This window comes from Aegilops tauschii, chromosome 2, assembly GCF_002575655.3.
Source record: "Aegilops tauschii subsp. strangulata cultivar AL8/78 chromosome 2, Aet v6.0, whole genome shotgun sequence".
Classification (NCBI taxonomy): domain Eukaryota; kingdom Viridiplantae; phylum Streptophyta; class Magnoliopsida; order Poales; family Poaceae; genus Aegilops; species Aegilops tauschii.
Window position 1 is genome coordinate 518,152,262 of NC_053036.3, and position 72,089 is coordinate 518,224,350.

At 48.3% G+C, this 72,089-nt stretch overlaps 1 protein-coding gene across 3 annotated transcripts in view; it reads right to left on the bottom strand.

Moving 5' to 3' along the window:
• LOC109731497 (uncharacterized) overlaps positions 1–2,106 on the bottom strand; it is a 2,901-nt gene extending 795 nt beyond the window's left edge. Inside the window, exons 1-3 of one of the 3 annotated variants that reach the window (XM_020290674.3) lie at positions 1,815–2,106; positions 1,534–1,722; positions 838–1,036 (exon numbers count right to left, since the gene is read on the bottom strand). In XM_020290674.3, the coding sequence (XP_020146263.1) occupies positions 838–1,036; positions 1,534–1,722; positions 1,815–1,897 (471 nt within the window). In that variant the 5' untranslated portion in view covers positions 1,898–2,106. Of the gene's footprint in view, positions 1–837; positions 1,042–1,523; positions 1,723–1,814 lie in introns of all 3 variants that reach the window. The other 2 variants (XM_020290675.3, XM_020290672.3) reach the window with 2 other exon arrangements.
• Between the last annotated feature and the right edge of the window lie 69,983 nt (positions 2,107–72,089).

Sequence of the window (72,089 nt, forward strand, 5' to 3'; positions counted from 1 at the left end):
GTATATGTGAAATGGTGCATAAAAACTGGTTATCACAAGACAGTGCACTTATAGTGTTTAGAAATATGTATCATGTATGTATGCATTCTAAAACTATAAAAGAGAATCCACTAAATACAGCTGTGGATTTTAATTGACCACAGTATTCGCTCAATTAGATTCAGTTCCTCTTCAGACAAAGGCAAACTCTTGTTTACGTGTTCTCTAAGAAAACAAAATGAACTTCAGTGGAAGCAAAGATACATATCTAGACCAGTTGCCCAGCCGCACAAGAATTTCAGATTGTACAGAATAGAACGGACTTGGAATATGTGAAGGTCAATTGCACACAAAAAAACAAGTTCATTTCCAATGCTCCCTCCGATCCATATTAATACTGAAGTTGTACTAAGTCAGCGACAATTAATATGGATAGGAGGGAGTGGTAGTTTTCTGGATTATCATAAATTACAATTAACCTGCAAAATTGTGAACTCTTAACATACCAGACCAGTTTGTTAGTATCCGTGGACAAAGTAACCAAAAATTAGTGGAATTTTTTGTTCAACTTTAGCTACCAACAAATCTGGCCCAGAAAGCCTGTCATCACAAATTGAAAAATGAATGGCAGATTCACATAAACGACAGATGGAGCATTAAACTGGGCTATTGCAATTTTAAAGTTTTAAGCCAGACAAGTTTGGTCACATGAAACTTCCACGAGGTGCCTGAATCTCAAGCATCTTGACTTCCTTTTTTTTTTGCAGAACAATAACTTGAGCGTAGTAGCAGCAAGGAATTATCCAGAAAAACATACAAAATCACACTCCTAGTCATGAGTACAGTTGTTCCATGTACCTTTGGCCAAGGGGAGTCAATAGCAGCATTAGAAAGCACATGACACCCAGGAGAAACTGTTTGAACCACAGGAGCGTCACCTGGCTTATTAGAGATGTACACCATGGTTCCTGAATGCACATCAGCCAATACAAGATTAAAACCATTGTACTGATCTGCTTCCTTTGCAATTTCAGTTGCATACTCCAATGGACCCTGCCTGCCCTATATCAAAAATATCACAGTAAAACAAACATAGTCAAGAACACAACATGGATTCCTTAAACACTAGTCAATGAGGTTGAAAGGTATGACGGAGGGAGACTGCAGAAAATGCAGTGACCTCTCATATGTAAGCAAAGTCGAATGGGCTGGTCACTTGCAAATTGAAGAGGTCAGTCAACAGAGGCAAACCTCCTATTTTGAATTTGAAAGATGAAGTTGAATCAGCATCATATGCCAGGATAACATTTGACACAACTATGGCATGCTATATAATAGAATTATCTTGTATACACATACAAATTATGGTACACTAACTTTGCTTTTGGAGTTGTGGACACACGAAGAAGGGCTTATTCCATTGGAGCATATGCAGAGCAGGATCACACACTACTCAAAATCTTAGGATACATCATGCAAGAAGTTGTTTTAAGTTCAACTACCGAAGGTACGGAGAAAACAGAGCAAATTTGAGAAGGTCGCACCTGGAGATACCTGACGGGAAGCTCCCCTCTGGATCTCGCCCCATCCCGGGGGCTGGGTTCCCGGACGTTGGTCAGGAAGGCCAACTTCCCTCCCTTCGTGCACCCCAGCCACGTGCCCCCGCCTAGCTCGTCCCTGCCCCCGAGGATCTCCTCGCCCTCCTCCCCCGCGGCGGCCCACCACTGCGCTGGCCTCGTCGGCCTTCACATAATTCGCGCGCGCACGGTCAGAAGGGTAGAGAGATTGGAACACGAGGTGGGGGCGGATCTGGGCTACGAGGGGGAGCGGCGCACCTGGAGTGGTACTCGTCGCGGTTGAAGAGGAGGAGCAGGCCGTACGCCGGGTGAGCCTGCCATGTCCACGCCGCGATGCACATGGCCGTCGGCGTCGGGGCTCGGTTCGGTGGAGAAGGCGAAGGGTTCGGGAGGTAGTCGGAAGACGTGTGTGCTCGTTGAACGCGGCGCCCGTCGTTGGGTAGAGCACGACGAGGACGGCCGACGGTGACCGGCGAGATGGTGTAATTACGGAAAGGTCCCTACAGAAGCGCGAATATATGTCCCTGGTAGGAAGACGGTGCACCGGCTTGCAGAGGTTCTTCTAACCGTCGATGGCCTAACGAGGCGTCCAAATCGTCATCACCCTTCCACTTGGGCGGAGCTAGAGGTTAAGAGCATCTACAAAACGTCGGTGCCGGACCAAAAAAAAAAGGTCACCCAACTGGACGCTAGCCGCCCACACAACCGGACTGACCGGCACTCTCCATATCCGGCCAATATCTAGGGCGGATATGGGGATGTCCGCGACTGGACACGGGGGCCACATCGGATCGGCCCGCTAGGCCCGCGCCACCCTGCCGATGCACCATAAATACCTCACCCCGTCGGACGATCCCTAGTCAAACCCTCACTTTTCTCAGTCTACTCGTTTTCTCCACTTTGCTCGTCCTTCCGCTTCCTTTCAAATTCATCCCCTCCCCTCGGCCATGGCCAAGTCCGGACAGGACTCCGGCAGCGAGCCCGATCCTATGGACTGGGACGACCTCGTGAAGGAGGAGGACATCGGCTCTAGCAGCGATGCGCCGGATGACGAGGAGCTCTGCCGTGTCCGCCACCAACTCCTTCGGGTCCCGCCGACGGAATACTTGTCGCGCCCTGTTGGGGATATAAGCCCGAGGTGTGACCCGCCGTGTTCTGGCCCGAGTTACACCGTTGGCGGTTCAACATGAAGAGGACTCAAGGAGGCCCAAGAAGATGGTGATTCAATACGTGGGCTTAATGATGGCCCAAGACCCGGTAGTATTGAGCCGGTAGACGATGACTTGCCCCGTAAGGCATGAGTAGTTAGAAACCGAGCCGGTCACGTTGAGTGAGCCGGCCAGACTCTGTAAGCCTCCGGGCCTCGACCTGAGTATATAAAGGCGAGACCCGGCGGCGGGTTAGGTCAAGAAACAATTGATCGAGGACTAGGTCAAGCGTATTCGCTCCCTTATAATCGAAACTCAAGCAATATAACTAGAAGCAGGGCGTAGACTTTTACCTCATTGTGAGGGGCTGAACCCGGGTAAATCCTTTTTGTCCTTTGTCCCATTCAACCCCTTCGAGCTAACCTATGTTGCGATGGCTCCACACCTAAATCCTTTCACAAGGACATCTGTCGTGACAAAACCATGACAGTTAGAGCCCACCGTGGGGCCAGAGCACGGTGGTTTCGAGTTCTTGAAGGGCAGCTTCTCAGGGATCAAGGGATACGCCGTGGGCCGGATGACCAAGAGTCGCCGCGGCAAGATCTACGACGCTGGCTGGGGTCCCGAGGCCGACTCAATCGAGTACGGGTACCGGATCCCCTTTGGCGGGATTCACGTCTTTATTAGCGTGATCGGCGAATCAGAGCCTGAGCCGGACACCTGCACCAACATCATTGAGACGGCTCGGTGCACGCGACCCACCAAGGTCCAAGCCGCCCGGAAGCGCGCTTTTGTTGGCTTTGTTCAGGGGGCGAATCTTGAGGAAGGGTCTATGTCTGGTGGGGAGACAACCATCTATTCAGGTGATGAGTCCTCAACCGGCGAAACCGAGTCAATCTATCAACTAGAAGATGGCGGGCTTGGGGGCTATTCCGATGGCGATAGTATTCCGGAGCCCTATGAGCCGCCAAGCAGGGCTGCTATTTTCATGGCTGGCACGCAACCAGTGTTACAATCCTCAACTGTTGCGGCCATGACGTCCGGCTCAACCGTTGCTGCGACGGCTGGAGTGAGCGGCTCTGCGTGTTCGCTGGCTCAAGTCCTATCTGAACTCTTGGATGCTTTGGCGACTCTGTTAGCTGCAGAGGTGACTCCGGCCAATCAAGTGCAGCATAATACGGAGGTTGCAAAACTACGAGACGAGGTGACCAAGGCTCGAGAGGATCTTGAGGCAGAGAATGTCAGGATGGCCACGGAACGAGCCGTCCTGGATGCTGAGACACAACGGATAAGGGCGGAGGCTTTTCGTTTAAATCTGGATCAGAATGCGTCAAATGTTGTCCTTCGAAGGAGGCAGCAGAGCCATTTACCTTCGCAGTTTGAGGGGCGGAACCTTTTTAATACACCCGGAGCCGAACCGAGTAACCCGCCCGGCGTGACCCGGGCTGCTGAGGCACCCATGACCGGGGCGGCGGATTAGCCTCGTGTACCAGACCCGCCCCGTCAGAATCTGACCCCGCATCAACGAGTACCAACACCTTCTGGTCATTACTCGAATCCAATGGACAACATGTTAGCGGCAGCTAGTCTATTGGCAGCGATTCCTATTGAAGGAGAGTCGCTGGCGGCTGTGGAGACCCGTAATGCGGTTGAGCTTCTTCAAACAGCGGTCAGACAACAGGCGGCTTATTCGTACAGTCGTGATCGTATTCACTCGACGCCCCGTCAGAGTCGCAGCTATAGCCGACGTATTGAATCGCCAGCGGTCTCCAACAGCGAGCGGCATCGTAACCCGCCCCACGGGGCGCGACCCGCCCCGTGATGATAACAATGTCCAGGCCCGTATGGATCAGGCTAGAGCACGTCGAGAAGCAGAATTGGCGGCTCAATTAGCGGCTCATCATCAGCTTCAGTGAAACCCTTCTGTGTCTATGGAAGCTGGGATGACCTCCAGGTCAGTTGGAGTGCCGTGTTTAGTGTCGGCTCTACGCAATGAGCGTCTGCCTAAGGATTTCAAGGGCCCTCGTAAGGTGCCTAATTACACCGCAGATCTTCCCCCTGAGGCTTGGATTGAGAGCTAGGAGCTGGCCATGGAGATGTTGGATGTTAATGATGTCGTATGTGCCAAATACTTCACCATGATGCTGGATGGACCGGCTCGGACCTGGTTGAAAGGGCTACCCGCCAACTCCGTCAATTCATGGGCTGAGTTGAAGGCGCACTTTATTCAGAATTTTAAAGACATGTGTAAGCAGCCTCTGTCCATCATTGATCTGGATGCTTGTGTACAGTGCGAGGATGAGTCGGCCCACCACTGGGTTCACCGGGTTTAAGCTATTATTCACTCATCGGATAGCACTACAGTCGGCTCTGCTGTTCTGATTTTAGAGAAGAATTGCCACTTCACACCCCTCAAGCAGAAGCTGAGGTGGCTTAAACATCATTGCAATGACATGGGAGAGCTCATGGCGGCTCTCATCAGGTATGCCGACTTAGACAACACTAAGGACCTGGGTCTGATGAGGAGAAATCCAGCAAGGGGAAGAAGAACGATAATGGTAAAGGTCAGCATCAGAATATGACATGTCATAATCAGGGTAATGGAGGTAAGCGCAAGCAAGCCGACAGCGGGTCAGACTTTGTGGCTAACACCAATGCCCAGCATAACAATCAGCGCCGTAAGGGTAAACCGCAGTTTGGAGGATGAAGGTTTAACCTTGAGGCAATGTTGAACGAACCTTGCCCAAAGCACAGTCGTCCGAATAAGTTGGCGGGTCATTTATGGAAGGATTGTTTTATTATGAAGGAATACCAGAATTCCAGCTCTCATCAGAATCATAATAACAATAATGGCCCACATGGCGGGTCAGGATCCGGCTCACACGGGCCCGACTTAGGAGGCAGCTGCTCAAGTTCTGGATATCAAGGTCAAGGTAACCAAGGGGGTTATAACCAACAGTCTGGTCAGGGTAACTAGCAGCAACAGTCAGGATATCAGAGTAATCCAAAGCGGCTTAACAGTGGCCAGTACCATGTTTTCACCACAAGCCTTTGCAAGCGAGATCAAAAGATTCATAAACATGCGGTCAGTACAGTTGAGCCGGCGGTGCCCCAATATTTGCGGTGGTCAGAGCAGCCAATTGTATGGAGTCGTGAGGATCACCCGCCCCGGGTTGACAATCCGGGCCAGCTAGCATTGGTGGTAGCCCCTCAAGTTGGGGGTTATAAATTCACTAAGGTTCTCATGGATGGAGGCAGCAACATTAATATCCTTTATTATGATACCTTTCGCCGAATGAATTTGACTGACAAGGATCTTAAGCCGTCCTCTACAGTCTTTCACGGCGTGGTACCTGGTAAGTCGGCATATCCAGTTGGTAAGATTTCCTTAGAAGTGGCTTTCGGAGATGACTATGATTACAGAGTAGAGACATTGTGGTTTGAAGTGGTTAAGATCAAAATCCCTTATCATGCTTTGTTTGGATGGCCGGCTTATGCCAAGTTTATGGCACGACCTTGTTATGTGTATCTGCAGCTCAAGATGCCAGGGCGTAAGGGTACCATTATAGTCCATGGTAATAGAAAGATTCCTTTGGAATGTGAAGAAGGTGATGCTGCCTATGCTGAGTCTGCTTGTGCCACGGAGGAACTGAAGTTTTATAAGGATAATGTTGACCCGGCTCACATGACCCCTTTAAAGAAGCCAACCACAGAGCAAGAGCCTTTGTTGAAGTTTAAGTCAGCGGATGATACCAAACAAGTTGACTTTGTCCCTGGTGACTCATCTCAGCAATTCACTATCAGTGCTAATATGGATCCGAACTAGGAAAGCGTGCTCATCGAGTTCATCCGTGAAAATCGGGACATCTTTGCATGGAAGCCTTCAGATATGCCAGGTGTACCGAGATAACTCGCTGAGCACACTCTCAATATTGATCCTAAGTTTAAGCCTGTCAAGCAATTCCTTCGTTGTTTCAATGAAGAGCGACGTAAGGCCATTGGAGAAGAGGTGGCCTAGCTCTTAGCGACCGGGTTCATCGTTGAAGTTTTTAACCCTGAGTGGTTGGCTAACCCGGTGCTGGTGTCAGTGTCAAAACCGGCGGATCTCGGGTAGGGGGTCCCGAACTGTGCGTCTAAGGTCGATGGTAACAGGAGACAGGGGACACGGTGTTTACCAGGTTCGGGCCCTCTCTATGGAGGTAATACCCTACTTCCTGCTTGATTGATCTTGATGAATATGAGTATTACAAGAGTTGATCTACCACGAGATCGTAATGGCTAAAATCCTAGAAGTCTAGCATGTCTGACTATGGCTATGAGTATTGGCCTCTACAGACCTGGCCCTCTGGTTTATATAGACACCGGAGGGATCTAGGGTTACATAAGGTCGGTTACAGAGAAAGGAATCTTCATATTCGGTCGCCAAGCTTGCCTTCCACGCCAAGGAGAGTCCCATCCGGACACGGGTAGAGTCTTTGGTCTTTGTATCTTCACAACCCATCAGTCCGGCCCATGGCTAACAGGCCGGACGCCCGAGGACCCCTTAGTCCAGGACTACCTCAGTAGCCCCCTAACCAGGCTTCAATGACGAGGTGCCGGCGCGCAGATTGTCTTCGGCATTGCAAGGCGGGTTCCTCCTTCGATGACTTCAAAGTGATGTATTCGACCTTCCATTTAATGTCGCACCCCTCGGCTTCTGTGTATCAACAACTTCAGCTTCCACGTGTCAAGCGAATGCGAGAGGTCAGGGTATTTTTGCAGATAACACCCCGGCCGGGCGAGGAAGAGTGTCTATTTAAAGAGATTGGATCTCAGATCCATTCGGCACCACGCGGGAAAATCCTCAGAGATTGCTAGGAAAGACCACTCCAACATGGCTAACCCTCCCAGCTCCTCCTCCCATCCCTGCGGCCCAGAAAAAGGCGAGTGGGAGAGGTGCTCCGTATCCCATGGTCAGCTGGAGAAGCTGCAAACGCAGGGATTTCTTCCTCCTGTGGATTTGGTCCCTGTTCGAGCAGGATTGACCTTCTTCAATGGCGGGGCTCAGGCTGAAAATTTCCCCAATCCATCCAGGGGGAACGAGTGTGCTTCGTCCCTTATCTGCTAAGAGGCGTTGGATTTCCAATTCATCCATTCCTCCGAGGGCTTCCGGAGTACTATGGCCTCCAACTGCACAACTTTACCTCGGCCTCCATCCTGCATATTGCGGGTTACGTCGCCCTTTGCGAGCTATTCCTGGGTTGTGAGGCCCATTTTGAATTGTGGAGAAAGTTATTATGTCTCGTCCCGCGCAACCACGAGGGATCAATATTTGAAGTTGGCGGAGCTGAAATATGGCGCATCGCCGAGACCGGATACCTATCCGGCACACCAAAGAAGGCATCCGAAGAGCGGCTGTCCGAATGGTTCTATATTGAGGACGTTGCACTTCTAGACCCAGTTCGGCGGGGTCTTCCCGAGTTCACAAGCGTTCCTTTGAAGAAACGCCACAGTTGGCACCCCCGAAGCCTCGAGGAGGAAGATAGTGCAGAAGTTCGTCAACTCATGAGCAAGATAAAGACGCTCACCCAATCCGGATTGTCAATAGTCGAGGTAATGGCGACTGCCATAGTACGGGGGGGGGGGGGGGTCAGCCACTCCAATGCAGAGGGCTTCCCATGTGGCACTACAATGGGGAGGATGACGTCTCCCGCTGCGGCCGAAAGGGTCCAGACACCCCCTCCGCTCTGGCCAAAATGTTGGCTGAACTGTTCAAAGGGGAGGAAGAGGAATTTCTTCGTGTCTAGCGGAGAGATGGATTTTCAATGTACAATCCTCCTAGCTGGGTAAGTCCCAACCCCTCTTCTTTACTCACTCCACTCCTCGAGCCACTTTCAATGAGTGTTTAATCCATCCATTTATAACAGCACTGGTGAAAGATTTCCGAAGGGCTTCACAGCCCCGCCCCGCAGCCCGAGGGCCACAATAGGGACCTTGACCCCGGATTCGAAGAGGATCCAGATATATTCGTGGTGCTCGAGGACGGGGTGTTTTACCAGGCGAGTTACAACGGCACAGAATTGGCCATCATCGGCGATTATCCCGGTCTTCTCCGTGCTTCACACGTAAGTAGTCAGGAGACATCTCATCCAAAAGAGTTCTCTCATTCTGCCTCACCCACCGCACCGTCCTGTGCTCAAAAGGGGAGGCGTACGGCGCACCATGCTGCCCCAGGGGCATCTCCGAAGAGAGCGGTCCCCACGCCGGGCAAGCCTTCGAAGAGGAAGGCAAACGAAGATACGGCCAAGCCTTCATCGAAGAGGTATGGATTTGCAAATATGTTCTTCAGCAGTCGCATCCAATTGTGACTTCTATGTTTGTCCTATATCAGGAAAAGAGTGTGCCAGACTATGTCCGGGGGTCCGGCCGGTCATACTCCCCCCAGCCGGGATCCAGATCCTGCCGTGAAGACGGGGGCTGATACGGGGGTGACGCCAGATTGTCCTCCAGCCGAGGATTCGGATGATGTATCTGTCACCAACTCGGAAGTGGAGAGCGCCATGAATCATCGGCGCCGAAGGGCCGTTTTACGAGACCCCAACTTTTCAGAAGAGGCGTTTAATGCCTTCAGCTCAGCTGATGCATACATCCGAGCTGCTCGAGATGGGCTTAACAGAGCCACGAATCAACATTTAAAAGATGTGCAGGTAAGTTTACCTTGTCCGAATATGATAACCATATGCCAGTAGCACCCGAGACTTGAAGCAGTTGGTACAAATGATTTAAGGATCGTTGTATAACCAGGTCCTTATGGAGAAGAACGACCTGCTAACCCAAGAGCTAGAAAATTGTCGGTCACAACTAACTGTTGTTGCCGCCGAACTGGAAAAAACCAAGAAGGCGGCACCTGGTAATGTTTCCCTCCATCGAGAAAACATAACTGGATACCGGCAATGCTAACACTATTGCTCAACTTATGGCAGGATCGTCAGATCAAATGAAGGAGCAACTTAAAGCCACCCAAACAGAAGAACAAGAAGCCAAAAGACTACTAGCCGCGGGCGAACGTGTGCTGACACGAGTCAGAGATGAGAAAAACAAGCTGCAGGATGCCCAGACCCAACTGGGCGAAGAACTGAAAGATGTACGGGCCCAGCTGGCTGATTCCGTGAAGGAAAATAAGAGGCTGCGAGGAGGCATATTCAGTATGTGGTCGAACTTACCTTCGAATAATTCAGAGATAAAAGGGACTGACAGAGTTATGTCTACAGGTATGCTGACCAGTCATCCCGAAGAGGATATGTCCGGATTCTCGGGTGATCTGCTACAAGAGTTGTCGCACATGCACGAGCAGGCTCGGCAGGCGATGCGAAGCGTTGCCAAGGCCTTGTGGCCATCCGCCTCCCCTCCAGGAAAGATGGAGGAGCTCATAGAGCTATTCAAGGGAGCGCGGCGGCGCTTTCGATTGTGGAAGATATCGGCCTGCCGGGAAGGTGCACGAGAAGCCTGGGCCATGGTGAAAACACGGTACACCAAGCTTGATCCGAATCATATGGCTCGGGTCGGACCTCTAGGGTCAGATGGGAAAGAAGTTCCCGTTAATTTGGTATATGACCAAGTAAAAGTAGCCACCAAGTATTCCCAGCAGGATTGTAAGTTAGACAACCTGCTGGACGGGATAGAGGAGGAAATTTTTGAGTCCAAGTGACTATGTACTTTCCTTCTAGCTGAATTGTAAAACGATTGTCATGACAGACCTTTTCGCTTCGACCTCTGGACCGGAAGGTGCAGAGTGTTTCTGAATACCTGAGCGGTAAAATAGACCGGGGTATGCGTGGAAACTAGGCGTAGGGGTCATAGTTGCTTGAACAGACAAGTTGTATTTGGCTAGTTATGTTATATTACATTATGATTGTAAGAAACATCTTCCAGAGAGAATAGTTCCGTTAAGGGTTCCTTTCCCTGGGTGTGCATGCGTAAAAATGCATGTCCGAACTATGACTGGAACAATTGCAGTATAGGTAACATCTGGGGGGTCACAATGGGGTGAATGCAAAAACATCTTTAATCCACCAACCGAATATTCCCTTAAGAACGCTAGCTTTCGGCTTCACCCAGTCTGAGGTACACATCCGGATGACCCGGCATGAACAATCGCAGAGGTGCTCCCTTTATGCCCTAGCCGAAGTAACGGGAACGTAGGGCATAAGCACAGGAGCCAGGCAACCCAACTTGGCCAAAACGTAAGTCATATCGATGCATATAATGGTGGAGAAAAGGTACATATGGGGAAAACGCGCATATGTGATGAGCTTGATGCTCGAAAAATAACATTAACAAGCTTCTGTCAAAGAAGCCCCCAGGTATAATGGACGTACATATTTGAGTATGTGTATGTCGCAGGTGCACGGTTGAGCCGCACGAAAAGCTTTAAGGCTAAAAAAGGAAAAAGCAAAGAGAGAGGAAAAAGCAATGGGAACAATAGGGGGAAGGAGACGAACAAAGAGTTCGGCGCTAGGCATAGAATCTTCGGAGTCTGGCCGCGTTCCAAGGGTTCGACTCTAGGCGATTGTCTGACGCATCACGCAGGCGGTACGCTCCTCCAGTGAGAACTTCGTCAATGATGAAGGGACCCTCCCATTTGGGCTTGAGTTTGTCCTTTTTCTTCTCCCGTAGGTGTAGAACAAGTTTGCTAACATTATAAGTCGTGGCCCGCACTTCTCTGCTTTGATGCCTGTGAGCCTGCTGTTGATAAAATGCGGAACGGGGTTTTGTGACATCTTGATCCTCCTCCAGGGCATCTAAGCTGTCCTGCCAGTCAAGTTCGGCTTCTCTCTCTTCGTACATGCGCACTCTAGGTGAGTCATGAATAATATCGCAGGGTAACACAGCCTCTGCGTCGTACACCATGAAGAAAGGTGTATATCCGGTAGTGCGATTGGGCGTGGTCCGCAGCCCCCAGAGTACGGAGTCGAGCTCCTCAACCCAGTGCTTGTCTGATTCTTTCAAAGACCGCACCAGTCTAGGTTTGATGCCGCTCATAATAAGACCATTGGCTCGTTCGACTTGACCATTTGTTTGCGGGTGATAGACGGAGGCGTAATCAAGCTTAATGCCCAGATGGGCGCACCAGTTTTTCACCTCGTCGGCTGTGAAATTGGAGCCGTTATCCGTGATGATGCTATGTGGGACACCATAACGGTGTACAACGCCGGATACAAAGTATATCACTGGTCCGACCTCGGCCGTTTTAACTGGCTTGGCCTCTATCCACTTAGTGAATTCATCCACCATGACCAGCAGATATTTTTTCTTATGGCTTCCTCCTTTAAGGGGTCCAACCATATCCAGGCCCCAGACTGCAAAAGGCCAAGTGATGGGGATTGTTTGTTGGGCAGTGGGTGGCATATGGCTCTGGTTGGCGAAAAGCTGGCATCCGATGCAACGTTGAACAAGGTCCTGTGCGTCTGCTCGGGCCGTCGGCCAATAAAAACCTGTACGGAAGGCCTTGCTAACAAGGGCCCGAGCTGTGGCGTGGTGACCGCCGAGACCGGCATGAATTTTAGCCAGGAGCTGCCGCCCCTCCTCCTCGGAGATACATCTTTGAAGGACTCCGGTAGCGCTTTTCTTGTAGAGCTCTCCATCGTGAACCTTGTAGGCCTTCGAACGTCGGACAATGCGGTGGGCCTCATTCTGATCCTCGGGGAGTTCTTTCCTATTAAGGTAGGCCAAGAAGGGTTCGGTCCATGGGGCAATGACTGCCATAATGAGATGGGCCGATAGTGTTGTTTCGATGGCTGAGCCCCCGATTATATCGGTGTGTTCGGGATCTGGGGTTGTGTTCGGATCCGGACTGGTGTTGCCGCTCTCCCCTTGCCACACCACAGATGGATTAAAAAGCCTTTCCAGAAAGATGTTAGGTGGGATGGGGTCGCGCTTGGCGCCGATGCGAGCAAGGACGTCTGCCGCTTGATTACTTTCTCGGGCCATGTGATGAAACTCGAGCCCCTCGAACCGAGCCGACATTTTTAGGACGACATTGCGATAAGCCGCCATCTTCGGATCTTTGGCATCGAAGTCTCCATTTATTTGAGATATTGCGAGGTTTGAGTCCCCGCGCACTTCCAGGCGTTGTATGCCCATGGAGACAGCCATCCGAAGACCATGTAATAAGGCCTCGTATTCGGCTGCGTTATTGGAGTCTATGTATAATATTTGGAGTACGTACTGGACGACGTCTCTAGTAGGGGACGTTAAAACGATGCCCGCTCCTAGTCCTGCCAGCATTTTGGAACCATCAAAATACATAACCCAATTGGAATATGTGTCGTACTCTTTAGGGAATTCGGCCTCTGTCCATTCAGCGACGAAGTCGGCCAGTACTTGGGATTTAATCGCTCGACGCAGTTTGTATGTTATGTCAAATGGAAGGAGCTCAATGGCCCATTTGGCAATCCGGCCCGTAGCATCGCGGTTGTTTATTATGTCATTGAGTGGTACCTCGGAAGCCACCGTGATCGAACACTCCTGGAAGTAGTGTCGTAGCTTCCGGGATGCCATGAAGACCGCGTATGCTATCTTTTGATAATGAGGGTACCGGGATTTGCATGGTGTGAGGACAGTGGATACATAATATACTGGCTTCTGAAGCGGGAATTTGTGTCCATCCTGTTCTCGTTCAACGACGAGCACGGCGCTCACCACCTGGTGTGTTGCCGATATGTATAATAACATGGGTTCGCCGATGTTCGGCGCGGCCAGGATTGGGTTGCTCGCTAGAAGGGCTTTTATTTCTTCCAGTCCGGCCGTTGCCGCATCTGTCCACTCGAAGTGATCGAGGCACCGTAGAAGGCAATATAGTGGCAATGCCTTTTCTCCTAATCTGGAGATAAAGCGGCCTAAAGCTGCCACGCAACCGACGAGTTTTTGGACCTGTTTAAGGTCCGTTGGCATAGCCAATTGTGACAGAGCTCGGATTTTGGCTGGATTTGCTTCAATTCCTCTATTGGAAACGATGAAGCCCATCAGCTTTCCAGCGGGGACGCCGAAAACACACTTTTCTGGATTGAGCTTAATGTCATATGCACGGAGGTTGTTGAATGTGAGACGTAAATTGTCTATGAGTGTTTCGACGTGTCTAGTTTTTATGACGACGTCATCCACATATGCTTCAACTATCTTGCCGATCTGCTTCTCCAGGCATGTTTGAATCATGCGTTGGTAGGTGGCGCCAGCGTTTTTGAGCCCGAAAGGCATAGTGTTGAAGCAGAAAGGCCCATATGGGGTAATGAATGCCGTTGCGGCTTGACCGGGCTCCTTCATCTTGATCTAATGGTATCCGGAGTACGCGTCGAGGAAGCACAATGAGTCGTGTCCTGCGGTTGCGTCAATAATCTGATCGATGCGAGGGAGGGGGAAGGGATCCTTAGGGCAAGCCTTGTTGAGGTCTTTGAAATCGACGCATAGGCGCCAGGATTTATCCTTCTTTGGTACCATCACCAGGTTTGCCAGCCAGTCCGGGTGTTTTATTTCTCTGATGAATCTGGCTTCGAGTAACTTGGCTAGCTCTTCTCCCATAGCTTGTCGTTTGGGTTCGGAAAAATGCCGCAGTGTTTGTTTGACCAGTTTATATCCCTTTAGGATGTTGAGGCTGTGTTCGGCTAGCCTGCATGGGATTCCTGGCATGTCAGAAGGGTGCCAGGCGAATGTGTCCCGGTTCTCACGCAGGAACTCTCATAGCGCGGCATCGACCGTTGGGTTGAGTTGTGCCCCGATAGATGCTGTCTTGTAGGGGTCCGTTGGATGGACTTGGAATTTTACTATTTCTTCTGCTGGTTTGAAGGAGGTGGACTTGGGTCGTTTGTCCAGGATTACCTCGTCCCTATCCACCGTGGAGCACAGTGCGGTTAACTCTTCGGCCGCGAGGGCTTCAGATAATGCCTCAAGGGCCAGGGATGTGGTTTTATTTTTGGTGCGGAGTGCTATGTCTGGATTACTGGCGAGAGTGATTATGCCGTTGGGCCCGGGCATCTTGAGCTTCATATACCCGTAATGAGGTATGGCTTGGAAGCGTGTAAACGCATCTCGCCCCAATAGGGCGTGATATCCGCTGTTGAAAGGGGCCACTTGGAAGGTTATTTCTTCGGACCGATAGTTCTCCGGTGTGCCGAATACCATGTCAAGTGTGATTTTTCCCGCACACCGCGCCTCCCGACTGGGAATGATTCCTTGGATTGTCGTGCTGCTTTGCTTGATGCGGCTCTTGTCTATGTCCATTTTGTCGAGTGTATCCTCGTAGATGAGGTTTAGTCCGCTGCCACCGTCCATGAGAACCTTGGTGAGCCAAAAGCCATCCACGATTGGACTCAGGACCAAGGCGGCTGGTGCTCGGACTGTCCTGTATTTTGGTTTGTCACCGGCATTAAAGGTTATAGCCGTGTCGTTCCAAGGGTTTGTTGCTGCGATTTGGCAGACTTCGGCGAGTTCGTGGAGTGCCCTTTTGCGCCTATTGTTTGAAGCAAATGTCTCAAAGACCGTCAATACTCTGGGGTCGTCGTCTTCTGGGGGTGTTGTTCAAGGGTATTCTTGGTGAGGATATCCTTGCCGCTTTTGGCCACTTGTCGAAGTATCCAACATGCTCTAAGGCTGTGGGTTGGTGTGTTATCCGGTGTTGTATATATTTTGCATGTCCCATCGAGCCATCCTTCCAGAATGGTTCCGCGCCCCGCAATGGGCTTATATTTCTTTACTATTGGACTGGGCGCGCCACAAGGGTGCACCATTTTCGCCTGAACGAGGGGTTGAGTGGGGACCGATGATTCCCAACGGGCCGCCTGAGTTTTCCAGGCACTTTCCATTGCGCTGTACTTCTGTGCGGTAATTGCCAAGTCAGCAAAGTGTAATATGCTACGACGGTTGATGGCGTTAAGGATTCCTTCGTCCGTGCAATTGTTGCCGAATGCTGAGATCGCGTCTTCGTCGCGGCAATCTTTAATCTTGTCTTTGACAAGGAGGAATCTGGCCCAGAAGTGGTGGACCGTTTCCTGAGACTGCTGTTGTATGCTCATGAGAGCGCTTATGTCTGGGTGGGTGGGTGGATTTAAATCCGAACCCTGACCCAACTTTGGATCCGGAGTCTGAAGATCTTCCGAGCTTACCAGTCCGGGCTCCGGGATATCAACTGATTTTTTAGGCTTGTCGTCCGATTCTATGTTCGGAGGACAAGGCATGTCTTTCTGCCGGTGGGTGTCCGGCTTTTCGAGATCGGAGATCCGAACATAGTTCGTCCTCAATATAGAGGAAGAGTTGTCTTGCTCCTCGACAACCGCTATCTGGCGGGTGATCAGCGGAGTTTTAATTTCTCTCTGGTCGGGTTTAAGCCCAATCCAATCGTAGTCTGTAGCGACTCCCAAGGCGGCGATGCAATCTAGGAGTTCGTTTAAAGATGACAACTCCGTCGGATCCATCCGTTTGGAGTATTCGGAATCAACGCAGAGGCAATTTTCAATGACTCAGGAGGTCATCGTCGGCGTAAGGGCCGAACAGGCGGTCATGATGAAGCCGCCCAGCCGGAGGGTTTGGCCTGGGGCCAGGGCTCCTCTGGACGTGATATTTTCCTCGATGACAAGGTGAGCCATCAACCCTTTTGACGATGGCACGGTGGAACTCTCAATGAAAGCACCAATGTCGGTGTCAAAACCGGCGGATCTCGGGTAGGGGGTCCCGAACTGTGCGTCTAAGGTCGACGGTAATAGGAGACAGGGGACACGATGTTTACCCAGGTTCGGGCCCTCTCTATGGAGGTAATACCCTACTTCCTTCTTGATTGATCTTTATGAATATGAGTATTACAAGAGTTGATCTACCACGAGATCATAATGGCTAAAACCCTAGAAGTCTAGCCTGTCTGACTATGGCTATGAGTATTGGCCTCTACAGACCTGGCCCTCCGGTTTATATAGACACCGGAGGGATCTAGGGTTACATAAGGTCGGTTACAGAGAAAGGAATCTTCATATTCGGTCACCAAGCTTGCCTTCCACGCCAAGGAGAGTCCCATCCGGACACGGGTAGAGTCTTCGGTCTTTGTATCTTCACAGCCCATCAGTCCGGCCCATGGCTAACAGGCCGGACGCCCGAGGACCCCTTAGTCCAGGACTCCCTCAGCTGGTACTTAGGAAAAATGACACTTGGCGTATGTGTGTGGATTATATAGACCTCAATAAGGCTTGTCCAACTGATCCTTTTTCTCTTCCCCGTATCGATCAGATCATAGATGCCACGGCGGGTTCTGAGCATTTGCATTTCCTGAACGCCTATTCTGGTTACCATCAGATTAAGATGGCGGTCAAAGACCAAGAGAAGACGACTTTAATCACACCTTTTGGAGCTTTCTGTTATGTGTCTATGCCTTTTTTACTCAAAAGCGCCCAGGCGACTTATCAGCGTTGTGTCCAGAACTGTTTCCATAGTCAGCTTGGACGCAATGTTCACGCTTATGTGGATGATATTGTTGTGAAGTACAGAAAGAAGGAGACTCTGTTGGATGATCTAAAAGAGACCTTTGATAATCTCTGGGTCTACAAAATGATGCTTAACCCGGCCAAATGTGTTTTTGGTGTGCCTGCAGGCAAGCTCTTGGGTTTTCTAGTCTCCGAGAGAGGCATTGAAGCTAACCCGGAGAAGATTAAGGCTATCACTTTGTTGGCTAAGCCGACGTGTGTCAATGACGTCCAGCGCGTGGCGGGTGGTATTGTAGCATTAAGTTGGTTCATAAGCCGCCTGGGAGAGAAGGCAATTCCGCTGTACCAAATGATGAAGAAAACATATCATTTTGTCTGGAGTGATGCTGCTAATGAGGCGTTTGAGGCACTCGAAAAGAATTAGTTGAGCCGCCTGTCCTTGCAGCTCCTGTTGAGGAGCCTTTACTTTTATACGTGGCGGCTAATAGTAAGGTTGTTAGCATGGCAATTGTTGTGGAATGCAAAGAAGCAGGTAAAGAGTACCCAGTCCAGCGGCCGGCTTATTATGTTAGTGAGGTGTTAATTGAGTCCAAGTAGCGGTACCCACATTGGCAGAAATTGGTCTATCGGGTGTTCATGGCGAGTCGTAAGCTGAAGCACTATTTCTTGGGTCATCCTATTACTGTGGTTAGTTCTGCTCCTTTAGGAGATATTATTCAAAACAGAGAGGCCATTGGTCGGGTTGCCAAGTGGGCAATAGAGCTCGGACCTCATGGCTTGAAATATATGCCAAGAATAACAATCAAGTCTCATGCTCTTGTGGATTTCATCAATGACTGGACAGAGTTGCAAACGCCTGAGGAGAAGCCTGATAACACATATTGGACTATTCATTTCGATGGGTCTAGGCAGTTGGAAGGCTTGGGGCTAGATTTATTCTGACTTCCCCACGAGGTGACAAATTTTGTTATGTTTTAAGGTTAATGTTTCCTTGCACTAACAATGCAGCTGAATATGAGGCTTTGCTTCATGGCCTTCGCATGGCCAAGGAGATGGATTTAAGTCGGGTCAGGTGTTTCGGCGACTCAGAGCTAGTGGCTCAGCAAGTCTCAGGCACTTGGGATTCCAAAGACCCGCTCATGGCGGCTTATCTCCGGGCGGTTGATAATATTGCTCGTCACTTGAAAGGTTATCATGTGGAGAATCTTGATCGAAGGAAGAATGAATCGGCTGACGCTTTGAGCCGGATGGGGTCTCAACATAAGCTGGTGCCCCCTAATGTCTTTCTTGATGTATTGAATCATCCTTCAGTCAAGTTGCCGTCAGAGGAGGATCTTGTTATTCCTGACCCGGAGGCACAGTTGGTGGCGGCTCTCCACGTTATTCCTGATTGGATAGTTCCTTACTTGGCTTATATGACCTGGGGCGAGTTACCTGAGAATGAAACTTTGGCCAGGCAGATAACCCGGCGGTCTAAGTCTATGACTATTGTCAATGGCGAGTTACACCGATGCAGTGTCACGGGCGTATTCCAACGTTGTGTTCATCCTTAAGAGGGTCGTGAGATTCTAAGGGAAATCCATGAAGGTGATTGTGGTCATCACGTCAGCTCTAAATCTCTTGTGGCTAAAGCTTTCCTTCATAGATTTTATTGGTTAACAGCTCATGCTGATGCAGAGGATCTTGTCAGTAAGTGTGATGGCTGTCAGAAATTCTCTCGACAGGTTCATGTGCCGGCTCAAGAATTGCGGATGATTCCAATTACTTGGCTGTTGACAAATTTACTTTCAAGAGGTCTAAGGATAAGAAGACCCACCTCTTGGTGGCGGTTGACAAATTTACCAAGTGGGTTGAGGCAAAGCCGGTCAGTAAATGTGATGCAGCAACGGCGGTTCAATTCATAAAGGAAGTAATCTTCCGTTTTGGTTACCCTCATAGTATCATAACTGATAATGGCACTAATCTGTCTAAGGGTGCTATGAGAGAGTTCTGTCAACGGGAGCATATTTTTCTTGACATCTCATCGGTGGCTCACCCACAGTCTAACGGTCAAGCTGAGAGGGCCAATCAGGAAATCTTGAGAGGTATAAATGTTGGGGAACTTAGCATGCAATTTCAAAAAAATTCCTACACTCATGCAAGATCTATCTAGGAGATGCATGATACGTCTCCAACGTATCTACTTTCTCTCACGCTTTTCCTCTTGTTTCGGACTCTAATTTGCATGATTTAAATGAAACTGACCCCGGACTAACGTTGTTTTCAGCAGAACTACCATGGTGTTGTTTTTGTGCAGAAATAAAAGTTCTCGGAATGGAACGAAACTTTGCGAGGATTTTTTATATCAATAATAAGAATTTCTAGAGCGAAGACCCACCAGAGAGGGACCCCTGGTTGGGCACAACCCACCAGGGCGCACCCCCTCTCCTGGCGCGCCCAGGTGAGTTGTACCCACCTAGTGGCCCTGCTGACGACCCCCCTGATACTATAAAATCACATTTTTCCAGAAAAAATCAAGGAGAAAGAATTATCGTGATCGACGAGACGGAGCCACCGCCAAGCCCTGTTCTTCCTCGGGAGGGCAGATCTGGAGTCCATTTGGGGCTCCGGAGAGGGGGATCTTCGTTCTTCCTCATCACCAACCCATCTCCATCACCAATTCCATGATGCTCCCCACCGGGAGTGCGTAATTCCTTCGTAGGCTCGCTGGTCGGTGAGGAGTTGGATGAGATTCATCATGTAATCGAGTTAGTTTTGTTAGGGCCTGATCCCTAGTATCCACTATGTTCTTAGATTGATGTTGCTATGACTTTGCTATGCTTAATGCTTGTCACTTTGGGCCCGGGTGCCATGAACTCTGATCTGAACCATTTATGAATTCATCATTATATCCATGTTTTAGATCCGATCTTGCAAGTTATAGTCACCTACTACGGTTATGATCCGACAACCCCGGAGTGACAACAACCGGGCCCACTCTCGGTGATGACCGTAGTTTGAGGAGTTCATGTATTCACTATGTGTTAATGCTTTGTTCCGGTTCTCTATTAAAAGGAGGCCTTAATATCCCTTAGTTTTCAATATGGACCCCGCTGCCACGGGAGGGTAGGACAAAAGATGTCATGCAAGTTCTTTTAATAAAGCACGTATGACTATTTACGGAATACATGCCTACATTATATCGATGAACTGGAGCTAGTGACGTATCGCCCTAGGTTATAACTGTCTCATGATGAATATCATCCAACAAGTCACCGATCCAATGCCTACGAATTTATCTTATATTGTTTCTGCTAAGTTATTACTGTTACTGTTACCGTTGATGATGTCACTATTATCAAAACTATCAAACTACTTTGCTACTGATCGCTTTGCTGCAGATAATTAATCTCTAGGTGTGGTTGAATTGACAACTCAGCTGCTAATACCTTCAAATATTCTTTGGCTCCTGTGACGCTCGGATAACTAAGCTACAATGATCCCCCTGCTAATGATGCCACGTCACCTCGGTTACTGTGGATAAACTCGCGTTAGTTCGAAACCTAGTTCAAATTTCAAATTTAAAACAAAGGCAAACAATAAAAGTTTTCAAGCGTTAAAACTAAAATGTTTGGAATGTGACATGATTAAATATACTAAACTAGGTACAACTTTTGTATTTTTACCAAAACTAAAATATTTAGAAAATAAGAGAAAATAGAAAAGGAAATATAAATAAAAAGAAAAAAGAAGAAACCCCCCTAACCCCTGGGCCAACCGGCCCAGCTGCCGGCCGGCCAGCCCAAAAGGCCCAACCGGCCGAACCAACCCCCACTCCCTTATCCCATAACCCCCCCGAAACCCTAACCCACTCCCATGTTGCCCCACACCCCACTCCCCACTCCCTCGTCTGGATCTGGATCTGGAGGAGCCCGATCCCATCGCTCCCTCCCGTCGCCCGCCGCCGCGGCCACCTCGCCGACGCCGGAGCAACCTCGCTGGCCTGCCTCCTCCTCTCCGCCGGTCTGCCTCCCCTGCGACACGCCGTCTCCGTCCTCCTCCTCGACCCCCATTGCCCCGTGCCCTACTCCTCTGTGAGCTCCCCCTCCCTCCTCTCTCTGCCGTGGTCGTGCCCTCTCCCCCGCGCTCGGCTCGGCCGCCCGACGTCGCTCGCGGACAGCCGCACCCGGCCAACCCCGCGGCGCCCGCGCCCTCACCGCCCCGCCGCTTGCCGCGCGTGCACGCGCGCGCCCCGCGCCTGCCGTGGCCTCCTTCCCCTCGCCGCGCTCCACCCCTGGCCTCCTCCTCCTCCTGCAGCTGCTGCGTGGCTGTTGCTGCTGCCTCGGGCCGCCGTCGTTCGCCACCGCATGCGCGCCCGCTGCCGCTGCTCCTGTCCGCCTCCCCCCGCTCGCCGCTGCTGCCCATTGTGGGCTCGGCCGCGCGCCCGCGCCGCCCCGCCCCCGCGCCCCTGCTGTTGCTCCTCCTCTACCCCCGCGCCATCCTTGCCTCGTCGGCCCAGCTACTCGCTCGCCTGCGCCGCCCCCCCGACTTGCTCCGGCCACCGGAGCCAGGCCGCGCGCCCGTCGCTTCGCCCACTGGCCGCAGCGCCCGCACGGGCTCCCAGCGCCCACTAACCGGTAGCCCGCGCCCGTTAAGGCCCCCTGGGCCAATGACAGGGGGGCCCCACCCTCCTAAACGTGTTAAAAAAGAATATAAATAAAATTAATTAATTAACTAACTTAAATAATTGTGTTTAGTTAACCTAATTAGCTAATTAACCTATTTAACTATTGTTAATTAACTAAGCAGTCAATGACATGGGGGACCCACACGTCAGTTTGAACCAGTCAATGCCCTGTTGACTGCTGACGTCATGATGACGTCAACATACACTATTCTGGATAATGTTGATTTAAAATAATTAAATAAATCCTAAAAATGACTTAAATCTTTAAAAATTAATATAAAATAATCCGTAGCTCGGATGAAAATACTTTACACATGAAAGTTGCTCAGAACGACGAGAAAATTCCGGATACGCAACCCGTTCGTCCGCTACACATCCGTAGCATAGCAAACACGCAACTTTCCCCCTTCGGTTCATCTGTCCGAAAATGCGAAACACCGGGAATACTTTCCCGGATGTTTCCCCCTTCGCCGGTATCACCTACTACCGCGTTAGGGCACACCTAGCACCGTTCATTGTCATGTCATGCATCGTCATGCATATGTTTGCTTTTATATTTATTGTTTCTTCCCCCTGTTCTCTCGCTAGACACCGAGACCGATGCCGTTGCTACCCAGTACGACTACGGTGTTGACAACCCCTCCTACTTGCCAGAGCAACCAGGCAAGCCCCCCCCCTTGATCACCAAATATCACCTATTCTTCTCTCTACTGCTTGCATTAGAGTAGTGTAGCATGTTACTGCTTTCCGTTAATCCTATCCTGATGCATAGCCTATCCTTGCTACCACTATTGTAACCTTTACCTGCAATCCTACATGCTTAGTATAGGATTGTAGCGACCCCACCTCAAACGGTCAAGTCTCTGTGCTTCAGTGTCATCCCTGGATCGGTAATGCTGACACACACAGTACTCGAAGGATTTATAACAGAGTAGCAATCACACACTTATTACATTGAATGTCTCAGAAGAGAACTTATTACAATAAATATGGCTTAAGGCCATCTAATACGATAACAGCAGAAGGCTTGGAAGATAAAGTGAGTCCATCAACTCCAACGGCATAGCTGAGCTGCACGGCTATGACCTAACGAACCTTACTCCTCGTCTGAAAAGTCTGCAACATAATACGTTGCAGCCCGAAAACGGGTCAGCACATGGAATATGCTGGCAATATAACACAGTAGAGCAAGAACAGAATAATGCTATCACTACATGCATATTTGGCTGGTGGAAAGCTCTATGGTTATAGTTTTGCGAAAAGCTAATTTTTCCCTACAACAAAGGAATAAGTTTTATTTTAACTATCATGGTAGTTGAAACATCATTGAGAAGGTTCCTCCAACTCAATCCCGATTAAAGTAATTATCAACCCAACAAAATTAAATTAGAGTGATGAGATACTTAGGATAATCCAAGTACTAGATACTCAAGATGTCCATAACCGGGGACACGGCTAACCATGATTAGATTGGACACTCTGCAGAGGTTTGCGCACTTTTCCCCACAAGACTCGATCTCCTCCGTTGGATTTCTCGCACTGCATGGTGTTTGAGAAACGGATGACCGAGACACAGTCTTTCAGAAACATTAACTCTTTACTCCGGGTAGACTATACCAACCTACATCCCTCTACATCTTCTAGTCCACCTCTTCAAGAGCTCACGCAACTTACTCAACTATGCTAGAGCCCATAATAGCTTGTGGCTGCACATGGAAGTTTCTAGCATGAAATATCTCAGTTCCCTTTGAGCCTGGGTGGCGGACCTTAGGATGATCACACGGGTACTCCGGGATATCCTAGGACAACACTGGATTCTCCAGGTGCCCGACAAGCAATCCACCCAGATTTGTATTTAAGTTGCCACCTTAAGTTGAACCATTAATTAACAATGTCACATCTGTCATGGATTCACTCACCCAAACCACGTCTACGAGCATAGCATAGCAATATAAGCAATAAGTAGAAGTAACTCCCAAGGGTTTGATTATAACAGGACAATAGGTTCTACCTCATCAACTACTTCCCAATACCCACAAGTTAATCACATCCTAATCATGCAGTGTTTGAGGATTGGAGCTAATGCATAAAAACCGGGTATGAAAAGAGTATGATCAATGTGTTACTTGCCTTGCTAACGACCCGCAAAACCTAGGGACTCGTAGTAGCACGCTTCGCACTCCGGGAATTCTATCGGAAGCAAACAATAGCATACATAAGCAATCAATCACAGATGCACAGGAAAAACTCAAATAAGAAGAATTGACCAGAAAGTTAAACGGAGCAACGAAACTCAAACTGCGAAAGAAACAAGACCAGTTTACTAATCTAAACTAAAGTCAAATTTTATAGTACCAAAATCTTGTTCATGTTGATTAAACAGAAAGAGGGTTTCGAGACGAAGATTTAGGCGCTTGAATCGCCTGATTCCGATAAACGAGCGAAAAGATAAACTAAAACGAAAATCGGATCAGAAATCACGATCGAAAATAATCGCGAAAAACCCGAGAAAAAGAAAAACTGACGAACAGGCTAACGAACGAACGTTCGTTGTCTGTAACTAACGAGCGAAAACCGTTCGTTAAAACGAACGTACGGACGAACGCCCGCTAAATAAACTAAACCAAGAAAACCGGCGAACCGATCTAAAAAAAGAAACTAGGGTTTTATAAAAAAAATAAACCGACGGTTTTTACCTAAACCGAAAAAAACCGAACAGCGAGATCGGATCGGATCGGCGGCGGCGTGGGGCGGCTCGGCGGTGGCGCGGCAGCAGCGGCGAGCGGCGGCGGCGGCGCATGGCGGCGGGGCGGGCGGCTTGCGGCGGCGGCGGCTCCGGCTTGGGGCTCCAGGGGGGCCCAGGTCGGCTTTTAAAGGGGGGGGTGGTGGCTTGCGGATGGGGGCAGGGGGCGTGGCCGACTCGGCCACGGCGAGCGGCGGCGTGGCGGCCGCGGTCTCCGCGAGGTAGGCGGCGGCGCGGGGTCGCTGGGCCAGCTGGGCCTCGGCCCAGTTCGGTCCGATGGGCTCTTTTTTTAAGAGATTCCGCTGAAAATAAATCCTAGAAAAATAAATAAAAATCTAAAAATGCCAAAACAAATTTTCACCGTCTAAAAAAAAATAGTTAGAACAAGATGAACATTTGCTTGGCCCTAAAATGCAATTTTGAAAACATGCAATTTTTCTAATGCAAATAAAATAACAAAAGAATCTGAATAAAATCAAATATTTGATTTTAATATTTTTCCTCCAATGTTTCATTTATTTTGGAGAAGTCATATTATCTCCTCTCATATGTTTTAATATGAAATATTTTCGGAGGGAAAAATAATTAAAACAAATAATCCTCGTTTCAATATTTGATAAAATTCAAATATGAAAACAGTGAAATCCCCAACTCTCTCCGAGGGTCCTTGAGTTGCTTAGAATTTCGAGGATCGCGAAACGAAATGCAACAGACATATGATATGCATGAATGATCTATGCATAACATTCCAAATTGAAAATTTGGGATGTTACAAACCTACACCCCTTAAGATGAATCTCGCCCTCGAGATTCGGGTTGGCTAGAAAATAGGTGTGGGCGGTCTTTGTGAAGATCATCCTCTCGTTCCCAGGTGGCTTCATCTTCGGTATGGTGGCTCCACTGAACTTTGCAAAACTTGATAACCTTGCTGCGGGTGACTCGACTTGCAAATTCAAGAATCCTGACTGGCTTCTCCTCATAGGTCAGATCACTGTCCAACTGAATTGCTTCCAAGGGCACTGTATCTCTTAGTGGTATATCGGCCATCTCAGCATGACACTTCTTCAACTGTGAAACATGAAACACATCATGAACTCCTGACAGTCCTTCAGGTAACTCCAACTTGTAGGCAACTTCTCCCATACATTCCAAAACACGATACGGTCCTACAAATCTCGGGGCTAACTTTCCCTTAACTCCAAAATCTTTCACTCCTCGCAGAGGTGACACTCGCAGATATGCTCTATCTCCAATTTCATAGGTTACCTCCTTGCGTTTCGAATCTGCATAACTCTTCTGCCTGGACTGAGCTACCTTTAGTCTATCGCGAATCAACTTAACCTTCTCTTCAGACTCCTTGATCAAATATGGCCCAAACAACTGTCGATCTCCAACTTCATCCCACATCAACGGTGTTCTGCACCTTCGTCCATACAGGGCTTCGAACGGTGCCATCTTCAAACTGGCCTGGTAGCTATTGTTGTATGAGAACTCTGCGTAGGGCAAATTGTCATCCCAACTAGATCCATAATCTAGCGCACAAGCCCTCAACATATCCTCCAGAATCTGGTTGACTCTTTCAGTCTGTCCATCTGTCTGCGGGTGAAAAGATGTACTGAACTCCAGCCTTGTACCCAAAGTCTGGTGCAGCTGATGCCAAAACTTTGAGGTAAACTATGTTCCTCTATCTGATACGATGGTCCTCGGAACTCCATGCAGACATACGATCCTGGTCATGTATATCTTGGCCAACTTCGCACTTGTATAGGTGGTTTTCACTGGGATAAAGTGAGCCACCTTGGTCAATCGATCAACTACTACCCATATAGAATCATACCCTGATTTGGTCCTGGGCAATCCGGTAATAAAATCCATGCCAAGTTTATCCCCCTTCCATTCGGGTATTGGCATAGGCTGTAACAATCCTGCTGGCTTTTGATGCTCTGCCTTCACTCTTTGACATACATCACATACGGCTACATACTCGGCAATATCCTTTTTCATACCAGTCCACCAGAAACGTTCCTTCAAATCCAAATACATCTTGGTGTTTCTGGGGTGTATCGAGTATGGTGAGTCATGAGCCTCCTGAAGTATTAACTTCCTGATCTCTGTGTTATTGGGCACATAAACACGGTCCTCAAACCATAAGGTGTCGTGCTCATCCTCACGAAAACCTTTGGCCTTTCCTTTGCTCATTCTCTCTTTTATCTCAGCAATCTCTTTGTCATCCTTCTGAGCTTCTCGAATCTTTCCTAACAATGTAGACTGAACCTCCATTGTTGCAACAAAACCTCTAGGAACAATCTCCAATCGAAGTTCCCTGAGAACCTCTGCTAACTCCTTTGGCAATCCCGTGCTTACTAGGGTGTTAGCATAACTCTTCCGACTCAAAGCGTCTACTACGACATTGGCCTTGCCTGGATGATAGTGAAGCTTCATGTCATAATCCTTTATAAGCTCCAACCATCTCCTCTGCCTAAGGTTCAGCTCTTTCTGTGTGAAAATGTACTTCAAACTCTTATGATCCGTGTACACATCACAACGGTTTCCAATAAGGTAATGTCTCCAAGTCTTGAGCGCATGCACTACAGCTGCTAACTCCAAATCATGCGTGGCATAATTCAATTAGTGCGGTTTTAGTTGTCGTGAGGCATACGAAACAACTCTTCCGTCCTGCATGAGCACACTTCCAAGTCCTAGGCGAGAGGCGTCGCAATACACTTGGAAATCCTTGCGTATATCCGGCAGAATCAGCACTGGGGCTGTAGTCAAACATTTCTTTAACTCCTGAAAACATGCCTCACATTCTTCCGTCCATTTAAATTTGGTATCCTTCTTCAATAACTCCGTCATTGGCTTCGCAATCTTGGAAAAATTCTCAATGAATCTCCGATAGTATCCTGCGAGTCCGAGAAAACTGCGGATCTCGCTAACTGAAGTGGGTGCCAACCATTCAGTGACTGACTGAACCTTGGTGGGGTCTACTGCTATACCTTCTCTTGATATAACATGTCCAAGGAATCGAACTTCCTTCAACCGAAACTCACATTTGCTGAACTTGGCATACAACTGATGTTCCCTGAGTTTCTCGAGAACTAAACACAAATGCTCCTTGTGCTCCTCCTCATTCTTCGAGTATACCATTATATCATCAATGAACACCACAACGAACTTATCCAAATATTCCACGAACACCTTGTTCATCATGCTCATGAAGTAAGCAGGGGCGTTAGTCAGTCCAAATGACATGACCGTATATTCATACAACCCGTACCGTGTGGTGAATGCTGTCTTTGGTATATCCTTCTCTCGAATCTTCAGCTGGTGATACTGTGATCATAGATCGATCTTCGAAAACACCTTAGCTCCTTGCAACTGGTCAAACAAATCATTGATCATCGGCAGTGGGTATTTGTTCTTAATCGTCACTTCATTCAACGCCCGATAATCAACAACCATTCTCAATGATCCATCCTTCTTCTCGACCAAGAGCACTGGGGCTCCCCATGGTGATGAACTTCGTCGAATGTAACCTTTCTCCAATAACTCCTTGATCTGCTTCTTAATCTCCTCCAGATCATTTGCGGGCATCCGGTATGGTCTCTTCGATATAGGCCCGGTGCCTGGCAACAGTTCTATCAAAAACTCGATGTCTCGATCTGGCGGCATGCCTAGTAATTCCTCTGGAAATACATCTGGGTAATCCTTTACGACAGGTACTTCCTCCTGAACAACTCCTGAGAGGGAATTTACTTGGCTCCTCCTAGGCGCGTGCCTAGATACATACTTGATCCTTTTTCCCTCCGGGGTGGTGAGATAAATCGACTTACTAGCACAGTCAATGCTTCCTCCATACTTTGACATCCAGTCCATGCCTAATATCACATCCAATCCTTGTGACTCCAAAATTATTAGGTCTGACGGGAAAACATGGCTACCAATTGTTAAGGGTATCTGGTCGCACCATCGGCTAGCCATATACTCTGCTCCAGGTGAACTCACTAACAGAGGGGTCCTAAGGGTTTGGGTTGGTAGTTTAAACTTATCCACGAATCCCCTTGATATGTATGAATGCGATGCACCAGTATCAAAAAGAACAAGGGCGGTAAAAGACTTAACCAAAAACTTACCGATAACCATGTCTAGCTGCTCTTCAACCTCCTCCACGTTAACGTGGTTCACTTGTCCTTTGTTGAATGGATTGGGCTTCTTCCCAGCGCTCCCGTTACCGTTTCCATTCTTTGCTTCAGGGCACTCCGTGGCATAGTGTCCAGTCTTCCCGCACTTGAAGCAAGTAATGTGACTTAGGTCTCTCTTGGCAGGTGTGGCTAGATTGGAGCGGTTCTGATTGTTGTTTTTTCCGTTCCCAGTCCCATTCTTAGAACCATTGTGGTTATGCGAACTTCCTCCGGTGTGGTTATGACCTCCATGGTTATGAACAAGTCCTCCCGAGTTCGGGGTTAGACGAGGCTTCTGCTGAGCTCCTGAGTTGTATTTTCCTTGCCCATACTTCCTCTTACGGCTCTCAATCTGTTGTTGCTTCCCTTCAATCATAAGAGCCTTATCTACCAACTCCTGGTAGTTGTTGAATGTTGCCACAATCAACTGCATGCTCATCTCATCATTCAGCCCTTCCATAAACTTCTCCTGCTTCGCGGCATCTGTGGCCACATCATCAGGGGCATAGCGAGATAACTTGCTAAACTCATCCACGTACCGAGCTACAGTACGGTTCCCCTGGCGTAAGTTGTGAAACTCACGCTTCTTCATATTCATAGCTTCATTTGAGACATGGGCTGTGCGGAAAGCTTGCTGAAACTGATCCCAAGTGACGTTGGCTATGGGGAAAGTGGCCGTATAATTCTCCCACCATGAGGCTGCTGGTCCATCCAATTGATGTGCGGTAAAGCACACCTTCTCAGCATCTGTGCAACCTGCGGTGGTCAACTCCCTTCCAATACGGCGTGGCCAATCATCAGCAACTATAGGCTCGGTGCTACTGGAAAACACCGGCGGCTGCAACCTCAGAAAGCGAGCTAAGTTGTCAACTGGAGGCGGGTTGTTGTTGTTGTTGTTGTTGCCTTGGTTCTGGACTAACAATTGCATCAAGGCATTCTACTGCTGGATCAACTGAGTGAGCTCCATCGGGAAGGCAAATCCGGTGTCACGTCTCGGAGGCATCTGATGGGTTTAGAGGGGAGAGATTAGAATAGAAAAGGGGTCTAGTGAGAAAGCACTACCCATATGCACATGAGACAAACACAATCATTTCACTCAATCAATCAAGCAAGGGCATACAAATGGTCTAGAACTATCATTGAAAGTGCTCAACTACTACTATATACATGGGGGAATACTACTAATTATTTGGTGGTCATCTAGAAATTTTGATCGGTGGAAGACTCCATGATGTCTGCTCCAGCTTCGTCTTCAAAGTCATCTTCACTGGGGTCGGAGTTGGTGTCGTCGATGATGATGTAGCTCTCTGGGCAAGTTGAATCATCGTCCTCTCCTCTTGGTGCGGGGTCTCCCATGAATATTCCGATCTTCTTTATCAGGTCGTCATTCTTCTCCAATAGTGTGGCAATTTCCTCCTTATATCCATCGCGTGTAGACTTAAGTTCTTCTTCCAGCTCGATGATCCTTGTCTTCGCCTTGTTCAAATCTATCATGTCTGCGCACATCTGATTCTCCTGGTGTCGAATGTGCTGGTTTAACTCCTGGATGAAAGCTGCAATGGATCTGTCCTTCTTGGTGCTGATCATCTCCCATTACTCATCTCGGCGCCCACATATCTGATAGATAGTGTCCTTAAGATCCTTGTTGTAGACTTCTCCAATGTGTCCATGGTAATGTGGGCTGCCATGCTCTGCCTAGACTCCAGGTTGGTGCATCAAAAGAAAACTCTATGGGCTTAGTGGTTGGCGAGAACGTCCTTCCCGGAACTTGAACTTGAATCATCCAGCGCTCCTCTTCTGGTAAAGTGGCGTTGTAAGTCCCGGTGAAGCTTGGTATTCCGATGTTCAGGTACCTAGTGACTTCCTTCAAGTGGCGTCCAAAGGGGGTGTCTTCATCCGGTTGTGCAAACTTGTTCCTCGAATCCGCCATCCTAAGAGTAGAAAATGGAGAGGAGTTAGAAATGAGTAGAGAAGAGTGACCTATGGCTTATCTTAGTGGTCGTGTCCTACACTCAGCGTGTGCTCTGATACCATCTTGTAGCGACCCGACCTCAAACGGTAAAGTCTCTGTGCTTCAGTGTCATCCCTGGATCGGTAATGCTGACACACACAGTACTCGAAGGATTTATAACAGAGTAGCAATCACACACTTATTACATCAAATGTCTCCGAAGAGAACTTATTACAATAAGTATGGCTTAAGGCCATCTAATACGATAACAGCGGAAGGTTTGGAAGATAAAGTGAGTCCATCAACTCCAACGGCATAGCCGAGCTGCACGGCAATTAAGGGACGGCAATTCACTTGGTCCAATATGCAATCTGAACCTTTACTTGAACAGATTGACTGGTTTTTTACTTCACTTGCATGGACTTTGGATCATCCCAACACGCTAGTACTGCCGCTTACACGCACGGCCTCTGATCATGTCCCGTGCGTGGTCTCGATTGCTACTGCTATTCCTAAGGCTAAAGTCTTTCGCTTTGAAAATTATTCGATTGAGTTGCCTGGCTTTTACGATTGTGTTGCCCAAGTTTGGAACAAGTCTGTGGCCAGATCCTCGGCTGCCTTAACTATTTCCTCTAAATTCAAGGCTCTTCGATATGCCCTCAAGCAATGGCACCTCAATCTGTCCACAGTTAAGGCGCTCATTTCTGACTGCAACAAAGTGATTCTTTACTTTGATGGACTGTAGGAGATTATGCCTTTGACTAGGCCGGAATTTAATTTCAGGCGAGTTGTGAAATTGCATCTGGAGGATATCTTACATTGGCAATTTGTATATTGGAAGCAACGTTGTACTATACGCAGCATTAAAGTTGGTGAGGAAATTCGAAATTTTTCCATGCCATGGCCACCGAAAGGTTTCGGAGAAACACAATTTCTTCAATTAAGAATGCAGAAGGTAATGTGGTCTCGGATCATCAACAACTAGCTGGCATGTTTTGGTCTGATTTTAATCAGAGAATGGGCAAGGCAAAAGGAATCCGCATGGGTTTTGATTTGGACACCTTAATTGCGCGTGTTGATGGCCTTGAGAATTTATCCCAGCCTTTCTCTGATTCCGAGGTTGAATCTGTCATTAAGAACATGCCACCGGATCGTGCTCCTGGCCCCGATGGCTTTTCTGGTTTGTTCTTAAAGAAGTGTTGGCCAATCCTAAAGGAGGATTTCATGCAACTTGTGAAGGAGTTCTATGAGGGCAGATGCAATCTGGAATGTCTTAATACTTCATTAATTACTCTGATACCCAAAAAGCTGAGCCCTGAAGTTGTCGGAGACTTTAGGCCCATCTCGTTGACCAACACGTGCTTGAAGTTTTTAACTAAACTGCTTGCTAACCGCCTTCAGAAAGTGATACTAAGATGCATCCACCGCAATCAATATGGTTTTCTTCGGTGTCGTTCTATTCAAGGCCTGGCCTGGTGTTTTGAGTATATACACCAATGCAAAGCTTCGAAGCGACCCATCGTCCTTCTTAAGCTGGATTTCATGAAGGCCTTTGACACAATTGAGCATGAACTTATTCTCAGAATTTTACAAAGCAAGGGTTTTGACTCCCGGTGGACTGGATGGATCAATAGCATATTGTCTACAGGATCTTCTTCTGTGCTTCTCAACGGCGTGCCTGGCAATCACTTTGTTTGCAGAACGGGCATGCATCAGGGGGATCCTCTCTCACCGTTGCTCTTTGTGATTGTGGTTGACTTATTGCAATCTGTAGTCAACGAGATGTGCTCCAGGAACATCCTCTCACTGCCAATCCCAACCAACTCCAGCGACTACCTGATTGTACAATATGCCGACGACACTTTAATTGTTCTGCCTGCGATCGATGATCAGCTTATTGCTTTCAAGGAGATGCTTGACACATTTGCGGCGTCAACAGGACTACGTGTAAACTTTAGTAAGTCCTCACTCATTCCAATAAACATGACTGATGCGGAAGGTGCTAGGGTGGCTTCTTTGCTCGGATGCGATGTTGGGTCAATGCCATTCACGTATTTAGGCTTGCCAATGGGAACTTCTAGGCCTACAATCTATGATCTGCTACCTCTGGTTGATCGTGTTGAGCGACGCTTATGTGCTTCCTCATGCCTGCTAAATCAGGGAAGCCGACTGCAACTTCTACAGTCAGTGTTGTGCTCCATGCCAATATACTTCTTGTGTACCTTATCTCTTCCCAAGGGCATTTTGCAGCAGTTAGAGCGAATCATGAGGCAATGTCTGTGGAGAGGCAACACGGATAACCCGCGTCAATCATTGGCGGCTTGGGATTTAGTCTGTCGCCCTAAGAAATTCGGCGGTTTGGGTGTTCTTAACTTGGGCTTTCAAAATGAGGCTTTGTTACTAAAGCATCTCTTCAAGTTCTATAATAAAGTGGATGTGCCTTGGGTATCATTAATTTGGGACACTTATTATGCATCGTCACCACCTCAAAGCACCCAGAACTGTGGCTCCTTTTGGTGGCGTGATGTCATGCATTTATACCCTAATTTCTGCAAGCTAGCTGTTCCACAAGTTCATGTAGGCCACACGGTGCTTTTTGGGCTCGACCGTTGGCAGCTGGGAAATCGTGCTGTTCTTTTACACGACTGTTTCCCGAGGCTACATTCATTTGTAGTTGATGATGCAATCACTGTCAAGGAGTTTATGGAGTGGCCTGATGTCTTGGACCATTTCCATTTGCCTCTGTCACAGGAGGCCTACTCGGAATTAAGACTGCTCCAGGCCCTGCTGCCTTTGATCAATCTGGATGGTGAGAGCAAATACATTTGGAAGTGGCCTTCGAAGTCTGGTGTTTTTATGTCAAAGATATACTGTGACTCTTGCTTCTCACCTAGTGGTTGACCCAATCTTTAAATGGATTTGGAAGTGTGCATACACGCTCAAGTTCAAAGTGTTTGGCTGGCTTCTATTAATGGATCGTTTGAACACTAGGGATATGATGCAACGTCGTCATTGGATCACCCAGGATGACACATGTGTGCTATGCAACCTTGCACAACATGAGGATCGGGCTCATCTTTTCTTTGCTTGCAATTTTAGCCAAAGGGTTTGGAACTATCTTGGGATTTCTTGGTCCGTTCAACCGAACCAAACCACATATGAGATGGCTCAATCAGTTAGGAGGGATTTCGGTCATCCTTTCTTCACTGAGGTTGTCTTCACTGCTACTTGGAATATTTGGACACAAAGGAATGGGAAGATCTTCAGAAATGAGCAACCTTCTTTTAGAGCTTGGAGAAGGAACTTTATCCATGACATTTCTCTTCTGTCTCATAGGATTAGGTGTAAATATAAAGATAGTTTACTGTCTTGGATAGCTAACCTTTCTTAGCCTCTTTGCTTGTAAGTATCTTTTCTCTCTTTTTTCTGTAAATTTGTATAATTGTAACTATACTGCTTTCTTTTAGTTATTAATAAAGGACTGTGAGGCTGTTGCCTTGCAGTATATAGTCTAAAAAACGACCTAATGAACCTTACTCCTCGTCTGAAAAGTCTGCAACATAATACGTTGCAGCCCGAAAGCGGGCCAGCACATGGAATATGTTGGCAATATAACACAGTAGAGCAAGAACAGAATAATGCTATCACTACATGCATATTTGGCTGGTGGAAAGCTCTATGGTTATAGTTTTGCGAAAAGCCAATTTTTCCCTACAACAAAGGAATAAGTTTTATTTTAACTATCATGGTAGTTGAAACATCATTGAGAAGGTTCCTCCAACTCAATCCTGATTAAAGTAATTATCAACCCAACAAAATTAAATTAGAGTGATGAGATACTTAGGATAATCCAAGTACTAGATACTCAAGATGTCCATAACCGGGGACACGGCTAACCATGATTAGATTGTACACTCTGCAGAGGTTTGCCCACTTTTCCCCACAAGACTCGATCTCCTCCGTTGGATTTCTCGCACTACATGGTGTTTGAGAAACGGATGACCGAGACACAGTCTTTCAGAAACATTAACTCTTTACTCCTGGTAGACTATACCAACCTACATCCCTCTACGTCTGCTAGTCCACCTCTTCAAGAGCTCACGCAACTTACTCAACTATGCTAGAGCCCATAATAGCTTGTGGCTGCACACAAAAGTTTCTAGCATGAAATATCTCAGTTCCCTTTGAGCCTGGGTGGCGGACCTTAGGATGATCACACGGGTACTCCGGGATATCCTAGGACAACACTAGATTCTCCAGGTGCCCGACAAGCAATCCACCCAGATGTGTATTTAAGTTGCCACCTTAAGTTGAACCATTAATTAACAATCTCACATCTGTCATGGATTCACTCACCCAAACCACGTCTACGAGCATAGCATAGCAATATAAGCAATACGTAGAAGTAACTCCCAAGGGTTTGATTATAATAGGACAATAGGTTCTACCTCATCAACTACTTTCCAATACCCACAAGTTAATCACATCCTAATCATGCAGTGTTTGAGGATTGAAGCTAATGCATAAAAACTGGGTATGAAAAGAGTATGATCAATGTGTTACTTGCCTTGCTGACGATTCGCAAAACCTAGGGACTCATAGTAGCACGCTTCGCACTCTGGGAATTCTATCGCAAGCAAACAATAGCATACATAAGTAATCAATCACAGATGCATGGGCAAAACTCAAATAAGAAGAATTGACCAAAAAGTTCAACTTAAGAACTCCGGTTTGCAGAAAGAATCAAATCAAACGAAGCAACGAAACTCAAACTGCGAAAGAAACAAGACCCGTTTACTAATCTGAACTAAAGTCAAATTTTATAGTACCAAAATCTTGTTCACGTTGATTAAACAGAAAGAGGGTTTCGAGACGAAGATCTAGGCGCTTGAATCGCCTAATTCCGATAAACGAGCGAAAAGATAAACTAAAACGAAAATCGGATCAGAAATCGCGATCAAAAATAATCGTGAAAACCCGAGAAAAAGAAAAACTGACGAACAGGCTAACGAACGAATGTTCGTTGTCTGTAACTAACGAGCGAAACCGTTCGTTAAAATGAACATACGGACGAACGCCCGCTAAATAAACTAAACCGAGAAAACCGGCGAACCGATCTAAAAAAACAAAACTAGGGTTTTATAAAAAAATAAACCGACGATTTTTACCTAAACCAAAAAAACCGAACGGTGAGATCGGATCGGATCAGCGGCGGCTCCGGCGACTTCCGCGGCGGCGCGGCAGCAGCGGCCAGCGGCGGCGTGCGGCGGCGGCGGCAACAGCGGCGGGGCGGACGGCTTGCGGCGGCGGCGGCTCCGGCTTGGGGCTCCAGGGGGGCCCGGGTCGGCTTTTAAAGGGGGGTGGTGGCTTGCGGGAGGGGGCAGGGGGGCATGGCCGACTCGGCCACGGAGAGCGGCGGCGTGGCGGTCGCGGTCTTCGCGAGGAAGACGGCGGCGCGGGGTGGTTGGGCCAGCTGGGCCTCGGCCCAGTTTGGTCCGGGGGGCTCTCTCTCTCTCTTTTTTAACAGATTCCGCCGAAAATAAATCCTAGAAAAATCAATAAAAATAAAAAAAATGCCAAAACAAATTTTCACCGTCTAAATAAAATAGTTAGAACAAGATGAACATTTTCTTGGCCCTAAAATGCAATTTTGAAAACATGCAATTTTTCTAATGCAAATAAAATAACAAAAAAATCTGAATAAAATCAAATATTTGATTTGAATATTTTTCCTCCAATATTTCATTTATTTTGGAGAAGTCATATTATCTCCTCTCATATATTTTAATATGAAATATTTTCGGAGGGAAAAATAATTAAAACAAATAATCCTCTTTTCAATATTAGATAAAATTCAAATATGAAAACAGTGAAATCCCCAACTCTCTCCGAGGGTCCTTGAGTTTCTTAGAATTTCGAGGATCGCGAAACGAAATGCAACAGAAATATGATATGCATGAATGATCTATGTATAACATTCCAAATTGAAAATTTGGGATGTTACAAGGATGCTAGTATTCCATCGATGGCCCTACATTCTTGTCCGTCTGCCATGCTATACTACCGGGCCGTGATCACTCGGGACGTGATCACGGGTAGATACTTACATACATATTATATGATACATGTGGTGACTAAAGTCGGGTCGGCTCGTAGAGTACCCGCTAGTGATTCCGATGTGGGGGGCTGGAAGGACAGGTAGCTCCATCCCGGTAGAGGTGGGCCTGGGTTCCCGAAGGCCCCCGACTGTTACTTTGTGGCGGAGCGACATGGCAGGTTGAGACCACCTAGGAGAGAGGTGGGCCTGGCCCTGGTCGGCGTCCGCGGATACTTCGTAATAACACGCTTAACAATATCTTGGTATTTGATCTGAGTTGGGTCGTTGACCTTATACGCACTAACCGCCACGCGGGACAAGATATGGGCAACCGGCGTCGTGGTATCAGCCGAAGCCTTCGTGACGTCAGTGACTGAGCGGCGCACGCCGGATTGGACTGGAACGCCTGCACTTGTATTAGGGAGGCTAGGTCTGCTTCCGGCCGCGTACGCAACATGCAGGTGTGCAATGGGTGAGGGAGTCCTGGATTAGGGGGTCCTCGGACAGCCGGACTATATACTCTGGCTGGACTGTTGGACTATGAAGATACAAGATTAAAGACTTCGTCCCGTGTCCGGATGGGACTCTCCTTTGCGTGGAAGGCAAGCTTGGCAATTCGGATATGTAGATCTCCTCCCTTGTAACCGATTCTTTGTAACCCTAGCCCCTTCCGGTGTCTATATAAACCGGAGGGTTTAGTCCGTAGGATAACAACAATCATAATCATAGGCTAGCTTCTAGGGTTTAGCCTCTACGATCTCGTGGTAGATCAACTCTTGTAATACTCATATCATCAAGATCAATCAAGAAGGAGGTAGGGTATTATCTCCATCGAGAGGGCCCGAACCTGGGTAAACATTGTGTCCCCCGCCTCCTGTTACCATCCGCCTTAGACGCACAGTTCGGGACCCCCTACCCGAGATCCGCCGGTTTTGACACCGACATTGGTGCTTTCATTGAGAGTTCCACTGCGCCGTCATGATAAGGCTTGATGGCTCGTCTTGTTGTCAAGGACAACATCACCTCCGGGGGAGCCCTGGCTGTAGGCCAAACTCTCCGACTAGGCGGCTTCGTCATGACCGCCCGTTCGGCCATCGCGCCGACGATGACTTCTCGGGTCATCAAAAACAGCCTCCACGTCGGCTCGGGATTCACCGAGAAGATGGATCCAATGGAGCTCTCTTCCTTGAACGAGCTCTTGGATCGCATCGCCGCCCTGGGAGTCACTACGGGCTATGATCGGATCGATCTTAAACCCGACCAAAGGGAGACTAACTCTCCGCCGGTCAGCCATCAGATAGTGGTGGTGGAGGAGCAATGTAGCGATTCTTCCTCTATTTTGAGGACAAACTATGTCCGGATTCCTGAGCTCTCCGAGCCGGATACCCGTCTACGGGAGGACATGGGCCAAGCTTCGAACCTAGAATCGGACAGCGGGCCAGAAAAATTGGGCAACATCCCGGAGCCCGAACTGCCAAGCTCGGAAACTCCTCTGCCCCTGGGTCTCAGATCGGGTCAGGGTTTGGACCTAAATCTACCCACCCACCCAGACATAAGTGATCTTTCCCACATTAGGCAAGAGCCCCAAGAGACAATACATCACTATTGGGCTAGATTCCTCCTTGTAATGCGCAAGGTCAAGGACTGTCGCGAGGAAGACGGAATTTCATTCTTTCGCAAAAATTGCACGGACAAGGGAATCATCACTCTAGCTCAAGATGCCCGGGCCCAATGGAATCATCACTCTAGCTAGTGATCCGGACATAGCACTCCGCGCCGCAAATAAAACCGCCGCACTGGCCCTCGAGGCGTTATCCGAAGCCCTCGTGGCCGAAGAACTAACTGCGCTGCGCTCCACGGTAGATAGGGACGACGTGATACTCGACAAAAGACCCAAGTCCACCTCTTTTAAACCAGCAGACGAAATACTCAAATTCCAGGTCCACCCAACGGACCCTACAAAAACAGAATCCATCGAGGCACAGTTGAACCCCACAACAGTCGCTGCACTGCGGGAGTTCTTGCGCGAGAATTGGGACATCTTCGCCTGGCATCCTTCAGACATGCTAGGAATCCCACGCAGGCTGGCCGAGCATAGCCTAAACATTCTAAAGGGATACAAGCCGGTCAAGCAGACTCTTCGGCGTTTCTCAGAGCCTAAGCGACAAGCCATGGGAGAGGAGATAGCCAAGTTACTCGAGGCCGGATTCATTAGAGAAATAAAACATCCAGACTGGCTAGCAAACCTGGTAATGGTACCAAAGAAGGACAAATCCTGGCGCCTATGTGTCGATTTCAAGGACCTTAACAAGGCTTGCCCGAAGGATCCCTTCCCCCTCCCCCGCATCGATCAAATTATCGACGCTACCGCAGGACACGACTCATTGTGTTTCCTCGACGCATACTCCGGATACCATCAAATCAAGATGGCGGAGTCCGATCAAGCCGCAACGGCATTCGTCACTCCATACGGCCCCTTCTGTTTTAACACCATGCCTTTCGGGCTCAAAAACGCCGGTGCAACCTATCAACGCATGATTCAGACACGCCTGGAAACGTAAATCGGCAAAACAGTGGAGGCATACGTGGACGATGTGGTCATCAAAACCAGACACGTCGATTCTTTAATAGACGACTTGAGGCTTACGTTCGACAATCTCCGAACATATGACATCAAGCTCAATCCAGAAAAATGCGTTTTCGGCGTGCCCGCCGGAAAGCTCTTGGGCTTCATCATTTCCAATAGAGGAATTGAAGCAAATCTGGCTAAAATCCAAGCTCTGTCACAGTTGGCTATCCCAACAGACCTCAAGCAAATCCAGAAATTAACTGGATACGTGGCTGCCTTAAGCCGCTTTATCTCCCGATTGGGAGAAAAGGCACTACCTCTTTATCGCCTTCTTCGACGCACCAAACACTTCGAGTGGATGGATGCGGCCACGGCCGGACTGGAAGAAATAAAAGCCCTCTTGGCCAGCAACCCAATCTTGGCCGCGCCAAATATCGGCGAATCAATGCTGTTATATATAGCGGCAACACACCAGGTTGTAAGCGCAGTGCTCGTCATCGAACGAGAGACAGACGGACATAAGTTCCCGCTTCAAAAGCCGGTATACTACGTATCCACTGTCCTAACTCCATGTAAATCACGGTACCCACATTATCAAAAGATAGCATACGCGGTCTTCATGGCATCCCGAAAACTACGACACTACTTTCAAGAGTGTTCAATCACGGTGGCCTCTAAAGTACAACTCAACGACATAATAAATAACCGCGATGCCATGGGCCGAATTGCTAAATGGGCTATTGAGCTCCTCCCGTTCGACATAACATACAAACCATGGCGGGCCATTAAGTCGCAAGTACTAGCTGATTTCGTCGCCGAATGGACAGAAGCCGAACTCCCTAAAGAGTACGGCGCATACTCCAATTGGGTCATGCACTTTGACGGCTCTAAGATGCTGGCTGGTCTGGGGGCAGGCGTCGTCCTGACATCCCCCACTAGAGATACAGTCCAATACGTACTCCAAATATTATACACAGACTCCAACAACGCAGTAGAATATGAGGCCCTGTTGCATAGTCTCCGGATGGCAATCTCCATGGGCATTCAACGCCTAGAGGTGCATGGGGATTTGAACTTTGCAGTATCTCAAATAAATGGAGACTTTGACGCCAAGGGCCCAAAAATGGCGGCTTACCACAATGCCGTCCTCAAAATGTCAGCTCGATTCGAGGGGCTCGAATTCCACCATGTGGCCCGAGAAAACAATCAAGCGGCGGATATCCTCACCTGCATCGGCGCTAAACGCGACCCTGTCCCACCTAATATCTTCTTGGAAAGGCTGTTTAAGCCATCCGTGGTGTGGGAAGGGGAGACCGGCAACAACAGTCCGGATCCGGCCACAACACCAGATCCCGAACACTCTGACGTAATCGGAGGCTCCACCACCGAAATAACACCTTTGGCCCACGTGATTATGGCCGTCATCGCCCCGTGGACAGAACCCTTCTTGGCTTACCTAAATAGGCAAGAACTCCCCGAGGACCCAAACGAGGCACGTTGCATGGTGCGACGGTCTAAAGCCTACAAGGCCCACGAGGGAGAGCTTTATAAGAAAAGCGCTACCGGAGTACTTCAAAGGTGTATCTCCGAAGAGGAAGGACGACAACTTTTGGCAGAAATTCATGCTGGACTCGGCGGCAATCATGCCGCAGCTCGGGCCCTGGTAAGCAAGGCCTTCCGTACAGGTTTCTACTGGCCGACAACCCGAGCAGACGCACAAGACCTCGTCAAACATTGCGTCGGTTGCCAGCTTTTCGCAAACCAAAGCCATATGCCACCTACTGCTCTCCAAACAATCCCCATTTCTTGGCCCTTTGCGGTCTGGGGGCTTGATATGGTCGGACCCCTTAAAGGAGGAAGCCATAAGAAAAAGTACCTATTGGTCATGGTGGATAAATTCACCAAATGGATAGAAGCCAAACCAGTTAAAACGGCCGAGTCCGGACCAGTGATAGACTTCATATCCGGGGTTGTACACCGTTATGGTGTCCCCCACAGCATCATCACCGACAACAGATCGAACTTCACAGCCAACGAGGTAAAAACTTGGTGCGATTACATGGGCATTAAGCTCGATTATGCCTCCGTCTATCACCCCCAAACAAACAGTCAAGTCGAACGAGCAAATGGTCTTATTATGAGCGCCATTAAACCCAGACTAGTGCGATCCTTGAAGGAATCAGATACGCACTGGGTTGAGGAGCTCGACTCCGTACTATGGGGGCTGTGGACCATGCCGAATCGCACTACCGGATACACACCATTTTTATGGTGTATGGCGCAGAGGCGGTACTGCCCTGCGACATCATTCATGACTCACCTCGAGTGCGCATATATGAAGAGAAAGAAGCCAAGCTTGATCGGCAGGACAGTTTAGATGCCCTGGAGGAGGAGCGTGACGTTGCAAAAGCCTGCTCCGCATTCTATCAGCAACAGGCTCGACGGTATCAAAGCAGAGAAGTACGGGCCAAAACTTATAACGTTGGCGAACTCGTTCTACGCCTACCAGAGAAGAAAAAGGACAAGCTCAAGCCCAAATGGGAAGGTCCCTTCATCATCGATAAAGTTCTCGCCGGTGGAGCATACCGTCTGCGTGATGCATCGATCAATCGACTCGAGCCAAACCCATGGAACGCGGCCAGACTCCGAAGATTCTACGCCTAGTGCCGGACCCTGTGTTCGTCTCCTTACCTCCGCCTTTTATATATATATATATTCTATCTGTCTTTCTTTGTTTCTTTCTTCCCTTTTTCTTCATGGCCTTAAAAGTTTAAAGTGTGTCTTGACTACACAATCTCGACGCGCCGTGCGTGCTCATTATACCTGGGGGCTTCTTATACAGAAGCTTAATATAATTATATTCCGGGCTTTATGCCCCTTGCACATGTGTTACTTTTCTACATGTACCTTTTCTTCGCCATTATATGCATCGATATGACTTAAGTTTTGGCCAAGCTGGGTTGCCTGGCTCTTGTGTTTATGCCCTACGTTCCCGTTAATTCGGCTAGGGCATAAGGGGAGCACCTCTGCGATTGTTACTGCCGGGTCAGCCGGATGTGTACCTCAGACTGGCTGAAGCCGAAAGCTGGCGTTCTTAAGGGAATATTCAGTCGGCAAACAAAAGATGACTTTTACTTATTGCAGTACATGCCCCCAGATGTTTATATCCCGCGTCTCTTTTCGCAGTTCGGACATGCACATTAATGCATGCGTACCCAGGGAAAGGAACCCTTAACGGAACTATTCTCCCTGGAAGATGTTTCTTACTATCCATGTAATATAACATAGCTAGTTGGGTACTTGTCTGTTCAAGCACTTATGACCCCTACGCCTGGGTTCCATGCGTACCCCGGTTTTTACATAACTGAGCGGGTATTCGGATACACTCCGAACTGTCGGGTCCGGAGGTCAAAGCGAAAAGGTCCGCCATGACAAATGATTTACAATCCGTCTAGGGACAAAATATGTCATTTGAAGTACACAGTCACTTAGACTGACTAAATTCTTCTATACCATCCAACAGGCTGTCTAGCCTACAATCCTGTTGGGAATACTTTGCGGCTAATTTTACCTGGTCATATACCAGACTAACGGGGATCTCTTTCCCATCAGACCCTATAGGTCCAACCTCGGCCATGTGGTTCGGGTCAGCCTTGGTATATCACGTCTTCACCATGGCCCAGGCTTCCCTTGCACCTTGTCGGCAGGCCGATATCTTCCATAATCGGAAGCGCCGCCGCGCTCCCTTGAACATCTCTACGAGCTCCCCCATGCCTCCTGGCAGGGAGGCGGATGGCCACAAGGCCTGGGCAATGCCCTGCATCACCTGCCAAACTTGTTCGTGCAGTTGTGAGAGCTCTTGCAGAAGATCGCCCGCAGATCCAGGCATCTCCTCTTCGGGACGACCCGTCAGCATACCTACAGATATAACTCTGTTAGCCGGTTTCTTCATCGAACTCTATAAAAGTTCGTTCAAGCACTTACTAAAAATGCCGCTTCGAAGCCTCTTATTCTCCTTTACGGAGTCAGCGAGCTGGGCCCGAACATCTTTCAGTTCAACGCCCAGCCGGGTATTGGCATCTTGGAGATCGTTTTTCTCCCGCCTAACCCGCGTAAGCATGCACTCGCCAGCCTCTAGCTGTCGTTGAGCATGTTGCTCATCCCCTCGAACGATCTTCGGATTCACTCTGGGATTATCTGCAGAATCTATTGTTAGATTTGCATGCATGCCGAATACTAACTGGTACATGTCATTTCATTCTTTTCGATCAAGACAAGTATTACCAGATGGGGCCTTCTTGGACTCCTCCATTCCGGCAACTGCGGCCCGTAGCTGGGCTTTGCACTCCTCCAGCTCTTGAGACAACTAGGTATTCTTCTCCGTAAGAACCTACGCATATAATGATCCTTAAATCAGTTGTGCCAACTGTTTCAAGTTTCAGGGGCTACTGATATACATAATTATCAGATTTTCTTACCCGCATATCCTGTACATACTGGTCCGTGGCTCTGGCAAGGCCATTTTGAGCAGCTCGGATGTACGCATCTCCTGAGTTGAAGGCATCGAACGCCTCTTCGGAGAAACTAGGGTCGCGGAGTACGGCCTGGCGACGCTTGTGATTCATGGCGCTCTCCACCTCGGAATTCGTAGCGGACAGCCTATCTGCATCCTTTGTAGGAGGAACATTCGGTGTTGTCCCCATGTTAGCATCTGCCCCTAAGTCCGGCTCTGGAGTCCAGCTGGTGGAGGCGTGGCCGGCAGGCTCTCCGGACACGGTCCGGCGAGCGTTTTTTCTGCCAGGAACCATGGACATTATTACATTTTAAAGACGACAACCACGGAGCAGGGCTTTTTCATACCTCTGCGACGGCGTCTCAGTCCTGACCGCCTTCCTTTTAAGCCTACCCGGTTTCGGTGCCCCTTGTTGGTGAGTCACTGCGGGTTCGGCATGGCGTCCCGAGGGCCTTCCCTGTAAGACACCATATGTGTGCGGTGGGTGAAGTGCAAAAAAGGGATCCTTCTCGGAAGTTCGGACTACGGTTTTACTTACGTGCGATGCAGGGAGCAGCCCAGGATAATCGGCTATGATGGCCACCAGGGCACCGTCTCAGCGTAGCTGATAGAACGTCTTGTCGATGAGCTCCACAAATGTGTCCGGATCTTCTTCAAGTCCGGGGTCGAAGGCCCTGTCAGGGTCCTCTGGCTGTGGAGACGGGCTGTAGACCTCCCTCACAGCTTTTCGCAGTTCCTGCTATGAAATAGCAAGGTAAATATTTATGACGAAGAATGCGGGAAGGTCTGGAGTAAAAAGTAGCAGCTCACCCAGTTTGGGGGGTTGTACATGGAGAATCCATCCCGTGGCTTAATGCGGATGAACTCCTCTTCCTCTCCTTTATATAAATCGGACAGTATTTTCGATAGAGCAGCGATGGAGTCCGGTCCTTTACGACCGCAGCGGGTGGCATCGTCTTCTCCATTGAAGTGCCACATGGGTTTCCCCCGATACTGAAGTGGCTGCACCCCCCGCATTATACATATTGACATAACCTCGACTATTGTCAGTCCTGATTTGGCCAGCGTTTTTATCCTGCCAATCAGGTAAAGGACCTCTCTGTTATCTTCCTCCTGGGGGCTCCGAGGGCGCCAGCTGTGGCGTTTCTTCAAAGGGGCATTATCAAACTCAGGAAGGCCCATCCGAATAGGGTCCGGAAGGGGGACGTCCTTCATATAAAACCACTCCGAAGGCCAGTCTTCGGATGTCTTCTTCGGAGTACCGGACAGGTATCCGGCCCCGGCGATGTGCCATATTTCTGCTCCGCCCACTTGATATATTCACCCCTACTGTGTACGGGGCACAAGGCAGAATAGCCTCTGCCATAGCTCGAAATGAGCTTCGCAGCCCAGAAACAGCTCGCAAAGGGCGACGTAGCAAGCGATGTGTAATATGGAGGCGAGAGTAAAATTATGCAGCTGGAGGCCGTAGAACTCCAGGAGCCCGCAGAGGAACGGATGGATTGGAAATCCGAGCCCCCTCAATAAGTAAGGGACAAGGCATACCCGCTCCCCCTGGATGGGTTGGGAAAGCTCTCCGCTTGCTCCCCGCCATTATAAGTGGCTAGTCCGGCTCGGACGGGGACCATATACGCAGGAGGGAGAAACCCCTGGGTCTGCAACTCTACTAATCGGCTGTGGGGGACGGAACACTTCTCCCAATTGCCTGGCTTAGTGCTACGAGAGCGAGAGGAGGAGCCGCGATGGCCGGCCATGATGGGATGGACTTTTTCGGGCGCGCTCTGATGGATACTCGCAGTGGGAGGATGGTGTGATCTGGATCTGAGGATCCCCGTCTCTTTAAATAGACGATTTACTTACATGGTTAGGGTGGAAAGTGTAAAAATGCCTCGACTTCTCGCATTCGCTCGACACGTGGAGATAGCCATTATTAAAGCACAGAAGCCGAGGAGTGCAACATTCATGGGAAGCCGGACACTACTCGACAGGTACTCAGAATTTGGAGAAGAACCCGCCTTGCAATGCCGAAGACAATTTGCGCGCCAGACTCATCGTCATTGAAGCCTGGTTCAGGGGCTACTGAGGGAGTCTTGGATTAGGGGGTCCTCGGACAGCCAGACTATATACTCTGGCCGGACTGTTGGACTATGAAGATACAAGATTGAAGACTTCGTCCCGTGTCCGGATGGGACTCTCCTTTGCGTGGAAGGCAAGCTTGGCAATTCGGATATGTAGATCTCCTCCCTTGTAACCGACTCTGTGTAACCCTAGCCCCTTCTGGTGTCTATATAAACCGGAGGGTTTAGTCCGTTGGACAACAACAATCATAATCATAGGCTAGCTTCTAGGGTTTAGCCTCTACGATCTCGTGGTAGATCAACTCTTGTAATACTCATATCATCAAGATCAATCAAGCAGGAAGTAGGGTATTACCTCCATCGAGAGGGCCCGAACCTAGGTAAACATTGTGCCCCCCACCTCCTGTTACCATCCGCCTTAGACGCACAGTTCGGGACCCCCTACCCGAGATCCGCCGGTTTTGACACCGACAATGGGCGATGGGCCCAGACCCCTGCGCGCACAGGATTTAGACCAGCGTGCTAACCTCTCTGTTGTGCCTAGGTAGGGCTGCGGCGTGTTGATCTTCCGAGGCCGGACATGACCCAGGAAAGTGTGCCCGGCTAGAGGGATCGAGCGTGTCAGGTAATGTGGTGCAACCCTGCAGGGAAGTTTATCTATTCGAATAGCCGTGATCTTCGGTAACAGGACAACTTGGAGTTGTACCTTGACCTTATGACAACTAGAACCGGATACTTAATAAAACACACCCTTCCAAGTGCCAGATATAACCTGGTGATCACTCTCACATAGGGCGACGAGGGGAGGATCGCCGGGTAGGATTATTCTATGCGACGATACTTGGTGAACTTACCATCTACTCTCTTCTACATGCTGCAAGATGGAGGCTGCCAGAAGTAGTCTTCGACAGGACTAGCTATCCCCCTCTTATTCTGGCATTCTGTAGTTCAGTCCACCGATATTGCCCCTTTACACAGATACCCATGCATATGTAGTGTAGATCCTTGCTTGCGAGTACTTTGGATGAGTACTCACGGTTGCTTTTCTCCCTCTTTCCCCCCTTTCCATTTCTTCCTGGTTGTCGCAACCAGATGTTGGAGCCCAGGAGCCAGACGCCACCGTCGACGACGACTCTTACTGCACCAGAGGTGCCTACTACTACATGCAGGCTGCTGACGACGACCAAGATTAGTTTAGGAGGATCCCAGGCAGGAGGCCTGCGCCTCTTTCGATTTGTATCCCAGTTTGTGCTAGCCATCTTATGGCAACTTGTTTAACTTATGTCTGTACTCAGATATTGTTGCTTCCGCTGACTCGTCTATGATCGAGCACTTGTATTCGAGCCCTCGAGGCCCCTCGTTTGTATTATGATGCTTGTATTACTTATTTTTATTTTTAGAGTTGTGTTGTGATATCTTCCTGTGAGTCCCTGATCTTGATCATACACGTTTGCATGTATGATTAGTGTATGATTGAATCGGGGGTGTCACAAGTTGGTATCAGAGCCGACTGCCTGTAGGAATCCCCTTTCCAACTCCTTGGCCAAAGTTGAGTTTAGTCATTGCTAAACCTTTACTAACAAGGTTGTGTGGCCTATGGGCCCATGATGCCATTGGGTGGTATTAGGATCTTTTATTCCTCCTCTATATACTTTGGAACTCTGATCTCTCTTTGGGTGAATACCCCTACGGATAATTCCTCGCACTTGCCGAGTATCCACTAATCCCCAATTGTTCAGGTGTTCCACAAAAGTCTTCGAAATACTATTCGATCCTCCGAAAATCCTTAGTAGCTTATTGCTCTGCAAATACTTGTCTGCTTGCATTATGGATGCTTCCCATATGGCTGGCAATATTCATTAGTCTCCTTTGACACCGTCATTTTGATCCAATTGATTCAACATGAGTGCGAATGCACGCAATCATCGATGATCCTTCTAAATTATCTTTCCGGCTCAGATGTCATTTTGAACATGAGCTGGTTATCGACCCATCAAATTGCCATCGATTGTACCCCTAAGCCTATTCAACTTATCCATCCTTTATCAGAGCGTTTGCTTCTGGTCTCTTGATTTGGAAATCATAATTCCTTTGCACTTGATTGATTTAGTCAGTTGTTTCTATAATCTGATACCTTGGCATTCCTCCTTCCTCTGATTGAGTACCGATACTCACATCAGCCTCGTTGTGGACCGCCATACCCATTGTCGGGTTATTATCCAACAGTGTCCTTCACAACCAAAATTCTAGTGAGTTCTTTCCCTGATACATAATGCCATTGGTAAATCCTATTCTGTGATTTGCCAACCATGCTCTACTTTCAAGCTGGTGATATTTACTATTGAAGCTTGTGGTATATGTTTCCACGATGCCCCGATGGGATAAACCTATGCCTTCCTTAATATGTGTGAACTCGAAAGCTTTCACGAGTCATACTCTTCTGGTATTTTGCTAGATAAAATTTCAACATTACAACCTCTTCGAAAATGAGAAGTGAATGAAAGCTTATGCATTGGAGAAGTGGGAGTCGACCTTGAACTTTGTGTTCATGCCCATGGACACGATGTAGATCCTATCATGGAAGCTTCTTGAAATAATAACTATTTCCTTGATATAATATCATCTGGTATCTATGAATTGATCCTTTGCAACCGTGGCTCTGACCATGATTGTTCTCCTTTGATTCCATTTCTCAGACAAGATGAAGTACTTGTCTTCTACAGATCATTTCACGTGTCCACCCTCTACTCTGCTCTACCATCGAGTATTACACTATGGTATCTCGAGAATATCATGGAACTGCATAACTTCTTATGGGTTCTTCATCAACTGTTTCGATTCCAATTTTCCTGGGTTCTGGGTTGTCATCAACTGAGAACACCAAATAGTGAACCGAGTCTGCACTACGGTTCAACAACTTTTAGAAATCTTCTTTACTTATGGGTTTGTAGCCAATCACGTCATTCCTAGCCTGTTTGGCTATATCATTATCGTGATGATTTTAACTGTGCTACCTGGTCCTTATTCCCGGAGCACCACTTTCGATGATGAGCTAAGCTTACGTCGATTTTCCTCGTCGTATCATTTCGCCTTGAACAGCAAGCTTGATTTCGAGTTTGTGTCATACCCCTGGTTCCAATAACCTTTCGCTTCATCATTCCTTTGACTTGATGTCATCGCCGATCGATTACATCTTCATGAATTCTCGCGACAAATGTGTCGTGAACATCATCAACATTCTGAGCTCTTCCAAGATATCTATCGAATTCTGGATGAGAAATACCATCCTTGCCCTTGATGATTTGTTTTATCATCAGCCATTTTATTGCCTTCCGTTCAACACAAACTTGTTCGTGTTTTGTGTTATACCTTGAGTTCCGTGCTATCCAACATTTGTTCTTCTTTATCTTTGAGTATTACCATCTTTTATGACAAGGATGTGGTGAGAATTTCACCACCTCTTAAGAATTCTTGATACAGTGATGCTTCTCGCCATCACCATTCTTCTTGGTCCCCATGTTGCTTCCAACCGTAATACCAACAAGTGAATGATGCTGCTTGGATTCTATACTCCTAGCAACCCTATTGCTTTAGAGTTAGTGGTCGATAGTTCCTTCTTAGACTATTATATATTGAATCACCATTCTAGCATTGATCATGCTACCTAAGCCCATATCTCGCATGCACCTTTCAACCAATGTTTAATTGTGTATGTTTTCCTCGAGCATACAACAATATAACATTTGATCTGACAAATGTTTTCTCCTTGTTCTCATAATTGTGGGAATCCGTCTTTTTGGAAACCACAATGAATTGTTGTTGAGTCCATCAGCCACCTCTTCATCCTCTCTTTGGTTTAAATGATGGGCTCTTGTGTCGGGACTAGCTCCCATAGTTCAGTTCCCGAAAATCTTACATTGTCATCTCATAAATTTGTGTTGCACCTTTTCTTCTCAGGCATCCTAAGTCGGAGGTATCCTAACATCAATCGGATCTGAACCTCGGTCAGATATGATGGTTGGAACATCTTTCCAAGAGTTATAACATTGGTCTTTATATGACTCGGTAAGGTGATGTCATGCCTAGCACACTTGACCGGAGGACCTATTGTTATAATTTTCCTTTTAGCAAGGCTATCCATTCTTCCATGAGGAAATTGTAAAACTTATTCTACAAGTTGTTCCTGATGGATCCTTCGTATATCCGAAGTCTGACCTTTGCTTGAAGACCATGTCAATGCTATCTCGAAGCATGTCTGTGGTACTCCGAATTGCAATAAGAACATTTGAAGCACAATGCTAAATTTTCTTTCTCAATTATCCAAACACCGTTGTATGGGTAATGGCATGAAATTTCTCTCCCCTTTCCTAAAGGGTTTTCTACGTTATATCCCGTCATGGATATCATGCTCCGCTTGCCCTTGGGAAGGATAAACCCCTGGAATATGTGTTTAAACACATTTTCCTTTCCATTGTTCTGTTTAATCTGATGATCACCTTTTCCTTTCCATTATTTTGTTTAATCTTTCTTGTGATCTATATGATCTAAGCAGTAATAATTCACTGCTTATGTAAACATCTTGGTGTACTACTCTGTCAATAAGACCCTGTTACTATTGTTGATGACATTCCGGTAACCACCGATAGACGAGAACTTAGCCTATTGGTCTGCCTCGTTCAACAAACAGGAAAATGGTTCTCTTTGTCCCTCGCCCTTGGTACCGGCATTGTTGCCAACATAACTTGGAAGCTATCGTCTGACATTGTAACACCCCGCATGTAACTTGCCATATTTGTAACTCCGACTCTTGCCATTTTCGGCTATGTGATATGTTTTTCCCTCCGTTGTCGGGTTTTGTCTTTCGTTTTGTATTTTGCCATGTCATGCATTTTCATATCATGTCATCATGCGCATTGCATTTGCATACGTGTTCGTCTCATGCATCCGAGCATTTTCCCCGTTGTCCGTTTTCCAATCCGGCGCTCCTATCTCCTCCGGTGCACCCCTCTTGTTTTCTTTCGTGTGCGTGTGTCAAAATTTCTCGGAATGGACCGAGGCTTGTCAAGTGGTCTTCTTATACCACTCGGAGACTACCGGTCAAGTTTCGTTCCATTCGGAGGTCGTTTGGTACTCCAACGGTTAATCCGGGCATCCGCAAAGTCCATTTGAGTGTCCAGCAAAAACCCCTCTAGAATCAGCCCAAAACCCACCAAACTCTCTTCCATGCTCTAGGTCGTTCGATCACGATCGTGTGGGCGAAAACCACACCTCATTTGGAGTCTCCTAGCTCCCTCTACCTATTTATATGTGGGCATCCCGAATTACAAACGCAGTCTAAACCCTAGCCTTCCCCCTCCTCGCGCCACCGGACGAAGCCGCCGCCGCCCGGACAGGTCCGCCGCCCTCAGCCGCCGCCCCCGAGCCAATCGTTGAGCGCCACGTGGCCCCGCGCCGTCCCCGCGCCGCCGGCCCGCCGGGCCCGCGCGCCGCCCCCGAGCCCGTCCCGAGCCCGCGGCTCCCCGCGCGCCCGCGCGCCTGCCCGCGCCGCCGCCTGCTCCCGCCGCCACCGAGCGCCGCCGCCTCCTACGCGTCGCCGGTCGCCGCTCCGCCGCCCCGCCCGCCGGTCGCCGGAGTGCGCCGCCCCGCCCGACGCCGCCCATCGTCCTCGCCCGGCCGCGGTCAGCCCCGCCGCCGGACCCCGCCGCCTTCCCGCGCCGGCGCCTCCTTCCCCGGCACGCCGCGTCTCCTCTCCTTCCTTCCCCATCGCCGGCGAGCGACCCGGCCTCGATCTGGATCGCCCTCGGTATGCGTTGACTTTCCGGAACCCCCCCCCCCCCGAAATTCTTCTAAGTCCTCAATTTTTATCAGCATGTGCCTTTGTTCCCGATGCGATAACTCTGTGCACGTAGCTCCGATTCGTGCGTGTAATATGTCAAATTGTTCTTCTCGTGATGTTATACATTTTGTTCAATTGCACCATGTTCATTAGAGGTCATATTGATGCCTAAATCTATGTTGGAAGAGGGCTAGTTGCTGTTATTCTCTGGTTCTTGACAGAACTTGGAGATTTGTCATTTTTGTATCATTTAATCTGTGCTTCTTATGAGCATGAGCTCTACATGTGTTTTGAAGTATGTCATTCCATCTTTCCAGTGGTGTAGTCCATGTAGTTTTGTGATCTCTGTGGTGACTAGCACAAGCATGAAAAGTAGGCCCCGTAATATTTCTGATTTCAGGGACTTGGTGATTTCTCTAAGTCCTTGTCTGCTGTAATTTTGTTGCCATGTAAACTTGATGCTACAGAGAGATCCATGCATAGTTTGGAGATGTTCAGTAAGGATGTTTTGTAGATATAGCTGCAATTGATCCATTCCTGCAATTGTTTGCAATTATGGAGTGCCATAGCATGACTCAATCTTGCTCTACGTTTGCTATAAAATATTTCTGGCAGATTCTTAACATGACATGCATTTTTGCCAAGCTTATTGTAGTTGATCCATACATGCTATGTAATTTTTCTTGCCATGGTTAGCTTCATAAACATGCCATCTTACTGTAGATATGCTTGGTTTGTCATGCATTGCTCTGTAGTGAGTGCATCAAGCTCACAAAGAGGCCTACATATTAATATTTCTGCCATGCTCTGTTTTTCTGCTAAGTCTGAAACCTGATAACGAAACTTGCTATGTTTACATGCTTGCCATCATATCCTCTGGTCCTTTTTGGCTTATGGTCAGTAAGGGACTTTTGTCATGTGCTGTTAGTAGAACACCACCATGCCTTGTTTGGCTATATTATGTTCCTGTAGCAGGTTGATTTTGTGCTCTGAACATTGCTACCTGATGCTGATTTCTGCCATGTCCAGTTTTTCACCAAGTCTGTGAACCTGTAATCTTTTGCACTTTTGCCATGCTTGATTGAGCTTGATATGTTCTGAACTAGCCGTAGCTCAGTGTTCATCTTTTGTCAAGCATCTCCTGTATATTACTGCCATGGGCTTTGTTGTTATGTTGGGGTGCTGTAGCATTGTTGCTTGTTGCTTTTTAAGTGCTATCTTGCTGTTAATCGCAGATTCGTGTCATTCTTGTTTTGCTTGCCATTTGCAAACCGTGCATCCGATTCCGGTGATCTTTATATCGATTTCGACCGAAATCATCTCATCTTTCCAGTGGCATGCTTGGTTTGCCAAGTTACTGACATGTTAATCATTTTCCTTCCGGAGCACGCATATGCATCGCATATCATATCTTGCATATCATACACGTTTTGCATCATGTTGCTTGTGCATTTCTCGTTGTTGATTGTGGTTCCGTTTGTTTGTGTTCTTGTCTTGGGTAGAGCCGGGAGACGAGTTCGTGAACGAGGAACCTGTCGAGTACGCTTACGAGGATCAAGCTTTCGACAACTCTGAGAATCTTGCAGGCAAGATGACCACCCCTCGAAATCACTTCTATCTTTGCTATACTAGTTGTTCGCTCTATTGCCATGCTCGCTACCTATCACCTGCTATATCATGTCTCCCATTTTTAACCATGTCAGCCTCTAACCATCCTCTCCTAGCAAACCGTTGTTTGGCTAAGTTACCGCTTTTGCTCAGCCCCTCTTATAGCGTTGCTAGTTGCAGGTGAAGTTGAAGTTGTACCATGTCGGAACATGGATATGTTGGGATATCACAATATCTCTTATTTAATTAATGCATCTATATATATTTGGTAAAGGGTGGAAGGCTCGGCCTTATGCCTGGTGTTTTGTTCCACTCTTGCCGCCCTAGTTATTGTTATACCGGGATTATGTTCCTTGAGTTTGCGTTCCTTACGCGGTCGAGTGATTTATGGGACCCCCTTGACAGTTCGCCTTGAATAAAACTCCTCCAGCAAGGCCCAACCTTGGTTTACCATTTGCTACCTAACCCTTTTTCCCCCGGGTTTTCGCGAGCCCGAGGGTCATCTTATTTTAACCCCCCCGGGCCAGTGCTCCTTCGAGTGTTGGTCCGAACTGAGCAGACTGCGGGGCCCCCTCCTGGAAACTCGAGGTCTGGTTTTACTCGTAGGATGTCTCATCCGGTGTGCCCTGAGAACGAGATATGTGCAGCTCCTATCGAGATTTGTCGGCACATTCAGGCGGCTTTGCTGGTCTTGTTTTACCATTGTCGAGTTGTCTTGTAAACCGGGATTCCGAGACTGATCGGGTCTTTCCGGGAGAAGGTTTATCCTTCGTTGACCGTGAGAGCTTATGATGGGCTAAGTTGGGACACCCCCGCAGGGTATTATCTTTCGAAAGCCGTGCCCGCGGTTATGAGGCAGATGGGAATTTATTAATGTCCGGTTGTAGATAACTTGTCACTTGACCCAATTAAAATACATCAACTGCGTGTGTAGCCGTGATGGTCTCTTCTGGGCGGAGTCCGGGAAGTGAACACGGTCTGAGTTATGTATGACGTAAGTAGGTGTTCAGGATCACTTCTTGGTCATTGCTAGATGACGTCCGTTCCGTTACTTCTCTTCTCGCTCTCTTTTGCGCAAGTTAGCCACCATATATGCTTATTGCCGCTGCAGCTCCACCTCACTACTCCTCCCTTTCCTACAAGCTTAAATAGTCTTGATCTCGCGGGTGTGAGATTGCTGAGTCCCCGTGACTCACAGATTCTACCAAAACAGTTGCAGGTGCCGACGATGCCAGTGCAGATGATGGCGTTGATCTCAAGTGGGAGTTCGACAAGGAACGTGGTCGTTACTATGTGTCTTTTCCTGATGATCAGTAGTGGAGCCGAGTTGGGACGATCGGGGATCTAGCATTTGGGGTTGTCTTATTTTCATCTGGATTTTGACCGTAGTCGGTCTATATGATTGTATTTGGATGATGTATGATATTTATTTATGTATTGTGTGAAGTGGCGAGTGTAAGCCAACTCTTTATCCCATTCTTGTTCACTACATGGGATTGTGTGAAGATGACCCTTCTTGCGACAAAACCACTATGCGGTTATGCCTCTAAGTCGTGCCTCGACACGTGGGAGATATAGCCGCATCGTGGGCGTCACAAGTTGGTAATCAGAGCCATCCCCGACTTAGGAGCCCCCTGCTTGATCGAATCACTGGCGTTGTTGAGTCTAGAACAAAATGTCTTGAGTCTTAGGATTATATATATCGGAGAGTAGGATTCTTTTTACTCCTCAGTCCCTTCGTCGCTCTGGTGAGGTCTCCTGTCGTAGAAGTTTTGACTACTCTCTCCTCAAATTTCACTAAATTTTTTTTAGGATCACGCGGGTATCTTGGAATTGTTCCGATGGATTTGTGACGAGAACATTGTTCTTGGTGCCTCCTGTCATTTAGGGGTTGTGGCAGTGTCCCGGGGAGTTGAGCTCCGAGGTGTTGTCGTCACAATTTTATCGTTGCAGTTCTGGAATACATGAGTTTCGCCGACATCGAAATCTCTTTTATGCAGTTGTTGGTGAGATCACCTCGACGCCACCCAGTACTGGGGCGGGAGTTCGGGAGTATTGCCATAACTTGTATAACGGATGTTTTTCGAAGGTTGAGGTAAACGATTTCCGAAGGTTTCTTGGTTATGTGTTGACGGATGGATACAGCTGGATCTAGGGATTGCTAGTTTGGGTGATATATTTTGTGTCCCCTGTATCCCCTACACCAGATTGCATAACCAGAAAGTTTCGGGAGTTTATAAGTGGGAATTCAAGTAGCCTTAGGATATCTTTCCGACAGACGCATGATATGAGATTGGGGTTCGACGTCTAATGGTCCGCCTTTCCACGGTTGATTTTACAGTGGTCTCGTCGTGTCTTAAAGAGTCCATGGCTTTGCCGACTCGGGGACGCTTCGTATGTCATGTGCACAGCCTTGTACATGATGGTGCTGTACGATTGAGCCCGTGTGGGCCCCACCACGAAAACTTCGGACGAAATATCTATCATATGTTTGTTCCGGCTTATCCTGCAAGCCAATACTTGTTTTGTTTTGTATTGTGGTATTCGAGTTACTTCGAATTCATATGTTCATTCCATATCTTTTTCAAGTGGCTTCTCAACTTATGGAAGTGTGATGATTTACTACGGAATTCATTCGTTCATCTTCGTTCGAATGTTTATTGTGAAGACTATATGTTGCAATTTCTGTCCGTTGATTCTACTTATCTATTTGTCTATCAAGATGCTAACGGATGTCACCCTCTTCAGGATGGCTCCGCCAACGCGTCAGAATCCGGATCGCAATGAAGGGAGTCAAGCGAACCCTCCGCCACCACCTCCACCTCCGGAGGCATGGCAAGCAATCATGGCAGCCACCAACACCAATGCTCAGATGATTCTGCAACTCTTGCAAGAACGTACTCAAGGGCAAGGCAATCAAGACAATCAAGAACAAGTACCCACTTCCCAACATCAATGAGCTATTTGAGCAACTCAAAGGTGCTAAAGTATTCTCGAAGCTTGACCTTCGTATGGGTTATCATCAGATTCGCATTCGTGAAGAAGATATTCCCAAGACAGCATTCAGAACGAGCTTTGGTTCTTATGAATATACTGTCGTGTCTTTCGGCCTTGTCAATGCTCCTCCAGTGTTCTCTCGGATGATGAATTTCATCTTCAACCCCTATACCAATGAATTCGTTCTGGTGTATCTCGATGATATCTTGGTCTTCTCCAAGAATAAGCAGGGTCATGCCAAACATTTGCGATTGGTGCTCGACAAGCTCAGAGAGTATCAATTCTATGCGAAGTTCTCTAAATGTGAGTTTTGGCTCGATGAAGTTCTTTTCCTTGGTCACATCATCTCTGCCAAGGGCATCGCTGTTAACCCCGAGAAGGTGTCCGCAGTTGTGGATTGGGAACCTCCTCAAAATGTCAAGCAGCTTCGCAGTTTTCTTGGACTTGCAAGCTATTGCCGAAGATTCGTTGAGAATTTCTCCAAGATTGCAAAGCCTCTTTCCAACCTCCTACAGAAGCATGTGAAGTATGTCTGGTCTCCTGAGTGTGACGTTGCTTTCAACACTCTCAAAGAGAAACTAGTCACAGCTCCTGTCTTGACTCCTCCTGATGAATCCAAGCCGTATGAAGTTTTCTGTGATGCTTCTCTCCAAGGTCTCGGTGCTGTGTTAATGCAAGAGAAGAAAGTTGTGGCCTATACCTCTCGGCAGTTGAAGCCCAACGAGAAGAACTACCCCACTCACGATCTTGAGTTGGCGGCAGTTGTCCATGCATTGATTACATGGAGACATCTCTTGTTGGGAAGACAAGTGGACATTTTCACTGATCACAAGAGTCTCAAGTATATCTTCACTCAACCCAACCTCAACCTCAGGCAGACTCGATGGGTCGAAATGATTCAAGAGTACAATCCGAGTATCGAATATACTCCAGGCAAAGCCAATGTCATTGCAGATGCTTTAAGCAGGAAGGCTTATTGCAACAGCTTAATTCTCAAGCCTTTCCAACCGGATCTTTGTGAAGCTTTCCGCAAGCTGAATCTCCAAGTTGTTCCTCAAGGCTTTCTTGCCAACCTCATAGTATCTCCTACTTTGGAAGATCAAATTCGTGAGGCACAACTCCTTGATGCCATGGTGAAGAAGGTGAAACGTGGTATCGACAAGGGTCTTTCCAAATACAAGTGCTATCGCATTGATGACAGAGACACTTTGTTCTTCGAGGACCGGATTGTGGTTCCGAAAGGTGATCTAAGGAAAGTCATAATGAACGAGGCGCACAATTCTCTCCTTTCCATTCATCCTGGAAGTACGAAGATGTATCATGACCTCAAGCAGTCGTATTGGTGGACTCGAATGAAGCGAGAAATTGCTCAATTCGTGAATGAATGTGATGTCTGTCGAAGAGTGAAAGCAGAACACCAACGACCAGCTGGTCTCCTCCAACCTCTTGCTATCCCAGAATGGAAATTTGATCATATCGAAATGGACTTCGTGACTGGATTTCCAAAGTCCAAGCGCGGAAATGATGCTATCTTCGTTGTCATCGACAAGCTCTCTAAAGTGGCTCATTTCCTTCCAATCAAAGAATCCATCACAGCAGCTCAGCTGGCAGAGCTATACACCTCCAGAATTGTCTCTTTGCACGGCATTCCACAATTGATTTCTTCTGATCGTGGAAGCATCTTCACCTCTAAGTTCTGGGACTCCTTCCAGAAGGCCATGGGTACAAACATTCACTTCAGCACAACTTTCCATCCTCAAACTAGTGGCCAAGTCGAGCGAGTCAATCAAATTCTTGAAGATATGCTCAGGGCTTGTGTCATTTCCTTTGGCATGAAATGGGAAGATTGTCTTCCTTATGCTGAATTCTCCTACAACAACAGCTTCCAAGCGAGTTCGGGCAAGGCCCCATTCGAGATTCTCTATGGCAGAAAGTGCCGTACTCCTCTCAATTGGTCAGAGACTGGTGAACGCCAACTTCTTGGCAATGACTTAATCACCGAAGCTGAAGAAATGTGTAAAGTCATCCGTGATAATCTCAAAGCCGCGCAATCGCGCCAGAAGAGCTACTATGATAGTAAGCATCGTGATTTGGCTTTCGAGATCGGAGACCATGTCTACCTCCGCGTCTCTCCAACGAAAGGCACTCGTCGCTTCGGTATCAAAGGGAAGCTTGCCCCTAGATACGTGGGTCCTTTCAATATCATTGGTAAAAGAGGCAACCTCGCCTATCAACTTGAGCTTCCTTCCAACTTCGCGAACGTGCACGATGTGTTCCACGTGTCACAGCTCCGCAAGTGCTTCAAGACGCCTGAGCGCACTATCAACTTCGAAGAGATTGACCTCCAAGAAGATTTGTCTTATCATGAGCACCCCGTTGCTATTCTTGAAGAAACTGAGCGCAAGACTCGCAACAAGTCTATCAAATTCCTGAAAGTGAAGTGGTCGCACCATTCCGACCGGGAAGCCACCTGGGAACGCGAGGACCATCTCCGTTCCGAATATCCGGAGTTCTTTCAGTCCTAGATCTCGGGACGAGATCCTCTCGTAGTGGTGGAGTGTTGTAACACCCCGCATGTAACTTGCCATATTTGTAACTCCGACTCTTGCCATTTTCGGCTATGTGATATGTTTTTCCCTCCGTTGTCGGGTTTTGTCTTTCGTTTTGTATTTTGCCATGTCATGCATTTTCATATCATGTCATCATGCGCATTGCATTTGCATACGTGTTCGTCTCATGCATCCGAGCATTTTCCCCGTTGTCCGTTTTCCAATCCGGCGCTCCTATCTCCTCCGGTGCACCCCTCTTGTTTTCTTTCATGTGCGTGTGTCAAACTTTCTCGGAATGGACCGAGGCTTGTCAAGTGGTCTTCTTGTACCACCCGGAGACTACCGGTCAAGTTTCGTTCCATTCGGAGGTCGTTTGGTACTCCAACGGTTAATCCGGGCATCCGCAAAGTCCATTTGAGTGTCCAGCAAAAAACCCCTCTAGAATCAGCCCAAAACCCACCAAACTCTCATCCATTCTCTAGGTCATTCGATCACGATCGTGTGGGCGAAAACCGCACCTCATTTGGAGTCTCCTAGCTCCCTCTACCTATTTACATGTGGGCATCCCGAATTACAAACGCAGTCTAAACCCTAGCCTTCCCCCTCCTCGCGCCACCGGACGAAGCCGCCGCCGCCCGGACATGTCCGCCGCCCCCGAGCCAATCGTTGAGCGCCACGTGGCCCCGCGCCGTCCCCGCGCCGCCGGCCCACCGGGCCCGCGCGTCGCCCCCGAGCCCGTCCCGAGCCCGCGGCTCCCCGCGCGCCCGCGCGCCTGCCCGTGCCTCCGCCGCCCCGCCCGCCGGTCGCCGGAGTGCGCCGCCCCGCCCGACGCCGCCCGTCGTCCTCGCCCCGCCACGGTCAGCCCCGCCGCCGGACCCCGCCGCCGGCGCGCCACCGCCGCCTTCGCGCGCCGGCGCCTCCTTCCCCGGCACGCCGCGCCTCCTCTCCTTCCTTCCCCGTCGCCGGCGAGCGACCCGGCCTCGATCTGGATCGCCCTCGGTATGCGTTGACTTTCCGGAAACCCCCCCCCCCCCCCCCGAAATTCTTCCAAGTCCTCAATTTTTATCAGCATGTGGCTCTGTTCCCGATGCGATAACTCTGTGCATGTAGCTCCGATTCGTGCGTATAATATGTCCAATTGTTCGCCTCGTGATGATCTACATTTTGTTCAATTGCACCATGTTCATTAGAGGTCATATTGATGCCCAAATCTCTGTTGGAAGAGGGCTAGTTGCTGTTATTTTCTGGTTCTTGACAGAACTTGGAGATTTGTCATTTTTGTATCATTTAATCTGTGCTTCTTATGAGCATGAGCTCTACATGTGTTTTGAAGTATGCCATGCCATCTTTCCAGTGGTGTAGTCCATGTATTTTTGTGATCTCTGTGGTGACTAGCACAAGCATGAAAAGTAGGCCCCGTAATATTTCTGATTTTAGGGACTTAGTGATTTCTCTAAGTCCTTGTCTGCTGTAATTTTGTTGCCATGTAAACTTGATGCTACAGAGAGATCCATGCATATTTTGGAGATGTTCAGTAAGGATGTTTTGTATATATAGTTGTAGTTGATCCATTCCTGCAATTGTTTGCAATTATGGAGTGCCATAGAATGACTCAATCTTGCTCTACTTGTGCTATAAAATATTTCTGGCATATTCTTAACATGACATGCATTTTTGCCAAGCTTATTGTAGTTGATCCATACATGATATGTAATTGTTCTTGCCATGGTTAGCTTCATAAACATGCCATCTTGCTGTAGGTATGCTTGGTTTGTCATGCATTGCTCTGTAGTGAGTGCATCAAGCTCACAAAGAGGCCTACATATTAATATTTCTGCCATGCTCTGTTTTTCTGCTAAGTCTGAAACCTGATAACGAAACTTGCTATGTTTACATGCTTGCCATCATATCCTCTGGTCCTTTTTGGCTTATGGTCAGTAAGGGACTTTTGTCATGTGCTGTTAGTAGAACACCACCATGCCTTGTTTTGCTATGTTAAGTTCCTGTAGCATGTCGATTTCGTGCTCTGAACATTGCTACCTGATTCTGATTTCTGCCATGTCCAGTTTTTCACTAAGTCTGTGAACCTGTAATCTTTTGCACTTTTGCCATGCTTGATTGAGCTTGATATGTTGTGAACTAGCCGTAGCTCAGTGTTCATCTTTTGTCAAGCATCTCCTGTATATTACTGCCATGTGCTTTTTTGTTATGTTGGGGTGCTGTAGCATTGTTGCTTGTTGCTTTTTAAGTGCTATCTTGCTGTTAATCGCAGATTCGTGTCATTCTTGTTTTGCTTGCCATTTGCAAACCGTGCATCCGATTCCGGTGATCTTTATATCGATTTCGACCAAAATCATCTCATCTTTCCAGTGGCATGCTTGGTTTGCCAAGTTACTGCCATGTTAATCATTTTCCTTCCGGAGCACGCATATGCATCGCATATCATATCTTGCATATCATACACGTTTTGCATCATGTTGCTTGTGCATTTCTCGTTGTTGACTGTGGTTCCGTTTGTTTGTGTTCTTGTCTTGGGTAGAGCCGGGAGACGAGTTCGTGAACGAGGAACCTGTCGAGTACGCTTACGAGGATCAAGCTTTCGACAACTCTGAGAATCTTGCAGGCAAGATGACCACCTCTCGAAATCACTTCTATCTTTGCTATACTAGTTGTTCGCTCTATTGCCATGCTCGCTACCTATCACCTGCTATATCATGTCTCCCATTTTTAACCATGTCAGCCTCTATCCATCCTCTCCTAGCAAACCGTTGTTTGGCTAAGTTACCGCTTTTGCTCAGCCCCTCTTATAGCGTTGCTAGTTGCAGGTGAAGTTGAAGTTGTTCCATGTCAGAACATGGATATGTTGGGATATCACAATATCTCTTATTTAATTAATGCATCTATATATATTTGGTAAAGGGTGGAAGGCTCGGCCTTATGCCTGGTGTTTTGTTCCACTCTTGCCGCCCTAGTTACTGTTATACCGGGATTATGTTCCTTGAGTTTGCGTTCCTTACGCGGTCGGGTGATTTATGGGACCCCCTTGAGAGTTCGCCTTGAATAAAACTCCTCCAGCAAGGCCCAACCTTGGTTTACCATTTGCTACCTAATCCTTTTTCCCCCGGGTTTTCGCGAGCCCGAGGGTCATCTTATTTTAACCCCCCCGGGCCAGTGCTTCTTCGAGTGTTGGTCCGAACTGAGCAGACTGCGGGGCCCCCTCCTGGAAACTCGAGGTCCGGTTTTACTCGTAGGATGTCTCATCCGGTGTCGTGGAATTAACACGTCAGATGTCCTAGGTGTAAGGACTTAGTCGTGAGGCCAGCGCATCTATGTAGTAGCTTGAGAGGGGTTGATTGGGATGAGAGACGTAGGGTGGATCAACGCACAAGACAAGGGTTTAGACAGCTTGGGGCCCCGGGAAACATCATCCGGTAACAACCCTACGTGTTGTTTGAGGCTAGGTCTCATTATGCTTATGAGAGTCGCCGGTAAGCCGACTCTTTGTGTCTAGCCCTAGAGATTGTTTCTTGTTGCTCGTCCCTCTTTGGGGTGCCCTGCCCCTCCTTATATAAGTTGGAGAGGCGGGTTACATGTGGAGTCCTAGTAGGACTAGGACTAGTCTATCTTTTCTTACAAGTTAATTACAAGTCCGGGTCTTGCTTCCTCGTAAAGGAAATATTCGTCATCCCTTTCTTCTTAAACCGGCCCACCATCATATGAGCCGGCCATCTGGGCCTTGGGCCTAGTCTTCTATCTGACCCGCCGTCGGGGTCATCCGTGAGTCGTCAGGCTCGTGAGTCGTCTGACAGTGAGCCGCCAGACCCGTGAGTCGCCAGTCCTCTGGCGGGTCACGGTGAAGCGCCAAGTCCAGCCGGGTCATACTTCCGGCCGGGTCATACCGCGGGGTATATCCCCGACATTAGCCCCCAGTTTAATTTGGATTCATCCATGTTAAACTAATCTGCAATATAAACACAAGAACAAATTTGACAGGTTGTGTTCCGGGTTAAAAAAAATTTTGTAAGCCGGCACTTGATCATCCTTAAGTCCTTGTCATCTTCCTTCTTGATATGTATCCATAATCTCATAGCAAATCTCTTTAGCGGATATGCTCAAATTTTGCCAATGCAAAAAATCCAGATATTTCCTTTGAAAAAATCCGGGTCAACAGGCCAGCTTCAGTGTCAATTTGCTGACATTGGTCTTTTGTTGAGAAATATTGTAAGAGATAATCCACTTGAATCGGTTTCCAAAGCACCGGCTTTAAAAGATATTGGTCTTGAAATACTCATCTGACTTTCAGCCGGCTTGAAGAGGTAAAAATTGCCGGTTTATCATAACCAAAATTGCCGGTTTGTAAATATTGATAGGACCGGGTCATAACTGTTACTGACGCCGGGTCATAATTATTTGGTGACACCGGATCATGATTGTTGCAAACACCGGGTCAACTTGATCTTCTCCAAACTGAGAATTTTGAAGATTTTCCCCCTTATATATATCACTCGTAGCCCCCAAGTGTCGGCTTAGTAAGATAATACTAAGCTGGGACTTTGTATATAATTTATTGATAATAACATCATATAATATAATCTCCACCATGGGGCTTGAACCCACGTCCACAAGGTTAAGAGCTTTGTACTCTACCAACTGAGTAGTGGACCGTTCAATATAATGGATTAATGCTTGTGTACCTTGAATTTTTGACAGGACCAATTGGTAGCCCCCAAGGGCCGGCTCATTTAGAATATGATGAGTCGGGTCTTGAATAAGTTGAGCAAAAAATGACTTTGCATTAGCCCCCAAGTGCCATGGTGCATGCTAGCAGTGACATGGGACTTGCATATTTGATGTAATCTCAACTTGAATAATGTAGCCCCCAAGTGCCGGGTTGTAAGCCCGCAGCGACTCGGGACTATTCCTTCCGTTGTAGAATAAATCATATCCATTGATAAAATAATTGCGCTGAAGCGACTTTGAAAACCTCAACCATAATATTAGTTTCTTATCTGTTGACAAGTAAATCCAGAGTTTTAAATACCCTGCGGCTCTTGGCCCATGGCGATTTATTACGCCTCCATTGTAAGCTGGAAATTTTATAACCGGGCTATATATAGCCTTTCGAGAAAATCAAGAATTGATAACCCTTTTGAGACACCAATGTCAATCTTTCGATGACGGGCTTGGACTTAAACCTTTATATAAGTCATAGTTCTGCAAATCCTGCATAGAGTTTAAACAACATATGCCCTGACGACTTAACGTCAAAAGCCAGGGCGGGTAACCACCCAAATGTAGTCTTATCCTGCACACAAGTAGATCACAAGACACCTTGGCGGTTTACCGCAGGGCGGGTCATAATATCTCACATGTAACCACTGTGATATTGATTTTGTACTGCCGGTTTATATGACCTGTGCAGTAAGGGTGATAACCCAATCCTTAGAAGCCAATGCTTCCACATAGATGATGATTGTCATAAGCTGGCGATTTACCATTGAAAATCAAGCCGGGTTAAATAACAACCACTCATATACACTTTAGATATGAAAAAGAGCTTCAAATAAAATCCAAAAATTGTTTGCAAAAAAAGACTTCAAAATTTTTGAGGCTTCTGATTCGAATACAATCAGAAAACCGTTCCAAAGGTGTTAAGCTAAGATTCGAATACGATCATATAGCCCCCAGTGGCTTTGGCGTTGCCGATCAAGAGGGTACCGACAGCTATGTTCTCTTTGGTTCGAATACGACCTATGTTTGAACAGGAAGCCCCCAAATGACCTTGAGAGTTGTTTAACGACGCTGATTCGAATACGATCCACGTCGGTTCCCAAAGGGGGTTGAGCTATGGTTCAAATATGACCAAGAAACTCCCCAATGAGCTCGGCAGTGTGCCGATCAAAAGGGTATCGACAGCTATGTTCTCTTTGGTTCGAATACGACCTATGTTTGAACAGGAAGCCCCCTAGTGATCATGAGAATATTTAACGACTCTGATTCGAATACGATCAGGGTCACACCAAAAGGGTTAAGCTAAATTCAAATACGATCAGCTCCCAATGGTCCTTAAAGCAGGGTACCTATATTTGAGTTGTGCTTTGTAATAGACTTTCTTTGGTCCCTTTAATTTTTCCTGAGAACTCGAACTTTGCGAGAGATAACCTCTTTTTGAACCGGAAATTTGTAAACCAGATATTAAGAGCTTCAAAGCTTTATAAGATATAAATTTACCTTGAGCCGGACGTTTGAACCGGATTTGAGAACTTCAAAACTTTGCGGGAGAAAGATATCTCTTGAACCGGATTTTAAACCGGAATCTTTATTTGAACCGGCAATTTTCTGACGGCCTTTAAAGTTTCATCAATATGGTAGCAGCCTCCGAAACTGGGTTATCATTCCCTTCAACGACCCGGGGTTCCCGAGTCATGCCACTGTAGCCCCCGAGTCTCAAGATGACTCGAGGAGTTGGCTTGAGATTCTCCATATTTAACCGTGATATAAGCCGGCATAACTTGTATATCATTGGTGTTGATAACACGATGTGTATCCACAGAAGGTTAAGGTGACTGCGGCGGGTTATAAATGATCCCGTATGAGCCGTGTCAGCAACTCGGCCAATGGTTCCTCCCAACTAGCTGTTTGAAGTTTAACCAAACTGTAGTGACGACGACTCGTGCGCCTGCCCATTGAACCATCCAGTGCAGACGACGGCTGATAATGTATGATAATTTGCCTCCAGTTTGTTGGAAGAAAACCGGGCTTCCCAAGTAGTGACTTGCTCATAATCAATAAACAACTCATCCAGACAAGTGCGGCCTGGTGTGTTGATGTAGATCAGGCCGCGAGAGACGGACGGTAAAGACGACCGTAACATCAGAGGCGGCACAGACAGATGAGTCGGCCGTGGCATTGTAAACCGGTGCGGACGGGTGAGTTGTCCTCCTTGTTGTAAGCCGGCGTGGTCGCGAGAGACGGCCACGGCGTGGTAAGCCGGCGCGGTCGCGAGAGACGGCCACGACGTTGTAAGCCGGTGCGAGGGTCCGTTGAATAACGAAGACCACCTGTGCCAAGAGATGTTGGCGTGCCTCCATCTCTGCAGTATAATATCACTTTTTGTCATAAATAATTGCCCTGTATAAGCAATATTGCAGACGAAGGCAAACATAAACTATTCTTTGACAGAAATAATATGTACTAAAAATATATTTTAGATGGATATCACCTGATGTGTTTAGGCCGAAAATAATCCGCCATGAAGTTGATGATCCCTAGGTGAAACTGGAATCCTTCACGGGTGAATCGGCCGCGGGAGCAGACAGATAAACCGGCCACGGTGTTTGTGAGCCGGTGCGGACGAGCAAGTTGTCCTCCGCGTTGTAAGCCGGCGCGGATGCGTGAACCGGCCGCGAGGGCGGACGGGCAAGTCGTCCGCGGCGTTGTAAGGCGGTGCGGATGGGCGAGTCAATCACAGGGACGGTTCCGATGAGTTGAAGTAGTCCGAGCCGCAAGGGTGGCGGCTTGCGCGTCCATTTACCGGGAAACGAGGCACGGACGAACACCGGGCGCAATGTTGCAAGTACGTGCTCCGTACCCATGGTATAAACCACAATTGTCCTGCGTACAAAACATACAACAGGGCGGAGTAGTTTTTTGTCGAAGGAAATCGACATGTACCTAACAATATATGTAAGATAAATATCACCTGATTTTAGGTGACAGATGATCACCATATGGCATCCGTAGATAACCAAGAATTTTTGTGTTGATCCTCTCAAAGGCCTTGCCAGAGTTCACCGCAGTTTGTATAATCTTCACTGCGTGCAAATTGTAGTATACTCTTTGACCGGTTCAGAGGTGTGAAGGCCGTAGATGAAGTCGCTTTGGCCGGGGTGGCTCAATGGTAACTCGGTCGGGGCGGCTCGCAACACTTGGAGGCCGGGTGTTTGGGAGGCTTGGGGGCCGGTGGCTCAAAGCAGCAGCGGCGGCACCCTAGGGTCGATGACGGTGGTAGAAGATGACCCAGTGCAGCGATGGTTCAGAAGTGCAGCAGCGGCGACGGCAGGACCCAGTCCGGAGGCGCGACGATATCTTGATGATCGCTAGGAGGCAAGGCCGACTCCATGCAACCGAGGTCTCCTCCGGGTCATGCTTGGTTTGACCCATCAGTTTGACTAGTGCCTTCATACGTCATAGTGGATGATGGAGTAGTAGTTGATGACTAGATTTTGGTCTTTATGCACAAAGCAGCAGCGGCAGATCGTAGTGGAGGTGCAGCTGTAGCGCTCGTAGAAGGAGCAGCAACGGCGAGGCGTGCAGGCGAACAGCAGCTTGGCCGTCTCGAGGCAGCAGCACAGCCATGGAGCAGCGTCGAGGTGTGGGCCGAGGCAGAGGAGGCACATCGGAGGCAGCCCCGGCTAATGGTGAAGGCGGTGATTTGGCGCGGGCGAGTCAGATGTCTGCTCGGCCGGCTCACAGGCAGAAGCTTGAGCATCGTAGGACAGGGCCGAATCTGCGGCCACGTCCCTGTCTTTCTCCGAGTCGTACTTTGACTCGGCAACCCCACGCCCTTTCTTTCTTTCTCGAGTGCAGCGCTGTTGATTGGACGGCTCTGCTCATATTTCCTTGTACAGCCTGCCTCCATGTATGTATAGCTATCCGAGATAGCAATTCTGAGAATTAAACTAGCACTCAACCCACGTGAGCAGCATAGATCCTGTTTTGTCCTTTGTACGATAACATGCAGCAGTAGTTGGCACGATTGATGGACGTTCTATGACTTGGAAGTCGCCTGTAGCGACAAAACACCTCGGGTCTGGGTGCGTCAGAAAAAACGTGTTGTAACAGGAAAACACGGCCTGGCGACTTGCGATTCAACTGCTCCCCAATCATACTGCAAAAAAATTCTCTTGCACTCCTGCTGGCCCCTGTGACGTGATCCTTGCATTGCTTGATCTCGAACACATCTCTAACTTGCGGCGGCGATAGTACATCCGTCGCACTCTTAATCTTCTGGAACGTAAACCTTCATCTGTCTACTCGCGAGCTCTTCGATCCCTGAAGAGATCCCTCCAAGAACTCAACAACACCATGCGCCTAGCCCCACGGTGGGCGCCAACTGTCGTGGAATTAACACGTCAGATGTCCTAGGTGTAAGGACTTAGTCGTGAGGCCAGCGCATCTATGTAGTAGCTTGAGAGGGGTTGATTGGGATGAGAGACGTAGGGCGGATCAACGCACAAGACAAGGGTTTAGACAGCTTGGGGCCTCGGGAAACATCATCCGGTAACAACCCTACGTGCTGTTTGAGGCTAGGTCTCATTATGCTTATGAGAGTCGCCGGTAAGCCGACTCTTTGTGTCTAGCCCTAGAGATTGTTTCTTGTTGCTCGTCCCTCTTTGGGGTGCCCTGCCCCTCCTTATATAAGTTGGAGAGGCGGGTTACATGTGGAGTCCTAGTAGGACTAGGACTAGTCTATCTTTTCTTACAAGTTAATTACAAGTCCGGGTCTTGCTTCCTCGTAAAGGAAATATTCATCATCCCTTTCTTCTTAAACCGGCCCACCATCATATGAGCCGGCCATCTGGGCCTTGGGCCTAGTCTTCTATCTGACCCGCCGTCGGGGTCATCCGTGAGTCGTCAGGCTCGTGAGTCGTCTGACAGTGAGCCGCCAGACCCGTGAGTCGCCAGTCCTCTGGCGGGTCACGGTGAAGCGCCAAGTCCGGCCGGGTCATACCGCGGGGTATATCCCCGACATCCGGTGTGCCCTGAGAACGAGATATGTGCAGCTCCTATCGGGATTTGTCGGCACATTCGGGCGGCTTTGCTGGTCTTGTTTTACCATTGTCGAGTTGTCTTGTAAACCGGGATTCCGAGACTGATCGGGTCTTTCCGGGAGAAGGTTTATCCTTCGTTGACCGTGAGAGCTTATGATGGGCTAAGTTGGGACACCCCTGCAGGGTATTATCTTTCGAAAGCCGTGCCCGCGATTATGAGGCAGATGGGAATTTGTTAATGTCCGATTGTAGATAACTTGTCACTTGACCCAATTAAAATACATCAACTGCGTGTGTAGCCGTGATGGTCTCTTCTCGGCGGAGTCCGAGAAGTGAACACGGTCCGAGTTATGTATGACGTAAGTAGGTGTTCAGGATCACTTCTTGGTCATTGCTAGATGACGTCCGTTCCATTACTTCTCTTCTCGCTCTCTTTTGCACAAGTTAGCCACCATATATGCTTATTGCCACTGCAGCTCCACCTCACTACTCCTCCCTTTCCTACAAGCTTAAATAGTCTTGATCTCGCGGGTGTGAGATTGCTGAGTCCCCGTGACTCACAGATTCTACCAAAACAGTTGCAGGTGCCGACGATGCCAGTGCAGATGATGGCGTCGATCTCAAGTGGGAGTTCGACGAGGAACGTGGTCGTTACTATGTGTCTTTTCCTGATGATCAGTAGTGGAGCCGAGTTGGGACGATCTGGGATCTAGCATTTGGGGTTGTCTTATTTTCATCTGGATTTTGACCGTAGTCGGTCTATATGATTGTATTTGGATGATGTATGATATTTATTTATGTATTGTGTGAAGTGACGATTGTAAGCCAACTCTTTATCCCATTCTTGTTCATTACATGGGATTGTGTGAAGATGACCCTTCTTGCGACAAAACCACTATGCGGTTATGCCTCTAAGTCATGCCTCGACACGTGGGAGATATAGCCGCATCGTGGGCATCACAGACATGCCTTGCTATCGTGACCGTGCAAGATGTCAGCCCCCCTTATCTAATTTTGACCCACATGGTGGGCCCATAACCCACAGTTCCACAGGATCGAAACCTTACTCTCCTGTACACCCCTATTTACAAAGTTGTTCCTCACGCTTGACTTTGTATGAAGATCACGAGCCACCTTTCTAGAAATGATCTACTCTAGTATCAAACACAAGATTTATTTTCGTCGCTCTAAACCCCCTTTCACCTTCTGTTTTGGCATGGAACGGTTGCCTGCCCGCTCGAAACTTCTCATGTTACCTTCTTACCTTGCTCTCGATATTTTCTTAAGTTTCAATTCGAGAGATACTGCCTGCCACCTTCCCCGAGTTATCTCCGAGATAAGCAACTTCGTAGAGGTTCGTTCTCCCGAAGTTACCCTTTATTCTTTTGTAAGTACGATGGAGTTCCTGAAGAAAGGCCGCCGACTTCATCATGATGACCTAAATGAGAGAAATGAAGACATCAACGCTATGGATCGACCACTTCGAGAAGAGCAACCTAGATGGAGAATACTTGTTAGAATTTCATAACCAAATCCTTTCCCCATTACTCCCCCTCTTAAATCTCGGGACGAGATTTCTTGTAGTGGAGGAGATTTGTGACTCCCGGATAATTAAGCTACAGTGATCCCCCCGCTAATGATTCCACGTCACCTCGGTTACTGTGGATAAACTCGTGTTAGTTCCAAACCTAGTTCAAATTTCAAATTTAAAACAAAGGCAAACAATAAAAAAATTCAAGCGTTAAAACTAAAATGTTCGGAATGTGACTGATTAAATATACTAAACTAGGTACAACTTTTGTATTTTTACCAAAACTAAAATATTTAGAAAATAAGAGAAAACAGAAAAGGAAATATAAATAAAAAGAAAAAAGAAGAAACCCCCTAACCCCTGGGCCAACAGGCCCAGCTGCCGGCCGGCCAGCCCAAAAGGCCCAACCGGCCGAACCAACCCCCACTCCCTTATCCCATAACCCCCCGAAACCCTAACCCACTCCCCCGTCGCCCCACACCCCACTCCCCCACTCCCTCGTCTGGATCTGGATCGGGAGGAGCCCGATCCCATCGCCCCCCTCCCGTCGCCCGCCGCTGTGGCCACCTCGCCGACGCCGGAGCAACCTCACCGGCCTGCCTCCTCCTCCCCGCCGGTCTGCCTCCCCTGCGCCGCGCCGTCTCCGTCCTCCTCCTCGACCCCCATTGCCCCGTGCCCTACTCCTCTGTGAGCTCCCCCTCCCTCCTCTCTCTACCGTCGCCGCGCCCTCTCCCCCGCGCTCAGATCCGCCGCCTGACGCCGCTCGAGGATAGCCGTACCCGGTCAACCCCGCGGCGCCCGCACCCTCACCGCCCCGCCGCTTGCCGCGCGCGCCCCGCTCCTGCCGTGGCCTCCTACCCCTCGCCGCGCTCCGCCCCTGGCCTCCTCATCCTGCTGCTGCTGCTACCTCGGGCCGCCATCGTTCGCCACCGCATGCGCGCCCGCTGCCGCTGCCCCTGTCCGCCTCCCCCCCCCCCCCGCTCGCCGTTGCTGCCCGCTGCAGGCTCGACAGCGCGGCCGCGCCGTCCCGCCCCCGCGCCTCTGCTGCTGCTCCTCCTCTGCCCCCGCGCCATCCTGGCCTCGTCGGCCCCGCTGCTCGCTCGCCTGCGCCCCCCCCCCCCCCCCGTCCTGCTCCGGCCGCCGGAGCCAGGCTGCGTGCCCGTCCCTTCGCCCACTGGCCGTAGCGCCCGCACGGGCGCCCAACGCCCACTAAGGCCCCCTGGGCCAATGACAGCCCCCCTAAACGTGTTAAAAATGAATATTAAATATAATTAATTAATTAACTTAAATAATTATGTTTAGTTAACCTAATTAGCTAATTAACCTATTTAACTATTGTTAATTAACTAAGCAGTCAATGACATGCGGGACCCACACGTCAGTTTGACCCAGTCAATGCCCTGTTGACTGCTGACGTCATGATGACGTCAACATACACTATTCTGGATAATGTTGATTTAAAATAATTAATAAACCTTAAAAATGATTTAAATCTTTAAAAATTAATATAAAATAATCCGTAGCTCACATGAAAATACTTTATACATGAAAGTTGCTCAGAACGACGAGACGATTCCGGATACGCCGCCCGTTCGTCCGCTACACATCCGTAGCATAGAAAGCACGCAACTTTCCCCCTTCGGTTCATCTGTCCGAAAACGCGAAACACCGGGAATACTTTCCCGGATGTTCCCCCCCTTTGCCGGTATCACCTACTACCGCGTTAGGGCACACCTAGCACAGTTCATTGTCATGTCATGCATATGTTTGCTTTTATATTTATTGTTTCTTCCCCCTCTTCTCTCGCTAGACACCGAGACCGACGCCGCTGCTACCCAGTATGACTACGGTG